Consider the following 72,089-nt stretch of genomic DNA (forward strand, 5'->3'; position numbering starts at 1 on the left):
AACTTCCGTGAAGTTGGCCCCCCCACAGTTTTTCAGTTATAGCTCCTGAACCGTAAGAGCACTAACGATGGGAGTTGAAGCACTAACCAGCACTAACGAAGCACTAACCGTTGGTACAGTTTTAAAAGTTAGTGCTCACATATTACTACTGGGGGGGGCTAACTTCCGTGAAGTTGGCCCCCCACAGTTTTTCGCTTATAGCTCCTGAACCGTAAGAGCACTAACGATGGGAGTTAAAGCACTAACCAGCACTAACGAAGCACTAACCATTAATACTAGTTTAATTGTTAGTGCTTTTATGGGGGGGGCCAACTTCCGTGAAGTTGGCCCCCCCACAGTTTTTCAGTTATAGCTCCTGAACCGTAAGAGCACTAACGATGGGAGTTGAAGCACTACTAACCAGCACTAACGAAGCACTAACCGTTGGTACAGTTTTAAAAGTTAGTGCTCACATATTACTACTGGGGGGGGCTAACTTCCGTGAAGTTGGCCCCCCCCCACAGTTTTTCGGTTATAGCTCCTGAACCGTAAGAGCACTAACGATGGGAGTTGAAGCACTAACCAGCACTAACGAAGCACTAACCATTAATACTAGTTTAATTGTTAGTGCTTTTATGGGGGGGGCTAACTTCACGGACCTGATGGCTGCGTATAGTATTGGTATTGTTACGGTAATGGTGTTCCCTCAGCTAATAAGAAGCCCACAGCTCATAGCTGTCATCGTAGGCTCATCTATACCTCCCCTGAGTAAATACCGGGTTTCTGTGGTTTTGGTTTGATTTGACTGGTAGGATCAACCTAACCTTAAATGTCAATTTCTATTGTTGTTTTAATTTTTAACCGACGATAAGATATAAATTAGTTTCATTTTAAGAAAACAATACTATTATTATACTCAAAGTGATGGCTCTATTATTACGAATGCATGAGTCACTATCCCTACTACACCATAACTGAAAATAACATGTAGAGGCTACTTTATTCAATCAAGACTTTGCCACCAAGCCTACGCTATGCATTGGTTTATTTTAGCGAATTAAATTAATGAAATCAATGAGTAAGGATGACAACATAATTCATTTACCAAGAATTAACGGAATAAGTTAAGAATTAAGACACTTGAATACAGCTTCAATTCACTGTGCACCAGGACTGAAAATATTGAATTTTTAATTTAGCCTAAGTTATCTTTTAAAATGAAGGAAGTGAACAAGTCGATTAATTCTATTGAGACTCGAAAAATTAGAAAAATACTAAATGAAGAGGTAAGCTATATTATAGGCTTAACTACTTCAAAGTTTGCTGTTATTCTAAGGCCTTAATTTCTCTAACAAATAATTTGAACAGTGTCTCTGAACTTACACAAACTTACCAAGAAAATCTTGCTTACCGGGTCAGGATTAAAAATCCTGTTTTATCTCACATGAGTTTTCCCGTTCTAGGCTAGGCTATCCTGAGTGATCTTTAAGATGGTAAAACTTAGCCTATCATGTATAAGCTTAGGCCTAAATAGGCTAAGTTAAGTTTGCTCTGTAAACCTAGCTAAGTTATGATGCTGTGCTAGAATAGGCTAATTTAATTATTTGAAGTTAGGTTATAGCACCAGTAACTTAGGTACCGGTAGTTCATTTAAATCTGGGAAAGCGGTAAGATATAAGAAATAAAATAGGCCTAGAGCCTATTAGCTCAACACTAATACCGAATTCCAGTCTGACAGGCCCACAGGAATTTTTACAAACGCCTGTTAGCAACACTGTTTACTTGGGGGATTCCATTCCCTCAATACCTTCCCCCCTTTTCCTCCCCTACCTGTTGATATATTTTTTGTTTATTTTGCGTGGGTGCCGTGACCTTGACAGGTTGTCTATTCATAACATGCCAGTCACAGAAGCCCAGCATTAGTGTATTTTAAAGCGTGGTCTCACAGGCCCAAGGTTTCGGTTTGTGTGTTTCTAAGCGGGGTCCATTATTTTCAAATGGGGTCAATCAATCAATCAATCAATCAAAATAACTTTATTCATATTGCACATTTTGTACAGAATGGAGTCAGTTATAAAAACACAATATTAAACTTAAGACTACTTACAAAGAACATTGTTATTATAAAAAAATCAAATTTCAGGAAGTTGGAAAAAAATCTTCCAATTTATACAAGGGTCTGTTGGTAAAAAATAATTTCAAACGTTTTTTAAATGAATTAAAATTAAGTTACTTATATTTTTTATATTGTCAGGTAAGCTATTGAAATATTTAACACCACTATAAGATGGAATTTTTTCATAAACCGATAAATTATGTCTGTTGAACGCCAATTCATTACCTTTTCTGGTTGAATATGTAGGCTATGAAAAGAGTTCAATTTTGGCAATCTTTCATGGTTTGATATAATATAAAGGGCTATTTAATAAATGTATAAGCTAAAAACAGTCCTAATTCCTATTTCTTTAAACTGCTCTTTTGCGGATGTTTTTGACTTTAGTTTTAACATAATGCGAATTGCTTTTTTTTTTGAAGTTCCAGAATGCTATTTAGGTTAAAATTTGATGTGCCCCCATAAAGACACAACCCAAAAGAAATATGTGATTCAATTAAGGAATAATATACTATTTTTAAGGTTTTTAAACTACTAAATTTTGACATATGTCTTAACGCATGTATGCCTGAGTTGACTTTATTACAAACGTTTTCAACATGACTGTCCCAGTTGAATTTATCATCTATATGCAATCCAAGAAATTTTAATGTTTTAACTTCATTTAGTAAAATTGTATCCATAAAAATATTAAACTCAGGTGAATTTTTGCTCGTTGAAGAAAAATTTATATAATTAGTTTATTTATTGTATTCGGTAATAAAATGATTTCATTTTAATATTGGTTACATTTGGTAAGCTCAACAAAAGAAGAGACTTCCACATCAGCATTTGAATTTCCGGATATTTTTATATTGATGTCATCAGCAAATAAACAAACACGATTGGGAGATTCTATCAATGAGGGGAAGTCTGTTAAGTAAATTAAGAATAATAAGGGTCCCAATATTGATCCTTGAGGGACACCATACTTAACAATTCTCGTTGAGGAAGTGTAAGTAATTAATTGATTATGGCTATTTATGTGATCAATCGTGACATACTGCTGTCTGCCTGTAAGATAAGATTCAAACCAACGCCAAGCTCTCCCTTTTACACCGTTATATTTAAGTTTTTCAAGAAGTAAATCATGTGAGACACTATCAAAGGCTTTTGTTAAGTCTAAGAATATTCCCACTACTTTTTCCTTTGAATCAATTGAATTAATTATAGATTCATAGAAATCGACTCCTGCGTCAATCACGGACCTTCCTTCTCTAAAACCATATTGTTCCTTATCTATTAAATTATTTTCCTCTAAGTATTTTGAAAGTTGTATATGCACAACTCGCTCAAAAATTTTTGAAAATGAGCATAACAATGAGATAGGTCTGTAATTACACACTTCTTCTGGGTTACCATTTTTATAACAAGGTTTAATTTTTGATTTTTTTAATTTTTCGGGGAAAATTCCAGAGATAAAAGAAGAGTTTATAACATGTAGCCTAGTAATGGTAATAATATATATAGACGACCCTGCTTAATTATTGGCATTGGTATTTCATCCCAGCCAGTGGAAAATTTATTATCAAAAGAAGTTGATATCCAGCTCTTCATAAGTAATGAAGAGTCAATGAAGAGAACTGTGATCCTCGTCATTGGGTCTTACAGACCGGGGGTTTCGGTTAGCGTCAGCCTGGGTAGGGTTTTGGTATTTAGTGTTAAATCTTTAGAGTAAAAAAATCATGTTTCATCCCTCATCTCATTTTATTCCCACACATGGTCAAACAATCCTGTTTTCAGAATTACAAATTGTGTACCGGTATGGGAACTCTGAACTTGAAACATGGCTGATTAGGGCAGGACTAATATAGGTACCTTATATAATAAACACAACTTGATCTTAAGCAGCAGGAAAGGCTGAATCCACTTCCCTTACGAAGTCAGAGATAGTGTTTAGCCATCGATCCTTTGATATCAATATTCAGATTGATAAAAAAAATATTGGAGAACTAACTTATCGATTTTTTTACTCTAAGTTAGGCCTACGTGTTAAAGAGGCACTGTTGCTAAGGAAATAAGTTAACAGAGGATATGCGTCCAGTAACCGGACGTGGATTAGGCCTAGGCGACCGGCAGTTACTGTCATAACCTAACCAACCAAACTTGCTGATAATGAAAAATATAGAATGAAGGTAAAATTCTGTTCAATAAAATAAAGGTAATTATTTGATACCTTATATCTACAACGCGATATCATGTACTTTTTAGATGTCTACTTACAGTATTTTAACGCTGAATCCAAAAATGCAATCAGTTTTTGTCGAAGAGATTCATAAGTGGCCGTAAAACGAAGGTTAAAATTACGAATCTAAGGTTCATTGATCTATACTGATTGTAATGTGGCGTGCTCTGGATGGTTCCGTATGTGGACTGAGGACTGAGTGAGGAGGAGAGCAAACTCTCCAAAAGCAAAATATTTTGAAAATGGCCTTAGAGCCAAAACTATAATCAGTAAATATTTTAATAAATAATTTTTACTTGGGTACTAAGTTGATTATTGTTTAATCTTCATTTAGCCTATTTATCCTAGTTGTTAGCTGATAAGTTTCAATTTGTTAATACCGTATCAATATATTGAATAAAAAAATAAAATACCGTATCAATATATCGAAAAGAAATGATTGATAATAATGAATGTTCCCTTTAACAGGAAAGTACCCACCGTTTATTTAAGGTGGCCTTTCCACACCAGCTAAGCCACTTATTATTTAAATTAAGATGTAGAAAGACCTCAACACTTTACTCATCAGTGCAACGCCGTAGCTAATTGATCTGCTGATCCCTCATGCACCATTAGCCGCTATAAGCACACTAGCGCTCGCGTTAAAGTGTTGAAGAATGAAGTCACAAATTATGTGATGGATTCACCATAGTTGGTAGTAGAGTGTTAATCAATACTCCTATGTTAGATAATACAGATAACCTATTCAATCATTGTTTCAGGCACTTTTTTGGTTTTCAGCATTTATTTCTCGTTCAATGATGACAGTATTCACAGAAGTGTTAACAAAATAATCAAGAAAATATAACAATAAAAACATTGTGGGGTTGCCCAGACCTGAGACACCCTGTAACAAAATTATTTAAATAAAAATATTTAATCTTCTTTAGGTTTCATTCATCCAATAGATCCTGAGGATGCCTTCGACGTAGCCTCCTGTTCTCAGTTGCTTCGCCAAGATGAAAAGCTAGTGCACCAGGAACATTGTTTAAAGACTTCAGAAATTTGTAGGTGGTTTTTTCAATATAGGCCGAGATAGACTCCACTCCTAGCTCTTCATGTATATGCCTGTTTCTAACAAACCAGGGAGCATTCACCGTTATTCTTAGAATTTTGTTTTGGACCACTTGAATTTTGAAGAGTTTATTTTTTTATATAGATAATTCCCAGAGAGGAGATGCATACATAATCAAAGGCCGAATTATTGACTTGTAGATTAGAACTGTACAAGCTGGCTTCAGAGTAGATTTCCTATTGACCAAAGGGAAAAGCTTTGCAAGGTGTGCATAACCTTGGTACATTTTTTTATTAACGTGGTAGTTCCAATCAAGTTCCAACCATTCCTATAGTTCAATTATTCAATAGTTCCTATTCAATCATTGTTTCAGGCAAAACTGGGAATCAGTCCAAATAGTGACTCGGAGACTGAACAAGTTGATCTATCCAAGGAACTTTATCCCTTGGGATATTATATTAACAACAGAGAAGAAATGATTGAACAGATGTTTTCTATTATAAAAGGAGCAAAACTGAAGAAAATGCTGCCACCCATACTACGGGTGAGTTGAATGGTAGATATTTTTAAGCTATAGATAGATCAGTAGTTTAGGCCTACTAACTTTTTGGTCTGGCGACCAACTACCACCTTGAGTTTTTTTGGGACCCACCTATCTTTAATAAAATTAATTGGCTATAAATTATTTATTACTATAAATTTGTTTTTAATTTTAATATAATGTAAGCCTACACTGAGAAAAATAATTAGAGCTAGATAAAAATGATTGTGTGTTTGATGTTATTGAAAGTAAAACATTAGTCCAACACTATTGTTTGAGAAACTTTAAATTATTTAGAACTGAAATTTAGACCTACCACACTATTTACAAGAGACTTTATGTTGATTGAATGCCGACTACTATCATTCCACTAAGTTGCTGTAATCAGTTTATATGCTAAAGTTTATGTGATCAATGAGGGTTGCGTGTGGCCGTGAGGGGTCAGCGCCCTTGTTGACAAAAAAACGCGGGGGTGGGGAAAGAGAAAGTCAAAGTCCAGTTGCTTTGGTATGCAGTGGGCCCGTTGAAGGGCAGTGACAGCCAATAATAACACCCCAAGCAGGGAGGGGCGGGAAGGGGGAATGTTTATACACTCAAGTTATTATAAGTGTCAAAACATTGTCCTCAGTTGATGTTCATTATCTGACAGTGACAAGTTTTAAGTCATTTGTTTCTATTGTAATGATTTAAAATGTGACAATGTTTGATTAAACACAAGTACTAGGGGACTGAGCATTGCTCGAGGTATTTAATTTGTTCAAGAGTTAAAAAAGTAGAACTTTTAAGAAGCCTACAAATATTTTCAGTTTTACTACGATAAATTAAGTTGTAAAGTCAATTTGTTTTCGGTAGACATCCACTCATCCTTAATTTACCTAACAAACTTTTTCATGTGGACGAGCAATTTATAAAGTTTCTACAATAATCTTCAATATAAAACTCATGATATGATACAAAACATCCGTTATCTGTTGACCGTTATTGTGTTAGTCACTGGGATCGCGGAACATTGCAACAATAATTAATTACGTGATGGGTAATTGTAGTAACTACAAAACGTCCTTGGCCTTTCCTTTAGACTTTTAGTTCAATATCAGTGTATAATGTTTTGCTGTAAAATACTTAATGTTTTTGAACAGTCGTAATTATCCCTTTGGTTAGTAATACACCATACAATCCAAATGTATTATGCAATCCATATAAGCAATTCTCAATAGCATTCATAGAATTCATAGCTTTCCTTTTCCTTTGTACTGTATTTTGTAATTTGCTACTGTACTGTAGATGATTTTACAAGCGTATGTGACAATCCATTTGTTTGCATTTTCGTAACACTGCCATAGCTACTTGACAGTCCATAAGACTAAATGTTAAAAATATTAAAATAAGTTTTTAAGTTTTAATGAAAAATGAATTTTCCCAGAACAGAGCCTGGCATGGATATTGTTTTTAGCCTAAAACTAAGATATTTCTAACAATTTGGTGGAAATTGTAGGAGCCGTTTTTTGAATCATTGTGCGCAAACTTTACTCATATTATAGTATAGATTTGTTATCAAGATGTGTCATTATTTCATTGCATAGGAAATCCTTTAAAACAACTGCCCAACAAATAGCTAGGCCTACTTTTACAAAAACTAACTTTATTTTCTATCAGTTAGTTTTTCAACTAACTAATAACTTCCATCAGATATAACTTATATTGGAGATATTGGCAATGAATGATGAAATGTATAACTAATTTTAAAAGTTCAAAAAGGCCAATACATAATAATTTATTTTTTTTTTGTCACAAGCGCTTTTGGAAACTATGTTTCCATCTTCAGGCTGTGATCAAACTGGTACAAAAAGTAAATATTTACAATACTGTAATTAATTTAAAGTAAAGTTAAAACAGATGATGCAATGGATATTGGAAAAATTTATGAAAAAAATCTTTTGAAATTTGGATATATTACAGTGTTGTTCTTGATGTAATTATTTTAAGTAATTCTGAGTTAATAATTGGGCCGTCTTCATTTTATTCAACAAATAATTTTGGTCTGTTTTTTCTATAAAATAAGATTCCCATGCATTAAGATGTTGAGGTTTTATAATTTGTTTCAAAAGTTTAAGGTTTCCCAAATTGAAAATATGTCCTGTTAAGAAGGCCAAAATAGAATATAACACAAATCTCATAGAAAAAAGTAATAACGAATGTAAAACTGCTTGGCAAGTCATTAAAACCAGTGACATTTCTTTAATCAATACAAAAAACCCAAAATATGTCCTGATATTTTCAGTACCGTACCTTTTTTATTGAATCAATTGAAAACATAAAAATGAAAATTGTTAGTAATGCTTACAGTTCAAAAGATTTAGTTAATAAGTCTTCCATTACTCCTATGCCTTTTTTCTGGAATTTTATCACACCTAATGATCTAATAAAAGGTTTTTTTTTACTATAGGTAAGATTCACTTACTTTTGCCTGAAGGTGTCAGATGTTAACATATGCTGTACATGTTTCGAGCTACTTACAGCTCATCTTCAGCAGCATTCTTGAATTAAAAAAATCACATCAGACGATGTTTGTTGACTATTTACAGTTTATATATACACACACAAACACACGGAAATATATACAAAGAAAACGCAATTCACAACTGCAAAACGCGTGTATGTTCTTTGTATATATTTCCGTGTGTTCGTGTGTGTATATATAAACTGTAAATAGTCGACAAACATCGTCTGATGTGATTTTTTTAATTCAAGAATGCTGCTGAAGATGAGCTGTAAGTAGCTCGAAACATGTACAGCATATGTTAACATCTGACACCTTCAGGCAAAAGTAAGTGAATCTTACCTATAGTAAAAAAAAAAAATATTAAAGGTGTCAAGGCTGATATAAAATTAACTAATAAAAGCCACAAATAACTAAAAAACTCTAGCAGTACTGATGTTTATCTTATGTCTAATAGTTTGCTTAAACAGATTATTGGTTTAATCTAGCTGAACCTCTATTTTACTGATTTAATCTCCGTCTCCTTGAAGGTGTCTTTCCAGATGAAAGGTCACCAGAGACTGTCCCATTTTTAAAAAAGGTAAAAAAGACATTTCAGAAAGTTATTGCCCTATATCAAATCATTCCTGTAGTATCAAAATTGTTTGAAATCATGGTTTTTGATCAGCTGAAATCTTTTTTTGAAAGAAACAACTTTTTAAGTGTTTCACAATTTGGATTTAGAAAGGGCAAGTGTACATCAGACGCAATAGATAAATTGATTAATGAGGTACTAATGGTCTTTGAGAGGAAGTCACTTGCTTAGGCCACTTTCTACGACCTGAGTGTTAGTTGGTTATGGTGTTCAATAACTTCCATTAAATTCCATTTGCTTTGAATTTCTCTTAACAATAAGATTATTTGGTTGTAATATTGAAATATGTATTTTAACATGTCTCTTTGTGTGTAGTTAGCTATATTGTACTCATTAACTGACTATGCCAATTTTAGCACTATTATGACATTGTCAATAATTTGTGTAAATTCACAAGGCAATAAACACATTTCATTTCATTTCATTCCCCCATAGGTGCAATAGGGCACCCCTGTTCGTCCCAATTAAATTTATGGTCAATGGTTACTCGGAGAAATTTTTGTTGTGAAATATTATCTGCCAAAGATTTTTTTTATATTAAGTGTGCTTTATCACTGTTAGTGCCAGACCATTAGTTGTAAACCATTCACAAACATCTTCCTCGGAGTTTTTTGAAGTTTCCCTTGACAAAAGCAGTAGTATCATCTGGAAAACTTTTGAGTTCTAAATGAATAATTCAAATAAATTGAAAAATCAGCAAGAACACAGGAATTGTCCACTGTGGCACATAGCTTAGTTGGCAACTGCTGTTAAGAAAAAGTTCAGAAAATAATTTTCAATTATTTTAAATAATTGACAAAAATATTTATTTTTCTAGGACTTGCCCTTTGATGAGCTTAAAGCTGACTGTTTGATCCACCTTCTTGGAATGTCTAAGAAGAGAATCAAAGCTATATTAGAGGGTAAGTATTACAGTAAAACCTCTCTAACTCAACAATTTGTGGACCCAGAAGTTGTCGAGTTTAATATTGAAATTTCTAAAGGGTTTAAATTTTAGCACAACATACTCAAATTTCAAGAGGATGTCCACAACACAGGCGATTATCTATAACTATAGGTGTTAATCTTCTTGGTTTTTTTCTGAGTTATGCGTTGAGAGTTGTATCATTGTAACCCATCATCGACATACCTTCATAAAGTTTTTTTTAAATAAATAATAAATTATTATCTCATTGGTATTAACGAGTAGGCCTATCTTTTTAAAAAAGGGTAATGTGTTTAATTGTTTTTTATTAGGAAAAGTAACGTTTAAATATTAACCTAGCTTCTTTTACCTATCATAATATCCTTAACCATAATATCCAAACGTTGAAATGCCTTTCTTATAGTAACTAAAACAAAAATTTCTTTGCAAAATAATGTATTTATGCTCCATGGCAAGGAATTGTTAATTAATCAATATAAAGCAGCTGTTTCATGAAGAACTGTCTGTAGCTTCATTTGAACGGTTTCAACCACGAATACTAGAAAAATACCGGATATGCATCATAAACATACACAAATAGCGTTTTTGGCCTGAAAGTAAACGAAACCCATATACTAATTGCATTATTAACATATGATTTTGTTTACTTTCGGGCCAACAACGTAATTTGTTTATGTTTATGATCCATACCGGGCCTTTTCTAGTATTTGTGGTTTTAACTAACAGCTTTAGGAATATTATTATAATTTATTGCCTTCTCTGCACAAATATAAGCAAAATAAATGTTGAATATTTAAGGTTTTCAGCATTTTTCACCGAAACAAATATTACACCTAAACATAATTCAAATTCCAATCCAATAAGCTAACTCAGTACATTGCATTGAATTGTTCAGTTATGAAACTGACAGTTATGTAGCATCAGCATTCACATCACTCACATAAGTTAAATTGTACAACTCTTCAAGAGAGTAAAGTGCATTTCTGATCAAAAAACTGTTGAGTTCACTTTTGAACTTGTTTTGATTTTCTATGTTCAATATTTCTTATGGAATATGTTTTAAAAAATACAGAACCGGCATAGGATGGTTTCTTTTTATATAGCTCAGAATTTTGAAAAGGTAAGACTATTTTTTGTATATTTCTGGTGTTGTAGTTGTGGATATCTTCATGTGTTGTAAAATTGGCTTTATTTTTTCTGACATGCATAATTCACTCAAGGATATACAAACTGTAGACGGTTAATATATTTTGGTTAGTAAAATGCTCTCTTACGGATTCATCAAACTCGAGATTTAACATGGCTCTTATAGCTCTTTTTTGACTAATTAAAATTTCACAAAGGTTTTGTTTGGTTGTACCTCCATACACACAAACTCCATAAGATATATGGAATTGCACATGGGCATGAAAAACATTTTTCTGATTTTTTAGAACTTTCTAAATACAAAGATAATAAAATCTTTTTAAGGCATAAATTCCTGAGTTTATTTTTATATATACATAATGTTTTACAGTGTGGAAGATAAGTCCTGGAACGGATTAAAGTAATGAGACTTGGTATATCAATAATAGCCATAAATTTCTACTCTTTTTTAAGCTATTATCACTTTTTTATCCCTTAAGGAGAATGGCCCACTAGGAGTCAGACAAAATTCCTAAATAGTAGCATAGGTCGAGTTTGTTATCAAATTAAAGGTCTTATTTAGTAGAACACATATGCTGCAAACCCGAACTAAAAAGGACAACTGAGTCAAAAATAATAGCTGTTCAAAGATTCATCGAATTTGCATTGCTATTATACGCTACCTCCTCAAAGGGGAGACTGCGAGAATTCAGAAGGAAATCATTAACATCAGCACATGTCGATATGCACATCAAATTAAAGGTCTTAAATAGTAGAATACAATGCCACAAATTTGAGCTCAATAGACTGAGTAAAAAATGGCAGAAGCTCAAAAATTCAAAATGGCAGATTTGAGAAATATTGTAACGGCTGCCATTTTTGACTCAATTGTCTGTATGAGTTAGGGTTTGCAGCAATGTGTTCTACTAACTAAGACCTTTAATTAGATACCAAACTTGATCTATGCTGCTATTTAAGAATTTCATCTGACTCCTTGTGGGCCGTCGTTAAGGGATAAAAAAGTTATAGTAGCTTAAAAGAGTAGACATATATGGCTATTTTTGATATACCAAGTCTCATTACTTTATCTAAATTGGTAAAAAATATATTAAACCGTTCCGGGACTTTTCTACCACTCTTTATATGGTACCAAAGGGAAACTCTCCTGGTGATTTTGATGGTGGAACCATGCTGATCGGTAAAAGAATCACAGGGAAATTGGTGAAAATCCCTAGAAAAAAAACATTGCCACAAACAAATTGAGAACCTCTTCCTTTTGATGGTAAGGAAGTCGGTTAAAAAGGTAATGTAGGACTGATTATAAGTATTGAAAAACTGCATATTATATTTTTCAGGGAAGGAAATTAATTCTTCTTCTGACTCTGAAACTCACTCTGATGATTCAACACCAAGTAAGTTGTAGAAGCATTTTATATCTTTCTAGTGTTTATTTGAGATTCTGAAACAATTTAACAGAAATATGATTTCATAATATAAACTAGCTAGTAGCTAACCCGTCATGCCTCCCCTCACGAACATTCAAATTAGGGCATCTGACAGGCCACAATATAATTAGAAAAAAGACACATTAGAGCTGAATTCATTTTAATTTAGTTAAGCATGTTTGACTAACAAAGTTAAAACTAAGGAAAAAACTTCTAACTTAAGAAATACACCGAGGATAGTACCCCGATCAATCTTGTGGGCTTCACTCACCTTAATTTGTTATCCAGGACTCGTCAAATTGTTCACACTATGAATACATAATTACAAATATATACACAAACATAAAAAATCGTCCTTGGATTATTTCGACGTTTCGCGGGACCAGAATAACGTCCCGCTTCCTCAGGGAATAAAAACTTTATTCCTCTCGCGCACACGAGCCGAACCCCTGACCACGACTACCGGATCAGCTGTTCCTGGTGAGGGAGGGAGGGCAGCGGGGTTGGTGGACGTACTGTTTATTGTATTGTATTAAAATCCATATTTTTATCCCCTGAGCTGATCTTGTGACTAAATCAATAAATAGGGTTACCTTCGTCAATCAGCTCATAGTAGTTGTAACATTGTTACGGAAGTTTCAGCATCTTGCCATTATCAGACGTTCAGCCTTAGTGGCGTCGTTAATATACAAAAACACAAACGGTCACACGCGACGTACACATACATAAACATAAACGGGGGTTTTTTTACTTAACAGGCCTGTTGATTACACATATCCGCACTCGAGCAAGTAGCTGACTGGAGTCATTCTTGCGGTGTCGTGTCAGCGGCGGCATTATCATTTGTACTTTGCCCTCTTGGTCTTGAATCCTTCCTCTGATTTAAAATACTATTAAAATACTACTACTAAAATTACGTGTGATTTGAATAGTAGTTTGTCATTTAAAATATTTTCGCTATTGTTATTTTTTATATGTGCCTTGTAAATTTCAAATTCTTCCAGGGTGTCCAATTTATTGCCTTTTGTACATGTGTGAAGGATTTCCAAGCCAGTGTTGAGGTCATTTAGGTCATGATTATTGTCCATCAGATGTTGGGCAAATGTAGATTTTTGTTTGTCAGTTTTCGGTTTTGGATGATGCTCCTTATATCTAGTTTTAAAAGTGTGCCCCGTTTTTCCCACATAAACACTAGGACAGCTAGCACATTTAAGTACACCCCTGACCTGTCACCCTTATCAATAACCTTTCTCGTAACTTCAGACCCTTCTGACCTTTCATTACAGTAATGAATACAATATCATCTAACATATAGCCAACAATATCATCTAACATATAGCCATATCCAACGGCTATAATAGCGGGCTTGTAGACAAACTTACAATCAAACACCATAATAGGGAGGTCAAACAAAAGAACGAACGTAAGAAGTACGTGTGTATTGAATATTCCCACACACTAATTAGAGGAATTTGAAATTTACAAATCATACGACGACAACACCACCAGTGGACATATCCTTAACGAAAAACTGCAGTTCCAGTCACACTCTATTTTCAATGTGCTAATTCATCAAAATAACCGGCCACCTGACCTTTGTCATATTGATAACATTGACAACAACGAGGAAGGAATCTGACACTGCAGTCTACTACCTGCGCCGTGTCGTGTGCCTGTGATAGGCCTATCAATGTTAATTAAATGTTCGTGTTTGTGTATTTATTGTGTGCGTGTGACATTGATGTCTTATGTTTTGTAACCCTGATGATGCTGCGTCGAAACATGTAGGTTGTTAACCTGACAATCAACATTTGGATTACTTGACGAGGTATTGTACCATAATTATAGTCATATATAGTAATCCAGGGGCCATCAACATGGAATTTAATAAATAGTACAATAGATTAACCTCCCAAAACTGTTTACCCGTCCAATATTGTATAGATTAATAATATTTAGTGAAAATAGTATGGGAAACACTTTTGTATTTTAGAAAATTTCATACATTTTGAAAATGAATGAGGAATTTAATTTTATAGAATTGTTTTCTGTTATCTATGTCTTAAACAATTTATTTTTTTAGGCAAAAAACCCAAGATGGAACTCCAACCATTTGTAATGTAAGTATTGTTATGTGTAGACAAATGCAGAGTAACTAGGGATGGTTTCAGGGTTGAAAGTGAGATAAAACAGTGCAAGGTCAGTTTTGATGTTTATATTTGCCACTGGGGACTTCAGAATGAAGAAGTAAATTAGTCCAGGGCCAGATTTTCTTCTCTATAGGGGAATTTGCTAAAAAAATATCATGTCAATCAAAGTTAAAATATTGTACTCCGTTTTTCTTGTCAATGACTGGTTGTCCGAAAAGCAGTTATCTGATCAGCCTCATCCACAATTTTTTGGATAATTGACTTTCTAATGTATTACAGTAAAAAGAAAACATATTCTGCTTATAACTTAAGGAAACATTTTGTGTAAAATTCCAGGAGGTACAAAAAAAAAAAACACATTTCGTTTTGACTATCAGGTTTCTTTTTCTTCATTACAGAAAACAGGAGGGGTGCTCCGATATTTCTGACAATTCTGAAGAGGTAGTTCTAGTTGATCCTGATCTTGATTTCTTAAAAGTATCCAGCAGTGACGGTGCTAAGATTACAGAAGGTGAGATCTGGGCTTGATAATTGCTAATTCTTCCTTAGATTTAAATAAATTCTATATAAATGTTTGAGAAATTCATTTGAAACTCAAAGAGAACCTGCAAATAAATTTTTAGAAAAATAAATAAAAAATAAATAGCAGGTACACGATCAAGGAGGGCGGGGCTCAAGGGGCCCCACTGTACTTTGCCCATTCATTCCTCAATGAACACGCAATCATTCACACTATCTTATCACTATCTTGATCTTATATTAGATCAATTACAGTAGAACCCTTGTTAACCGAATTCATGTTTACCGAGACCCGGGTTAACCGAAATGGTTCTATAAAATAATATAGGGCTGTAAATGCTTTAATAACTTCAGTTGTCAGGTTTAAAGTATTTTCTATCCCATTGTAACATTTTTGTAGCTGAAATAAAACACTGAATTATTATTAGACAATAGACAATAGACAAAGCTTTATTGTACATAACGCCTGATACAATAATTACAAAAGTAATTCCCAAGCTGGTACATGGTCAATTTATATCTAATTTATATCTAGGTTCCTTAATCTAATTATACCCTGACAAGAGTAAAAACTATTACAATTTATCTTTAAAAAACGTCTGAATTTTGTAATACGCTTTTTGGCTCAAAGTCTCTTTCAGTTTATATGTAAAATTTGATTTTGATAAAGTTCTGTATGAATTAGGTAAATGATTGTAGATTTTTAATCCCATGTAAAGAGGCCCAGTTTCAAATTTTGTGTGCGAATGTTTGGGATATTGAAAAGTTTTGTTATTATTTCTCGTTTGATAGTTATGATTTATCTTATATTTTTCAAAAAAGAAAGGATTTGCATGAACATACTTTGCTATTTCAAATATATAAAGAGAAGGTAATGTTAAAATGGAATGTTTTTTGAAAAAAGGTTTACAGCTTTTTTTAGACTTCTGGTGAAAAATAGTTCTGAGAATTGACTTTTGGCAAGTGAACACTTTCTTGGCCTCTGCAGAGTTACCCCATAGAGTGACGCCATAAGCCAGCAAAGAATGAACATACGCATGATATACTGTCAAGCAGACTTCTAGCGGCGTGACCTTGGATAGTACACTTAGTGAATACCTTGTTGACCTTAATTTTTTATTTAGATGATGAATGTGATCAGACCATCTTAATTTTGAGTCTAAATTTAGACCTAAAAACTTAACAATTTTTGTATTACTGATTGTGGTGTCTGTAACTCTGTTTCTGAGTTTAAATTGAAAAATGTTAGTTTTACATTCATTTAATTTCAGGCCATGGCTCTCAAACCATTCATTGATTTGTTTAATTGTGCTGTCAAAAGTTAATTTAAGTTCACTTAGTGTTTTTCTTTTTAAAAGAGCAGTTGTGTCATCGGCATACAAAGTGAAAGCACAGGAATTTGTGGAAAGGCAATTAGGCAAGTCATTAATAAATATAATAAATAATAAAGGCCCAAGTATGGAACCTTGGGGAACACCATATGTAACGCTGGCCCAGTTAGAATAATATTTTATTGATTTTTTTATTACTATTGTGCGCTGCTTTCGATTGATTAGGTATGATCGTAATAATTCTAGTGCCATTCCCTCCAAGCCAATATTCTTCAATTTGATCAGCAGCAACCTGTGGTCCACACAGTCAAAAGCCCTGGATAAGTCACAGAAAACTCCTGCAGTCAACTGTGACTGATCCAGAGCTTCAAGGACACTACTAATATAAGTAAAAAGAGCATTATGTGTGCTTAGATTTCTTCTAAAACCAAACTGCTCTTGACACAGTTTTGAGTTACATTCCAGGTAATTTGCAATTCTAAGATGAATAATTTTTTCAAAAATTTTAGATACATTACTGAGTAAAGAGATTGGTCTGTAATTTTGACTATTATTATGTGTGCCTTTTTTTAAAATTGGTCTGATTTCAGACAATTTTAGCAAGTCTGGAAATTCACCCTCACCAAATGATTGATTGATGAGTCTAGCTATAATATCAGAAATAATGTCAGCAGTCCATTTCAATAACTTAGTGGGAATCTCATCCCAACCACAAGAATTACTATTACTTAAACTTAAGATAGCATTTTTAACTTCAAATTTGTTGGTAAAAGCAAAAAACTGTAATTTATCTGTATTGTCTGATTCTAAAGAGTTTTGACTGATGTACTTGTTATTGATGAAAGAGACATTTGGCACATTTAATATTTCCTTTATGTTGGAAAATTGAACATTAAGATATTCTGCAATTTCTTTGGGTTCATTTATCACCCTATCCCCAACATCAATTTTAGTAGTAGTCTCCGTTTTTACTTGAATGCCCAGTTCTTTTTTAACAACTCCCCACATAGCTTTACTCTTGTTACAAGATTTGTGAACATTATGAATACTCATTCTCTTAAATTCATTTTTCCTACACACTGTGGTGATACATTGGATATTTTTAGCATATGATGGATTAACCGAAAAATTGGTTATCAGAAACCGCTCTCCCCTTTTTATCTCGGTTAACCGGGGTTCTACTGTAAAAACAAATAGTTGAAACCAGATTCAATTAATTTCTCGAACAAGGACAGTGATTTTCCGAATGTTCAAACGGTTCATGCAAGGCCAGTTAAGAAGGGGTATACTGTACCAGTTATGTCTATGGCACTAAGCTGGTTGTTCTATTTTAAGCTGGCTGTAGTTACGTACGTTCTATCTGAAGTTGGAATGCAATCAACAAATCCGTTGTAATGTTGTTAATGATTTCAATTTACTGTATATATTTTTAGTACAATTTTCAAAGTTTGTAATGTATGTAAAAATATATTATTTTTGTTTTCTTAAGTTAAACAATATTAAATTCTTAACAACAATTTGTTTCAGGTAAGAAAAAGTCCAAGAGAAAACTAAAAAGAAAAGAGTTGGACAAAAAGCTCAAAAGAACAAAAGTTAAACTACATGTAAAAACATCTGATACAGAAGTTTTCCGTATCGATAGTTCTGCAGAAAGTGCTTCAGAAAAGGAAGAAGAAACTGAGGCTCCCAAAGAAGGAAAAACTTTATTGGAAATTTTAGAACTAGAAATGAGAGCTAGGGCAATTCGTGCTTTACTGAAGAACAATGAACCTCCAGAAAATGAAGGACCTTTAACAGCTTTGGAAGAAAATAAACAGAATCCAGGAGGGTCAAAAGAGCAGTCGAAAAAACATTTGGACGAAGATACAAATGAAAAAGTAACTCCAGCCAAAAACTTTAGGAAAAAGAAACGGAAAAATGATGATGTTATCGTTATAACTCCCAAGGTAGTGACAATTGATCTAACTGATGAAAATGAACATTCAGGCTTCAAAAAAACTGTAGATAATGGAGAACCTTCTAGCTCACAAAATATTGTCTCAAAAGATCAATCGCCAGAGGTCTCAGTCAACAATTTGTCAGAAACAAACAAAGAAGTTGTTAAAAGTTCAGTGTCAGAATGTATCCCAGTTGATGAACTACTTTCAAAGGCTGAAAGTGAAATTAGTTCTGAAAGAGTAGTTTCATCCTCTGTTGTAAAACAAACAATAAACGAGACCGAAAAAACTCCTGACATAGATGACAAAAATAGTTGGGCCCAAAGGTGGTTGGAAAGCAAAGAAGTAAAAAAAGTTGTCTCAACCAGCAAAATTTGTGGTAACATCAGGAAAAAAATAAAACGTGCAAAACTGGCCCAGAAACAAAAACTAGTTGAAGACAAACCAGAAATACCGTCACCGGTTCCTCAAAGAGAAATTGAAGGGAGTGTGGTTGAGTATAAGTTGCTCTCAAAACCAAAAGAAATATCAAGTGACATTGATAGTGCAATTGACGACGTTACTCAAACAAGCGTACTATCAGAAAACCAAGGACCTACATCTTCTGTGGCTGAATTAAACCCAACGTTCACAGCAGACCAAGTTGAAGATGTTACCTCTACCAGAGTTGAAAATCATTCAAATGATACTCAAGAACCTGCATCAGGAGTTTGTATAGATGAAGTAAACAATCTTATTACAAATAAAGAAGCTTGTGTCATTGAAGTAACCAAGACTGATTGCCAAAAGAAAGAAATTGATGTACCTCTTACAGCTGACGAAAACCAAAGTCGTATTGAATGTGTGAACAAGAATATTAATGGGTATCAAAAAGATGAAAGCCTTGCTGATTTAATAGTTATTAACGATTCTTCACCAAGCAATGAAGAAAAGGATAAAGTTGGTTGTGAATCTATTGAACACATTTTAAAATTCTCACAAAATACTATGTTGGATTCAATATATGTAAATGATCAAACAAATGCAGATGGATCCAACAATCTTTGTCACAATAGAAGTAGTTCAGAATATTGTGAATCTCAATCATTACACACCAAAGAAGCTATAAATGAACTGGCATCAAATAATCATATCTTAAGCAATGAGTTAGATTCTAACAAGAATGCTACAGAGCCGGTTGAGCACAATTCAAGTTTAATAACTACAACCAAGAATGTTGAAAATATTCAAAAAGAAATCACTATTTCAGAAGTTTCTGAGACATTGAACAAAATAGTATCTGGTTGTAGTGTAAATCCTTCCCATGAGCAAAGCGAACTAGAAACATTAGAAATAAATATCACTGATGATGATAGAGATATAGAAGAAACTGTTGAGGAAACAAACAAACTTTTGAAAAACTGTAAAGACATAGTAGTCATTGATTAAACTATTGGTCAACAATTTTGATACTGAACCTAATGCACATTTGTGTAAGTATATAAAAACTTTCATCTTGTTAAATATAAATACTGTTAGAACAAGTCAATATATGAAAAAATTGATTCTGTACATATGTTGCTGTAAAAACTGAGTAATGCAATAAAGAATATTGAAATTTCATTACCCTATACAACTAGTGTACCCGTTGCTTGAAATCGAGCAATTGCTAAGTATTACAAGAGTTATTTCAAAACGGAACTAATTTTTAAAAAACTAGGTATACAATGCAGTTGTCTGCTTGCAATATTGGGCGGAGCTAGCATATTTATTCAATACTTTTCCAAAGTCAATGCTTCATTTGGTTAATGTAAATGGTATTGTACACTCTTGCAGTTTTGTATACTCAATGCAAAAATTAGTTTACGTAAATAAGACGTCTCCTTACAGTATCAAAGTCATTGGTACATCTGCTTCACATAAATGGGATGTCTAGTTGCAGTATCTAAAGATTCCAAAGTCAATGCTTAATTTGTTTCTCGTAAATGAGATCTCTATTTGCAGTATCTAAAGCCTATGGTACATCTGCTTCACATAAATAAGAAATCTACTTGCAGTATCCAAAATTAATGATTCATCTGGTTCTCATAAATTAGATGCCCACTTACAGTATCTTGTAATGTGTGTTTTAATATCTTGTTGCTTTAGTAAAGATAAATTATTTGATTTCATTTTGTCGTGCCTTAACACACACCATGGAAGGAATTGCGGCACTGTGACATATAAAGCTGATTTTTATCCTATTCCTTCCTACTATTTAGAATAGATGTTCTTATATTTGTCATTCTAATGAGGCTAAGTAGCTATACCTATCTTTAGGCCTACTCTGTCCTAAATAGCCCCTAACTAAAATTTATTCAAACAAAAGAAGCTTGTTTTATTTAATAAAAGAGGCAACTGAAAAATATTTACAAATTTAATGTTAAGGTCTTCTTTTTATCTTGCTGAACAATTTTTGATACCTGAAATTTACATAAGTAGAATCTTAATGTCTAATTAACCTGAACAGTGACCACTTATCTTATTTTGTTAAAGCTAGGAACTTTGTGACATAGCATGGTTGCCGTTGGTAGATGGCTGATTCTCGAACAAGTGAAGATGAAGATGGCAGATCTAGCTGTCGTTAGTTGTAGTCCTGTAGACTGGAAGAAAATCAATTTCCATTGCTCACCACTAATCAATTTAAATCTATGATAACTACTTATGAACATTGCTTTTACTATTGTACTAAACAAATTAAGAAATCAAGGATCAACTCGGCTGTAGACTGTTAATGGCAAGGTGGATGGCGAGCGATGCTAGACGAAGAAGAGGGAAATCGTCCTTCTAGGTTCGTGGTTCGTCTCTATCCCGACAACCAGTGTATGAAACCTCCACCAATACTGAGCCAGATACAAGTCACGTGACGCGATTCTCGTATCTGATTGGAGTCTGACACCCGCTGTAATAGAATAGTCTAGTTTTTCTTTCTTTCTCACATCACAATGTTTAAATGATTTGATTTAATTTAGTTAATGAAACAGCTGGTCAGTACAATGAACTGGTGTTTGTTTATTTACTCGAAAATGATGTTTGTGACGCTTTATGTAAATTGAGGAGGGTTATGTTTGGTTTTAAAGTGAGGTTGTAGACATTTTGTAAAGCATTGCTCAAAGTTTCATTTTGTTATTTATATAGTTAGCTACAAGTGAAGAGCCTTGACTAAAATTGAAGAATTATGGTAAAACATGTCATTCATGAAGCAATTGATGCTATTGCTAAACAAAGGCAGATGGAGGTAAAATAACAACTGCGTTTAGTTTATAACAATATAAGCTACAAAATATTATGATGACTTTCTTTTAGCGAATTTCCCATTCAGGGAATATGGTTTATGGGGGGATTTATGGGGTAAAAATCGGTTTTTCTCGTTTTTAACCCTAAAACATAAAATTTCCCAATTTCTCTATAGACCACTTTGAAGAGCTTAAAAAACAAATAATTTAGTATATTGAAGTGTTTTGTACGGTTATTGGTTTTGGATAAAGTGTAAAAAATTGTAAATTTAAAATACCCATGTTATTCTTATGGAGAATAAGTAAACTGTTGTAGTTTGCTTGATCATGTTTAACAGTTTTTTAGGAAATAAAAAAAAAATTATTGACAAAAAACATAGAAAAAATAATATATCTATAACAAATTCACAACTTTGTTAAAAATAAATAAATAATTAAATACCCTTGTTAAAGTGTTGGGTAATAAGTATAGAACATGTGGTAGAAATTGCATTACTTTAGCTATAGTACTTTCTGAGAAAAGTTTGCACCAAAATCTAGAATTTAACATGCGTAGCATAGGACCTTCCGGGTCCCCTAGCTAAAGCATTTTCCTTTAAATCTAAATGTTGCTGGTTTCAATCACAAGTAGAAGTGAGTCTGAACGCAGATTACATTTTGCAATGGGATTACAATAAACGATGATTTCTAACAAAAGGTCCACATTTAAAGACCAGGGTTTAGACTCTTCCTTAGAGAAAAAAATCAATGTTTTTAAAATACACTTTAAATAAATGAAGAAAACACAGTCATGGTACGATTAGGTTTATTAAAATGTATCTTGAGGTAAAACAATTTAATCAGATGCTTGATCTCAAAATAAAATTCTACAATGTAAATAAAACACTAGGACTAAACATATAAGTTAAAACATATGACAGGATCAGCAACAACAGGAATGAAGATTATACTTCTTGCAGTTTTACGCAGCAGGATCACCAATCTGAAACATAAGCCAAAATTTAGGAATTAGATATTCCAAAAATACCGGACATAGGTATAGTTTTTTATCTACATATTGCAATTTAAAATACACTAATAAGAATCCTTTCTGAATCATAAACAAATAAATCAACACTGCTAGAGAACTTATCCGTGTACTTTGTCAGGAATTAGCCGTTCCTTAATTTATTAGTCTTGAAGTCAAGCTAGGAATTACTACGCTTGTGGTTCTGATTGACCAGCACTGGTCAATCAATTCTTCACTTAACAATTCCAGTTTCCTAACTGCTGATAGTACGAGACAATGAGTTCCGAACAATGACTGAGTGGTCTATGGTAGCCCAGGCCCGCGGCTAGTATGTGATGGTGCTATGGGCCCAAGAGGTAGTTGTGCCCCCTGCCGAGATTGATTTGAATCATAAATTGAAAATAGACATTTTACAAGTTGCATGCGCATCTCCAATATAACAACAACATGGTTTGTTACATTTTGTTTACTTTTGATCGTTAATAAAATTATCTGTGTAGTAAAGTAAAAACGTAAAACATTTATTAAATATCGGTACATTAAGTTTAACTTTGACCAAAATACACATTTATATTTCCGAGCATACATTTTTAACAGTAATAATTTATAAATAAAAATACTTTTTAAGAATGCCACGTTTTTAAACGCACTAAAAAGTAGACAATAATTTATAAATATGTTGAGAGAATAAATACTTGTAAGATTTAAAACGAAAAATGTGGAGCGCATGCTAATTTACAATTAACTTCACCTATTGAACTATTATGATCTAACGCATGCGTCCCACGTTTTTCGTTTTAAATCTTACAAGTATTTATTCTCTCAACATATTTATAAATTATTGTCTAATTTTTAGTGCGTTTAAAAACGTGGCATTCTTAAAAAGTGCTTTTATTTATAAATTATTGTCTACTTTTTAGTCTTTAATGTGGTTAAATCTATTTTATATGGCCTGTTAATACATAACCAAAACCTTATTATTTGTAATCAGATGTTTTATCTTTATTTTGAAATGCTTGTGTTATATTTCTAGAATATCTCGGAAGCAGAACTTGTAGGCCTACCTCTTAACCTCTGCTCTTCGAACTGTCAAATTTAAGTATTTACAGCTGACTTAAATTAATTGATTTATTTACATTCTTTCAAAATGTAAACATGAAAAATTTGGAAGCCCATGGGGCGTAGCCCAAGGGAAATATGAAAATTAAGTTATATAATATTGCATTGTCATCCATTTGTGAGCTATGTTTCAAGTCTCTAGCTCATCGGGAACTTCGTTTAAAATTGATATCAAAATTTGCAGGAAAGCGAGCTAATAAAAACAAGCCCATGGGGCGTAGCCCAAGGGAAATATGAAAATTAAATGATAAAATATTGCATTGTCATCCATTTGTGAGCTATGTTTCAAGTTTCAAGTCTCTAGCTCATCGGGAAGTATCAAAATTTGCAAGAAAGTGAGTAAATAAAAACAAGCCCATGGGGCGTAGCCCAAGGGAAATATGAAAATTAAATTATATAATATTGCGTTGTCTTCCATTTGTGAGCTATGTTTCAAGTTTCAAGTCTCTAGCTCATCGGAAAGTTAGTATAAAATTGATTGCAAAGTTTGTACTGGACAAGAAAGCGAGCTAATAAAAACGTTTTAAAATGGGTTTAGTTGTAAAAAGTTTGAAAATTACAACTTTGTTCTAATTTAAAATGTAATTGCAAATACTTAAAACTGCAATTTATACATATCAAATTATATTTCTTAATAATCAACGGTTGTTTATTCTAAACTTGGTTTTTATTACAGTATGAGATATGTGTTGTCTCTCTTTCACATTCTGTTGGACAAGCCAACTACTTGCGCTACGATGGACAGTTTCCGTTGTCAAGCTTATTTTAAAGTTTATTTAAATTTGTAGGGCTAATACGAGTTAAGTTGTTAAAAGGAATGTGATTAAAAGGTGTTTTAATGTATTACAACTTAATATAACTGCAACTGTAGATTTATTTCAGGTGTACACACCAAATTTGATCAAATTGTTATTGCTTTTATGTGTCATTCAATATTAGAAATGGAAATCAGTCAAAAGATTAAGTGTTAACAACACAACTTTTTGTGACATCACATACTACCTTTAAAACCTAATAAATTGGCAATTTACAATTTAAGTCAACTTTAAGTGGAACTATAAGTAAATGAATAAAGGTTTTCTCATCCTACATTTGGTATAGAATGCATAGCTCGTGTGTTGCTTTGCCATAAAACAACTAAGAATGTGAAGTATGTTGTAAACATCGCAAATCCGTACTCATCAACAGACAAACCTGGTGATAGCAGACCAAGTCATAGAATGACACCATAAACAGACTTATCTGATAAGACTGAGATTGCAACAGAGTGTTAAGTGTTTCCGTTGTTTGTCATGGGCCGATCTGGAGAGTTACTACTTTTCCACTCAAACTGAAGAGGGCCAAACAATGTTTTGATTTGAGTTCAAAGACATCTAAACCTATTATTACCAAAACTAAAAATGTTTTCCATTTTTATTTAACAAGTTATAGGAGAATACTGTTGTTACAGGGTTAACTTGTTTGGCTTTTGTTTTTTTTTTGCAACATCTTGCCTTCATTGCTTTTAAGTTTTTTCTTATTTTTCTTAATTTTTTCTTATTGAAGGAAGCTGAATGCAATAACAGAGTAAATGGTTTATGAGAAAATTTTTTCACATTCGGGAGTTTCAAAATCAATGAATAATTTGTATTTGTTAAACACAGATTTTTTTTTATCACGCAGAAAATGTATTTTCCACAGCTTAACGCCCATATTGAATCAGGTTTATAGTACCACGAAATAACTCCTAACCTTTGGGTTTGGACCCTTTAAGATTTATATTGATTTATATGTGCCTGTTTCTAACTTGTTATCTATTTACACAAAAATCTAACTCTTCTACAGATTTAAGAAAATTCCTTTCTGTCCCAGTCCAAACTAAAAGTATAATCGTACCCATCAATAATCAAAATAATGTCCCTAACTATTTATTTATTATGAGCACTATACCATTAAACCAAAGCACATCAGAAGAAAATTTTACATGTGTTCATGAAACAATTTTGGTACTATTTTCCGTTCACATTATTGAGGCGATTTAATCGGAAGTGATTCCAGCCCCTCCCCCTAACCTTGAAACAACAGCTATCAGCTGATTAGCTGATGATACACAAAGCCAAAAAAGTGGTGAACCTTTCCCTTAAACCATTTAAATTTTGTGAACGGACTAAAGAAATAAAATTATACTATTCCACTCACTTGATTACTACATTTAGAATTTATAAATGCGATATTATCAAAATGTATCAAATTTAGGAAATCATTCTTACCTAAATAAATTACTTGATGACTGGAACTGCAGCATACTGTAACCTCAAGTCTTCATACCTCTTCTTGTCCTGGAAAACAGAGTCAAGTTACAATTCATGAATGAATAGCATTATATTTCGGACACAACGTTACAACAAAGACTTAATACAAAGATCAAACATCATAAAAGAGTCTAAAGAAAATCTTTAAGGAGAAGCTATGTTAAGTTGTACAACAAATCAAAAAGAACTTTTTATGATTTTGCAATCTTGAACAAAATTGTTCGTTCAGTAGAAATTGTGATTACTCGTTCTGTTAATTTGTGATAGACTATGCATCTCAAACCGCCATAAGAATTTTGACACATCTTACACCGATGTGTAGCTGTAATTTGAAACATCTTTTAAAAATATTTTCCGTCGCGGTCAGTAAAATAAAACTTTAAAAGTTAGATGTAGTAAAATGTACGAAAGTTTTATTTATTTAACTAACTAAAGAAAAATGTCTACAGTATTTTTTTTTTAATTTATCACCTATTAATAACGTCAAAGAATTTGCAGTTAAACTAAAATTCTCATAAGGCCCCTACCACTTACACCTACCAAGGATCAGGAAGAGTCTACAAGCTAAGATGCATACTGCTGCGCCGCCTGCCATGGAACTGAGTGTACTCAAGCGCCTGCACTAGGGCTTGGTTGAGCCGCCTGCGGTATGCCTCGTCATAGCTGTAGGCACTCAACACTCGCTCACTCCTGTCCTCGTAGAAGAACTCCGAGAGGAGGTTGTCGTCCTTAGAGACAGCCTGTAGCGTGTCGTCTGGCAGTTGAGTGATGTGTATGTATAACAATGCAGCGACTACAGCTGTTCCTAGATAATGTTGCAAGCTCGCCTCAAACTCCGCCCACGGTAATATCTCAGACAGATCTAATCCTCCGGCTTGTACTTCCTTGGCTAGCTTCAGATAGTAGTGAGTCATCAGAGCTCCCTGGTTAACTTCTCGGAAAGCTCGCGATGTGGTGAGATGCAGAAAAATCAAAACGTCAAGTGCGGGTGGAGCATACCGAGCGTTAATGAAGTCAATTAATAAAACATCTGCAGGCTGACCGTCGATACCATAGTCGAAAAGTGCATTTTCCGTGCACACTCCGCCGTGACTGAAAACATTCCTGAAGTCCTCTGACGGTTTCAATTTGAAGGGGAGATTTCTAATCATGCTCAAAGTGTTTTTGACAACTACTCCAGGAAAATGAGTAAAGTGAGTTGTAAATAGATTCTCTAATGTGTTAATTCCTGTACACATGAAATCAAATCCACGATGTTCGGTTTCATCGGAATATATCGTTTCAAAGCAAACATCACCATACAGTTCTGGAATTTTCTTCCCTTTTGTCTCTTCCAAGATTAACGAGCCAGCGTGTAGTTTAGCGAGTGCTTCCAAAACCAGCTCACAATGTTGAACATTCAACTCTTTCTTAATACCTTTTTTCCTGAAACCTAAATCGAAAACATTGTCGAGAACAATGGCTTTCTCGGGGTGCGACAAGAAACAGTCAGGTCCTAGCTTACCAGAAAGTGCACTTATATCCTTCAAAACACTGTTGTAAATAAGCGGTTCTTTGTAGAAGGCTTTTACACAGCTCACAAAATCAGCACTAATTTTGTTTTTTGGTGGAGTTTTCACAATGAATTTCAACTCTGACACTTCTCCTGTGGTTTTCAATTTTACAAATATAACAAGTACGTTGTAGTCAGCGAATATTGGAAATCCTGAGGCTGGGAGAGGTTCTTCAAGTTTAGTTTCCAAAAGATCAAAATCATCAGTTCCCAATCTACTGAGCACCAAAGAGATGTAGTCTGCTGTAGTGAGAGGCTCCATTGCTACTGACACTGACACTAGAGTCAGCTGACAAGTCACATGCACTTCTCTCTCTCTCTTTCTCTCTCACACACAACACAACAATAGCCTACAACTGCTCACTGCACTTCCTATCTAATCACACACAAACATTTACTCTTCACAGACTTTGGAATTTCAGAAATTTTCCTGATCTAAAAATACTCTTGTCATGTTTGTTTTTATTGTTTAATAATAACAGTAATTATTTTTTTTGCTTCCAAGAGATAAATTCAAAAATATTTGTTAGTGGCTTAAAACAAAAAAAGATTTAGAAAGCCTGAAGGCCTAGTACATCTAAAAACAAATTAACCTATATAAATAAAATTATAAAGATGACAAATAATATATACAACTTTAACATATACTTTATATGTGTAAAAGGAATCTATATTTTCTCATCAAAAGCCAAGAATATTATTTGCTAATCCTGATATGATGCACACTCAATTAAACTGTAACATATATGTTTCAGATATAAATTTAAGTTAAAACGGCTCTAGCCTATAAACCAAAACAAGAAAGAAAGAAATAAAAAGTTCCTAAACTTCCCTGATATCCAACAATATGTTTGTAAACGTTATTGACTTAATTTAAAAACAAAATAGTTTGTTTTAAAAAGTGTATATGGTATAGATAATTGTGTTAATTGTTGTATGAATCAAGAATTCTACAGATAAACCACCATTTTCATTCTTGGATCGTGAGCTGAATTAAAAAAAAAAATTAAATGTTTTGCTAAAATTCCAAAAGAAATTTTGTGAGTAATTTTGCAACGGGGGACTATGTAATTTTTCATAACCGTAGCTAAGTGAGTAAAAATCATTGTTAAGAGTTTTTTTATTTGGTCTTGAGTCTGGTCATTTCTGGTGTTCAGACCATCACTAGCATTACAGTTTAGATAAATTTCACATTGACATTGAATGCCACATGAACAGCTTTTAGTTAAATAGAAAATGTTAATATTTTTTGCTAGAATATAAAATATGATCTCAAATTCCACAGAGTAGGCTACTCTAATTAATCTGGAAAGCCTTACAGAGCCAAGTTACTGAGCCTATAATATGACTGTTTGACATGCATAATCAGTTGATTAAACTTCTGTTAATTACTTTACCTAAATAAAATGTTATCGTTACTTACTTTCTCAGACACGGAGGGGCGTATCTTACTGAGTGCGGTGGTGAAGTGTCGCTTACACACCCGCAGGTCGTTCTTGCTAGGCTCAGTGGAGGCCATGTACTCCTTGAGTGCCTGTAGACTAGCCTCTCTGACCAGCGCCGCCAGGTCCGCACCTGTGTAGCCCTCACATTGGCAGTCCCTCGCTACGTCTGCTAGGCTCACGTCCTCCGCTAACACTGGCTGCTTGCCTCCCTGCACATTGACAGGCAAACGACTTAAGTGTTTAGTCTGATAAAATATAAGTACCTGGGGGGCTGCACTTTGCTTGAGAAAAATCATTATCATGCTTTAAGAGCACTTCTTTAACACGTTCGCTACTGCAATAGTACGAAATTTTCCATTCACATGGACCAGCGACGCACATATGCAACGGCCGGTTTCCACCCATAGACTGCCGTCGCATATATGCGACAGCTAGTCACATTAAAATAGACTGCCGACGCAGATTTGCGTCGGGGTTCTAATGTTATTAAAATGCTTACATCTTTGTAGTGGTCTATTTGAAGGCACTGAATTCCCTGCAGTGGTCTACAGAGATGTCTGACGCACAACTGCGTCGCTTGGTCTGTGGATATGATGATTGGTGACGTCATATAATAGTTGGAAAAACTGGTCTTTACTTTTCTGCATCACTGTATGTATGTATGCAGTATGTATGCTTCATTGTCCTATGTAGCTTTTATATTTGTTCAGTTATAAACTGTTCTTGAATAATCTGTTTATTTTTTTACTTACTTTCACCTTAAAACACAAAAAAATGAACTGTCGCATATATGCGACGTTTAGTCTATTTCAAGAAAACTATGATAATTTTCACTATTGTCTTCGCTGTAGACCGGGCGTCGCAAATATGCGACATTACAAAAGGTTAAAAAAAATACAAAAAACCAAGAATAATTTATCTACAAACACGATTGTAGCGTATTACAATGTAAATGATCACTGTTTTACAGGTTTTCGCCCGTGGTCTGTGTGTACTGTTGTCCAAGTGACAGCCGGTCTATGTGTAAGATTCAAATGTATACCTCGGTCTGTGGCAATGACCGCGGCGTCGCATATATGCGACGCTCAGTAGCGAACGTGTTAATGATGGTTCTGTTCTGATTGAAGAAACAACTGGTCTTAAGCAGTAGTTAAGCATAATATTGACATAGTGACCAAAACTGGTTATCCATCTGTAGCACTATTAAAAACAAAATGAGTAACTTAAGCCTACTTGACATAGTCTGTAATCAAAAATATACTCAATCTGGTAGGCCTATTTTGTTTGATGGTTTCAACTTTTTGTTTAGTAGACCTAACCAAAAAGTTGATGATGGTAGGCCTATTTTGTTTGATGGTTTCAACTTTTTGTTTAGTAGACCTAACCAAAAAGTTGATGATAAAAATTAACACAGTTAAAAAATTGACAGTTTAGCTGGTTGGCCTTACTTTCCAAAATGTTAGTCTTTTATTTTGTACCTCATTTATAATGTGCTAATTTTAATTAGGCCTATCATTAATTAATGATAACGATAACAACTAGGGATGGACGGGACTGAATTTTTAGTTCGAGACAAGACGGGACGGGATTTTTATTTCCTTCCAGATTGGTACAGGATGGGTCAGGTTTTTTTTCTGTACATAAAAAGGGTTTGTTTTAAAAGTAATGACTCGTGGTCATGGCCCGATCGTCGAAATGACTCGCGATCACGACACAATCGTCAAAATGACTTCGCCTCCTGCGTTCGCGGAACTCGTCACACGAAAAGCGGCAAAATCGCCGACGATCCCCGAAAAATTCCCGAATCAAATGTAGTCTCGTCCTGAAAATCTGAAATATTTTTTCCCAAAAATTTCCCAAAATTTTGGGACCTGTCCATCCCTAACGATAACATTATCGTTGCTTCTGATGCAATGAATGAATTGTACCATCACAATACAAGAAACCATGAAAACCTTAACAGACGTCGCTTAAGAAATGTTAGGGACAGTTAGTTATCTGGTGACCGGTTTTAGCATATAAAATATTTAATGGACTCCTGGTTGAAGTATACAATTTGCCATCAAACCAGCTAAAAGAGAGACTGACCAACTGGCTTCAATCATCGGGATGGGACTACATTTGATTTGGGATTTTCTTAGGACAAGATTTGTTCCAATCGTTGTCCAAGTGTTTTTCCACATCCCCAGAGACGATAATGACGTATCCTTGATCGCGGGAGGCGTTGCCGGTATAGCAGGTGAAAATTATGATGACTCTTCGGGTGTTCATGATGTTCCGCGAGCCCAGGTGACGATAATGATATCTCCATGATAATTTTATCTATTATTTTAATTTTGATATTTTCATGTTTAAACTTTTATATTGCACTGCTTGTTTTACTTTATTTGAGCTGAAAGAATGTTCATATGGATGGTATGTTGTTACGCCATGCTTGATAGTTATGAGTATTTTAGTTAAGTTAGATTTGTTAAATTACTCTTGACGCCATTCCTGTATCTATGTATTGTACTTTAATGAATAAAGTTATATGAAATTAAATGAAATGAAATGATAGCGGGAAATGTTTACAATTGCACTGCAATCACAGGAGTTGTTCACAATGGCTCCATAACCGAGAGACACATCGAAGATGGCCACGAATGTGGGACATGTTGACAAACGATTTTGCTTATCATTATTGCAAGAATGTAACTCAAAATTAAAAAAACCCCTTTTCACTCCCGTCCTGTACCAAAATTGAAAAGGAAATAAAAATACCGCCTTGAACTAAAAATACAATCTTATCCATCCCTACTTATAACACATTGTCTTTGCTAGCCGCATTAGGGAGGGAATGAGGAGTATGATGTATTTGACGAGGTCTGTCCAGGTAGTTTATATGGGATTGAAAAAATTGATTTTTGTTGGACATAACACTGGTCTAAGACTTATTTACGAAGCAAAGTATGGTTAAACCACCATTTGTACATAGGTAGTCCTTGAACGGTGTCTTAAATAATGAGAAAACTAGCGAGCAGCATACAAACCTTACCCATGAGTAGGATTATAATTTTAGGAAAATTTTGAAAAAACGATGGGAACAGTAAAAGACACATCACAAACCTTGGTTAGAGCTCTCAGAATGTCAACTCTGTCCTCAGCACCTGGTAGTCCAACATACAACACTTTGTCCAGTCTACCAGGCCTCATCACAGCTGGGTCCACTGCAATCACACACATCTTTGAACAAACTGTACATGCATACAAGAGATGAATTCTACAGCAATAATATCTTACTAGATCTATATCGTACTGTCTTTTTTTCAAATTCGAAGCCCCTCGTGCTAAGTTTTGAGGTTGGGCTTCGGGAAAATAATTAATATTAATTTATTTCCTTGGAAGCAAAAATTAAATCCACAATGTTTACATTTCCTCTGCACCTTTTTCCTTTTTTTACGTTAGGCCTACAAGTTGATTATTAAATTCTGCCACACAGCTGGTTGAATTCACCTTGGAGAGATTTTGTAAGACTAAATGGCACCATTGAATTTTGTCAAGTTGTTGTGTTTTTTGGTTTGTCAATGGCTCAGTAGGTAAAGTGACTGACTGTGCTGCAGCAAGAACCTGCATGAACCTGCTCGATGTCGTTGAGCAGGTTAATGTCCATGTGTCACCATTTATAGTTTATCACTACAATTCATTCTTTCACTGTACATCACACAACTACTTATTTTTTGTCATATGTTCCACCCATAACCCTATATAATGGGTTTGTTTTGACTGTTTTTCACAGAATATTCTTTTGTGTCCTCGCCTTGCGAAGCACTGGTTAATAGCAACAGGTTTTGGAAAATTAATTAATGCATTATGTATTTAATAAACAAGATGGAAATTAAGAACCATTACCAATATCAGGTCGGTTGGTGGCCGCCATGAGGAACACTCCATTTCTGGCCTCCACGCCATCCATCTCCGTGAGCAGCTGGTTCACCACTCGACTCGCTCCATTCTCCATGTTCATTCTCTTGGGAGCCAATGCGTCTATCTCATCAAAGAATATGACACAAGGCTGGGAGCTGCGAGCTCGCTGGAAACATTGTCTGACTGCTCGCTCACTCTCACCTACATACTGTGAAGTGAATTGAACACCGTTAGACAGTAGGATTGTAAAATTTCAAACACAAAACACAATTACATTTCCGTGATACTTCCCCACACCACTACTACAAGCCAGAAGTTGGCCAATTTTTTTCCTACCTCATGCAACAAATGAATAAAGACTATTCCTTTATACCCTTCTATCATATTTTGGTATTTATAAAAAAGAATAACAAATTTGTTTGAGGAAAGTTGTCTTAGAGACATGCATGGTGTCTACAGCACCTGCCATAGCCATGCAAGAATATGGGGGTGTTAGGGAACCTTACCAAGCAATTTTCGGGGATACTTTATGTGTAATACTTAATGTGTAAAAATAATCCAAAATTTATACTAAAGTGGCAAATTTGCTGATGTTTACTTTTAAACTCTCTTAACATATCAGCATGAAAACATCTCAAATTTCAGACTAGACTACTCACTATTTCCTTGGCTAACAAATTAAAAATTTACAACAAGTTATAAACATTTTGTAGGCCTTTAGATAACAAAACTATATAAGTTTTCAGGAATATCCAGGACCAAAATAAAATATCAGTACATTTCAGGAGAACGGGAATTTTCAGTTCTGTATACCCTGGAGATATTTATCACAAAACTATTTGTTTTTATAAAAAACATTTGGTTTTACGTCTACTCTGTGACCACTAGGTTTTACTCCAACATAAGTTTCAATGCTAATGTTAATCGTACCATATTGAGTAGTTCAGGTCCCTTGACAGAAATGAAGTTGATGCCAGCCTCGTTGGCGACTGCCTTAGCCAGTAGAGTCTTGCCACAGCCTGGAGGTCCACACAGCAACACACCAGTTGGAGTGTCAAGTCCCATCTTGGCAAACTCTGCGGGGAACTTAACTGGTGCCTGTCAACATCACAATCAAATCAATCTCGTTTTGAAAAACTGTCCACCAAAAATGTGGTTGACCTAAATGGACTAAAAAATCAAGACCCCTGATATCCTGCCTTGGTTGTACCGGTCTTTGGTAGTGTGAAAAGAAGAACAAGTGCGGTGTTGGAACAAAGAGGATGCATGGGGTTGGGGGTTGCATTTTGGGGGTTGGGTTGGTTAACTCAAATAAAGCCATTATTGATTTTTTTCAAGTAAATAAAACAAAAATGGTGCAAACCACAAAAATGAATTTATAGCTGAGTAAAAACCAATCATCTAAATGCCTGAGAGGTAGACTTGTGTTTTTTAGAGATGTCGGAGTATCAGTTCTTTTTAAACCTAACAATAGTCTGTAAATGTTGTAAATAAAATCTGACATATACAACATGCACTGCTACTAAAAACACGTTTAAATGCCAAAAATATGAAGATAAAGGAAGTTGATAGCAATATATTGGTTAAGTAGTAAAACATCTAGCATCACAAAAATAACTTATTTTATTTAATTTAATAGAATTACTTAAAATTACAAACCAAAATAGCCATCTCGAGTTCATGTCTGATGTCCTTCAGAGAGCCGATATCTTCCCACCGAACGTCCGGAACTGTTGCAAAGCCTTCCCTCTTGGCTGATGGCTGAACTGCCTTCAACGCTGCTTTAAAGTCTTCCATTGTTATGTTCACACCTGATAAAATAAAATAAAAATGTCCCTATTAGCGAAATGGTAACAAACTATCAAAATGTTAACTCTTTATGCTTCCTTTTGCTTATTTCACCATATTTTTTCTTCATTTGGTTAATCCATGAACCATAAAAATACTTACAGTGAGGATAAGAAAAAGAAGTGAAATTTATGATTTTAGATACAATTTATAAAGAATCCATCCACTAAATTAACTTCTATCTGAGCCATCTACCTATACCAAGCTCTGGCACAAGAACTTCTCTTGAGATACACATAAGATGTGATCAAGACAAAATCAAACCTTCAATCAAGAAGCTGGCTTCTGGTTGAAGAGATAACAGCTCGGCCATTTATCAGGCTACTCTAACGCACTATCCACCAATACTGATAAATCAAGAGCCCAAGCTTAGTGGTTCAAAGATACCTGAACATCCCGAAATAGTAATTTCTTTATGTAGGTTATTTAAAGTGATCCAAACTTTCACTAATCCGGACAAACTGGAACGCCAATTCTAGTTATGATGGTCTACTGTACAGTTACATTACCTTGCAGCTGTTCCACACTGAGAGGTGCAGAGTGAAGCAATGATGGAGGGCATAGTGGCTCTGTTTCTCCCTCCTGATTATGGACAGTTTCTTTCCCTCCCCCATCCTCTTCCACCTTACTATCCACCTTTACCACGTCTATATCGCTCTGGTCCTTTACCACGTCTATATCGCTCTGGTCCTTCACCACGTCTATATCGCTCTGGTCCTTCACCACGTCTATATCGCACTGGTCCTTCACCACGTCTATATCGTTCTGGTCCTTCACCACTTCAACGTCATTTTCAATTTCTACTACTTCTATTACCGATTCTTCGCCTTTCTTTTCACTTTCACAAGCTGAAAAATATCAACACCAGATCAAGTGAAATAAAATCTGTTGTGTAAAAATTAGCAGTTAAGTAATGGTTTTGCTTTACATTAAATTGTAGAATACAACTGTCCCTCGATAATCTTTGTATTCCAACGTACTCGGGTGTATGACACACAGTCTTGTCTGCAGAAACAAAACAAGTCTGCAATGACAAAAACAACCATCCCCATTATGGTTTGGTACATTTCATTAACTTTATTATACTACCTCATATGCTTTTAGGTTAATAATACATGTCATAGTGCATTACGAAATAATAGTCGTATTTTATAAATAAAATGTGTTAGGATAAGTAAGATATTAATAGCTCAATACTTTTGGTGATCTGACACCCTACTGGCAATTGACTTGTCAGATTATCAAGGGAAGACTGTAAACGTTTCAAGTTTCTAGTCTCTAGCTCATTGGGAAGTTGGTTTAATATCGATTGCAAAATTTGTGAATGAACCTGAAAATGAACTCTGGCAAAATTTGTACCTGACAAGAAAGCGAGCTAATAAAAACGTTTTAAAAATGTTCACTATTGATTAAAAATGCAAAGCCATACTACCAAAAATTTTATATTTTCTTTATTTAAAAAACCCCAAATTTTGGTTAAAATCTAACAATTTCAATATTTTATTACAGGAAAGTGGTAGGCTCTCAACTGATTAGGATAATTGGAGTTGCACTTTATCAATATGTTATAAATATTGTCTGTTTGGTCACCCTGGCAGTATTAAGTAGAGTGGTCGAGTTATAAGCACATTTGGTAACATCACTAAAAAAACCTGAGGTATGCCAAAACCAAACATATCCTATAGATTTACAACAACAAAAACAATTGAAGATACAACTCACAAGGCTAAACACACATTCTTTTCAAACTCCAACAAATTATAATTTTCACCAGTATAGACAAACATTTTTGTGTTTAAATTACAAACATATATCAGTCATGACTAGCAAATACTAAATACCAGAGCTGTATAATGGATTCTAAAGAAACTAAGAAACCAAACTGTTATTTATATTAAATATATTGGAAACATTGTGGCCCAAATCTAATTCAATCATCGAAAATAGCAAACTCTTTGATTGTAAATCATATTCACAATCTCTAGCACAATGATTAAGCTTTATTACACCAATATGGCTTACCTTCATCATTTTGACCATCTTTGGATGTTTCTGGTTGATCTGCTTCCTTCACCCATTCCACTACCTCTACATCAACTTGGTCAGTTTTGGACTTATCATCAACCTCCATCGGTGTTGAATGTTCCACACAACCGTTGCTAGTTTTAACTTCGGTAGACCCATCTTTTGTATCTGGAGTGTCTTTAGGATTAGGCTCTTGAAGTGATTTGAAAAGTCTAGAGTAACAATACTTAAATTTAGCATTAATGAACAAAACTAAACTAAAATATTTAGTTCTTAAATTTAAAAGTTACAACACAAGATACATTGGAGTTTGTTATACCTCAGTGTAGGCTGCTCAATACTGCTGACTATCACTCTGGTGATTCATAAACAATTTTTACAGAACAGTTACGGACACTGATGTGCAACAGCAAAAGTCTATTTATTTTTTAAGATAATTTATCAAAGTGTTGAATTGTGAAACCAACTGACCTATTAACAGCAGCCATTGCGGCCTCAGTGACCAATGCTTTGAGGTCGGCTCCTACATAGCCCGGGGTCATCATAGCTACATCAGCGAGAGCCACCTCGGGGGCCAGCTTGAGAGTGTGACAGAGTGTCTGTAGTATTGACTCCCTGGACTCTCTGTCTGGGATGCCCAGGCACACCTGAGTAGTGGCAGAGGTATTACAGGCTGGCCAGACAGATATTATAAGAAAACTCTAGACAATTATGGATTTTCTATATCAAAATGTCCTGATAAATACTAATTGCAAACAAAGTGAGTTAAGGATGCTTATAAGTTAAGGTTTTTGGTGAGTCGGTGGTTCAGTTGGTAGCATCGCAGACTTCGGGCCCATGGCAGTAGTGTCGTGGGTTCGGATCCTGATCACAGCCACAAACTTTTATCAGTACAGTTCACCTTTGTACTGTACCGGCTCACCCCTTGATTTGCTGGATACGTTCCACGCACAGATCTGTAGTCTATGTGGACGGGCAAATGCAAGGTTAAAAGAGGCCGCCAACCTCTTTTTTTTAAAAAAAAAAGAAAGAAAATTTACTAATAAGTACCTGATTGAAGACTAAAATGTGTTTAAAGAGCCTAAAGTAACTCAAATTCAAAAATAAAATAAGCTAGGATACAATAAAAATATATAGCCTAGGTAGATTAGTTATTAAAACCAGCAAACGTGTATATTTATTTTGTTAGTGGACATTATTCAAACGTGAAGCAAAACACAATTTTAAAAGTCTAGTACGTCAATCAACTTTATAGCAACTAATTACATTTTTAAACATAGGCTACTACTAAGTAATTTTTGATTAACTCTATACAATGTTTTTTTATATTTTATTTAATCCAATCTTTTTGGCCATAAAAATTAAATAACGTAAAAATTCTGAAGCTTTGAATCTCAAATCTAAATCCTAAATAAAATGTTTATAAATTACAATAGAAATGTAGTTTTACATTTTCTTTTTGCTGTTGTCTATTATTTATTTGAGTCGAGTCTCTAATTTAGTCTTTTTCAAAACTAAAAGATTTACATCTGGTACCCTAGACTCCAGCAGCTATTTTTTTTTCAATCTTTTCTCATGCCATACAAAATTAAAACTAGGATAAGCCAAAATGTAAAACAATTTAAATTATCGGACTCCATCTTAAAGTAAGAAAATACATTTAACTTAGGACTAAGGGTATATTGTGGATGTACCTCTCGGTCAAACCGTCCAGCGCGACGCAGGGCTGGGTCTAGTGAGTCAGGGCGGTTGGTGGCTCCAATAACCAACACCTGGTCGCCCTGCTGGTTACCAGCCAGCTCTGTTAACAACAGATAGATAGTTAATAAATATGCTGACAAACCAGACAATTTTTAAAAACTAAACACGTGATTTTGCCAGATTTAAGGATCCATACAATCAAGTAAACTTGTTAGATTTTTATTACAATTTTAAAATTAAATTTTTATTTTCCCACTCACTGTCATTAGATTAGATTAAACTTTTATTATTTGACAAATCATTTGAATGTTTACATAAAAACTCACTTTTTAAAATTTAGAACACAAAACTAGAGTTGTCATTGGTACATTTTTATTCACTTTAATTCTGCATATCAGTTGGAATATATGCGAAGAGCATGGTTTAGAAGATAGTCATGAATTTGTTACTGACTTCAACACAAGCCACTCTCACGCCACATGCTTACCCCTCTATCAATGGTCAATCGTGGACATATAATTCGTATTGTCAATGCCAATCTGGATATAAAATTTCAAATCGTAACAAACAATCTACTGTTGGTTTGTTTGGTAAACTGCCGAGTGCCGATGTCCTCTCTACTGTCTATTGTCTGTCGTAAAAATGATGACAAAGTCCATAGTCAATTTGTATTTTCCTCAAGTCTTCTATCATACATTGTTTACAATGGTGGGTTAAATAAACAATCAAGTAGTTGAAATGCATTTTTTTATGTACATCAGCAAAGAATCCCGAGGGAGTAAATAAATATAGTTCATAGTTATGTACAAAAACACTGTGACTTACCTAAACCACTAAAAGTTTTAAATAAATCAACAATAGACCTCATGACTGAAACTGTCTGAATCTGTGCTTTTGCTTTTGTAGAGGTGGTTCAGTTGTCTTCCTTAATGAACCACACATTCAACCAAATATAATTTTACCGGTATCTTGATCAGGAAGCCTCCAGCTCAAGATGGATTTTAATCTCTGCCAAGTTTTAATAACGTTAGATTTTCTGACCTTAATAACCAACGTTTCATGGTCTAGCGTAGATTAAGAGCATTAAAATGTTCATTATGTATAGAACTTGACATTCCATCCATTCCATGTTAAAGTTGTAACTAGTTTTAGAATAAAATAAACATCGAAGAATTCAGTCACCAACCGAGTGTGCTGATGTGAATTACTGATTATTGTCAAATACGTCAACTTTCTTACAAAAGCCCAACTGAGAGGAACCTTATTGTAGACTGAAGCAGATTTAATGTCATATCAACTACGATATATCTTTTAGAGGCTCAATCGACTACCTATATAAACCGTTAGCTACAGCTGTTCTATATGGAATGTCCACTTCAGGATTGTTAAGTCAATTACTACACTCACCGTCCATTGAGGATAACAGCTGGGCCACGATCCTCCTCTCCATCTCCCGATGCGCCGTCTCCCTGTTGGGTGTGATGGCGTCGACCTCATCTATGAAGAGTATACACGGAGCCAACGCCAGCGCCTGCTCAAACAACTCGCGTATCCTCTCCTCTGATTGGCCAGACAGTCCGCCTACCAGCTCTGGTGCAGCCACCTTCAGTAGGGGCAGCGTCAACTCCTGGAACACACGAGCATGTTAAATACATTCTTTACAGTAAATCAAATTCATCAAAATTCAAATAACAAAAGTTTAGGATGTAGGTTTTAACAAGGGTAAGAACCGTGTTAAAGAGCAAGCAACTTTTACTCTTATTTACACTATTTTAGAGCCATTTATTTACAAATTTTACAATATTTATTGTGAATAAACTAATTATCAGGCTCTTGTCTAACACACCATTTAAAAGTCCATGAAAGCTTGTAAAACTGTATACAAACAAACAAAAACCGAAAATGTTTATCAACACAGTGGGGTCTCAATCATTCAATATTCCGTTACCCAACTTTCCATGTAACCTGACTCCTCTCTCCAGATAATCAAGAACCAAGAAATTATTATTTATTTTTCTTTGGTATGGTATGACAGGATCTAGGCTATATTGCAGCAGGTAGGTGGAGACAACTCCTTAGACTCCTTGTGCCATCACTGTCTGAACTAGGAAGACGAGCAAAGCTTTAACAAACTGCACTAAATTTTCATTGTTTAATGCTTTGCTTACCGCACACTGCTTAATTGCTTCTCTGCAACCCTCTCATCTGGCTGAGTGGACAAGTCTCGCTTTATCACATATTTTACAGTTACAGTAGTGATGTTTGTTGGTTGTATTTTAAGATATTTGTAATGGCTTAAGTACAGAATAAGTTAGTGTCTTCAATTAAAAATTATCAGTAAATAGTAGGCCTAGGCTACTTGATATTAATGTCTTTGGTCTTTTTAAACTTTTTTAGTACCTATTTAATTTTTTTTTTTTTTAGTTATTTAGCCTATCTGACTTTAACTTACAGTACCACGGCTGGTTTAGGTTGAATGTTTGATTCAAGACTCTCCTGCATTTGAGAGAATTATTGGGTGAAAGAGATGGATTAGGGAATCAATCAATCAATCAATCATTATTTGCCATAAGGGTAGAATTACATATCATTGACAAAGTCAGGATTTGCAGTTTTCAAACCAAGTCTTAACATAAATAACGAATTATTCTTATAGGCCAAATATTTCAACATTCACTATTCACACTATTGATATTCTGTACCGAAATGAAAACCAAACTTAAGGTCTATTTCTCCTAGTTTAAAATAATCATCCAGACTATGAAAAGGGTTTCGAAGCAGATAATTATAAAACATAGCCTTAAATTTGTCGATTGAATGAATATTTATATTATTTTTTACTGAATTATACACTTTAATTGATGAAATTGTGTGGCAATTAGGTACTATACCTTCCGCAAAGATTCGTGGCGGCTGAAGGATTAGGACGGTCGGGTGGTGTCCCAGCCCCTAAATTAGCCTCACTCGGCTGCTCTGGGGTTTGACAATGAGTCAGCCACTGGGCTCAATGCATAGTTGGTAAAATGTTTGTATATAACCGTTACAATGTGTATTAAATGACTTCATTTTTGTAACCTGCATCAAATAACAAGAACATTGAGCCCAAACACGAAATAATTGCGATGATATTAAACATACCACGACACGAAAACTGTCTATTATTTTAAAACCAAATGTATACTTAATATTGTCGCAATTATTTTGTGTTTGGGCTCAATGTTCTTGTTATTTGACGCAGGTTACAAAACTAGCGTTATTTAATACACTTTTGGTGATATAATCAAATTCATTCAACTATGCATTGAGTCTAGTGGGTGACTCGTGGTCAAAACCCAGAGCAGCCGAGTGAGGGCTAATTTAGGGGCTGGGACACTACCCGACCGTCCTAATCCCTCAGCCGCCACGAATCTTTGCGGAAGGTATAGTTTTAATAAGGCGATACTGTGTTTTTTTATGAGTGTTGTGGACTGTGATTACTAAATTGAAGATATTCAGGGTCATCAGATCATAAATGAACAAATTTACTACAGTTTGAATCTGCAGATCTGTGGTGTAAAGTACAATAACAAGTCTCAACTTAATAACTGTGACCTGCAATATTTAAACTTATTATAGGTGTGATAAAATAAACAGCTTACCCCAGCTATGGCATTAGCTAGCAATGTTTTTCCAGAACCAGGAGGTCCATGTAACAAGAATCCTCTGGGAGGAGAAACTCCCAGCACTCGATAAACCTAGACAAAAACTAAGGATAAAAAAGTAGTATTGAATGAGGCTATAAAGGCTGTGTACCATAGAGAAGAGTAAAGTTATTGTTTGAATTATCACTTACAATGAGAAAGTTGAAACTTTACCCTCACAATGGACTGTGTATTTTCTACTTTTCCACTGTTCCAAGAGTAATAGGCTTACTATTTAACTTGAAATCATGTCCATTTTTGAGGTATAACTTAAAATATCAAACATCTAAGTCTAATTTGGACTTACAATAAATAACAATACTGTTTTTGTTTTTTTGCCTTAATCTGCTCCATAACTCAAATTTTACAACGTTTTGGAGTTTGAACTAAACCAGCTGTCAGCCTATCTAAACAAACAGCTGAATCTTTATAAGGAACAGTTGAAACAAACCTATCACATGATCCATTTCACTCTAATTCCTTATTCATCTCCACCTTATAAGAGCACACTGTGTTGGGTCAATGTCGTTTAATCAAACTTAATCTAAAACCAGCTTTAAGACAAGGCTCAGTAATCCAGCATCTTGTAAATCCCACCTCAGCCAAAGTTTCACTTGTTTTGGATTTGAGACACACTTTTAATTTATTTTTGACATAGTATTTAGCAAGTGTATTCTAACACAAAATTTTCCAGCCACTACACTTACTTCAGGATGCCTCATGTGAATTAACATCTGAGTAACCTCTTGAAGGACTTTTTTCGTTCCTCCGATATCCTTGAAGGACACAGTTGGACGAACAGGCTCCAGAGAAGCTTTGAACCTCTTGCTGTCTACGAGAGAACTTTGCGTCTTCCGTTTTTTTGTTTGCGTCACTGGTTCTGGCACTGTCACTTTAGGCGCTGGCGTTGTCTCTACTTTTACAGTGTTGCATGTAGGGGTGTTTGGAGTTGCATTGGTGCAGTTTTGTGGAGTAGCCTATAAAATGTGGAGCCAAATAAGACGAAAATTACCAGGATAACTTAATTTAAGTATTTAAGATGATTTGATGAAGCCTATTATTTTATTACCAAACAATAATATCTAAAAAGCCTACAAGACACCAATATAGACTACATCCTTTAAATGTAATAATGAGTAGTTTCTGTCCAATTTCACTTCTAATCAAATGGACCTGTTTCGAGCCTATATAATTTTATTAGTTCAAACTGTTTATTGAGACAGCACATAACTTAAGTGTGATTCAAGCTGAATCAAAATGCAGGGTGAGGGTGGAATGGAGTGAGACATTTTGCTGGATAATGAATGAGTAAATGGTAAATAGTCCTGACTAATAAACAGAGCGGCTTGTCTTAATTAGTAAAAATGCTACATGGAATATCTCTCTCCATCCTACACTCACACTCGTGTATTACTTCTTAGCTTATAATACATTTTAGTCTCTGTCATACATATTTGAAATACAGCAGTATACAATAATTTAGTTTAACATCGTTGGCAACACTCCCTGCAGTGGGCGCGGCCGTGTAAGCAAGTTCAAGAGTTAGCGAATTTCACTGCGGGACAAAATCAAGTTAGTGGGCTCTAAAAGGGTTAAGCAATAAGTGGAGTGGGACAGTTAGCAAATTTTGGGGTTAGCCAGTTCTACCACCTGACGCGAGTTAGCAGGTTCTGGAGTTAGCCAATTCTATCATATCATTCAAACCAAACGGAAGTTATAATCCAGCAATCTCATTTATCAAATTTTAAGAGGCTAGTGGACACCATTGTACAGATTTACAAGCAAAGGCAGATATATATATACACCTATACTAAACATGGCTCAGTTTTTGACTTGTTAAACTAAACATAGTGAGTCGGTGGCTCAGTCGGTAGCCTCGCGGACTTCGGGCCCAAGGCAGCGATGTCGTGGGTTCGGATCCTGGTCACTGCCACAAAAATTTATCAGTACAGTTCACCTTTGTACTGTACCGGCTCACCCCTTGCTTTGCTGTAAACGTTCCACGCACGGGCGCTTAGTCTATGTCGACGGGCAAATGCAAGGTTAAAAGAGGCCGCCAACCTCTTTTTTATAAAAAAAAAAAACTCCCTGAACTACTAAATTGAGTGTTAACCAACCTTGATAGCAGCGACTTCCTCATTGTTGTCCTCGTCACTGGTCACTATACTGATAAGTTCTTGGGCAGGCGAGCTAGTCGATACTTTTCTGCTAACAAAACAATAACAGTACAAATTTTTAGTTGATGTTCTCTTATTAAATTGTAGATCAAATGAAGAGTTACCCACCCGAAAAACTTTTACAAATTCCCTAGAAAAATTATCCATAACTTGGAAATGGAAGAAGAATAATAAATTGAAGGTATCTCAAAATAAGAGTAACATTGAGGTTACAAACAGAATCAAATAATAAACTTATGTAGGTTTAAATGAGCAAAGCTACACATTTGTTATCTCCTGCAATTGCAGCGACATCCGAGTCAAATGACCACAAGGTCATCGTAATATTTCAGTTGTCACGCAACCATCACAGACATCTTGTAAAATCGTAAATATAGGCTACATAAGGCCTACAAGGTTTTCCTTACAAAAAACAAAATTTGTTACTTGAACATAACTAATAAAATTAGAAGAAGGTAGTCTGACATACATGCTTGTACCAGTTCCTAGCGGAACATTGTCATCTTTCAACGCTCGGTAATTTAGAATAAGTACTAAGATGTTGACCACAAGAAGACAAAAAAAAAACTTCTAAACTCCTTTGGTTTAACAGACTTTAGGATATAACCAGCGTACGAGGAGTCGAGACTCAACTGAAATCATGTATACGTACACCAGTTAAATTTTGGTTATTTCAAAGTACATTTTTCTTTTCTAAATAGGCCTATTGCAATACCAGCATTGTCAATTTAACTTAGATTGCCAAAATAGATGCAGTGCAGCAATAGGTTACATAGCTTTTCAAACTGAGGTCCACAGAATATATTTTGGTTGGTGATAATGGTTTATTAAATACGAAACTCGGAACTGTTAAAACCTCATAAGCTCTGTGATTATAAATTAAAAGTCAAAGTTTGGTATTAACTATCTTTTTAAAACCAAAAAGTAAATATTTACAAAACACAACATAAACAAATGAATATTAAACATATGTTATTTGTCATCTTCCCCTTGAGCTTGGAGTCCTAATCTTTTTTTTATAAATCTATTATTTCTTCTCTTTATACCCTTGTCTTTAATAGAAACTAAATAAGATCTGGGTTGTTGAAGTTTTTTCTCTATTATTCCTTCATCCCATGTTTTATTGAATACATCTTGAACCCATACTTCCTGCCCTTCAGTAAAGCTATCTTCACGGTTTAAAGACTTTCTATCATAATGTGACTTTTGTGCTTTCTGAGTTTCTATCATTTTGTCATAGATGCTGTCCTCTACAAGTTTGGGTTTTAATAGTTCTTCTCTCATTGGAATTTTACTTCTTAAGTGTCTGCTGTTAAGAAGCTGAGCTGGAGAAACTTCAAGGTTAGATATTGGGCTGTTTCTGTAGTTTAATAAGTATAACTGCAGATCTTGTTTTGTTTCTTGGCATTTTTTTAACATTTCTTTCACTATTCCGACAGATTTTTCCACTAATCCATTTGATTGGGGATAGTATGGACTTGTTGTTATGATTGTTACATTCCATTCCTGAGAAAACTGCTTAAACTCGATACTGTTGAAAGGCATATTATCAGCAATCAGTGTTCTAGGTATCCCAAATCTAGAAAATACTTCTTTAAGCTTAGAAATAATAACTGAACTACTTTTTGAACTTATCTTCAGAGCCTCAATCCACCGAGAGTAATAGTCCACAATTACTAGATAATAACTTCGTTGAAATTCTGCAATATCAACTTCAATTTTGCTGAATGGAATGTTTGGAATATCATGATTCATCATTGGACTTCTGGTTTTTGATTTCCCAAATTTTTGACAAATTTTACATGTTGACACTACATTTATTACATCAGAAGTTATACCTGGCCAGTAAAACAATTGTTTCATTTTTTTGTTGATTTTAGAGGATCCTAAATGAGTTTCATGTAGAGTATCTAATACAAACTTTCGCAAACTTTTGGGTACAACTAATCTTTCGCCATAATAAATTAAATCATCATTAACCTGCAGGTCTTGTCTGATATTAAAAAAATGTTTTATCTCACCCTCAAGTACTTTTGGATCCGGCCAACAGTTATGTAGATACTCACTTACCGAGGTCAAAATGTTATCTGACTTAGTTTTGGATTGAAAAAGTTTTAGTCTAGGTTCGTCTTCAGTTATTTCATGAACTTCCACAGTGTGAATGAAATCATCCATTAGAACATCTTTGGGTTCGATAGTTTTTATTCCACATCTTGACATGAAGTCGGCAATGTACATATATCTTCCTGGTAAGTATTTTACTTTCAGCTGGTAATCAATTAGTTTTAGTTTCAATCTCTTTAGTCTGTTATTTACAATTTTCCCAAGTGGTTTTACTGCTATTGACACAAGTGGTAAGTGATCTGTAAAAACTACTACATCCTGAAGACCATATATATAAGTGTGCAGTTTTTTTACAGCAAAACAAATTGCCAGTTGTTCTTTCTCTATCTGTGCATAGTCTTGCTCAGTATTGTTCATTGATCTGGACCCAAAATGTACAGGCTTACCATTCTGAAGCATACAAAAGCCAATAGCATCCTTTGATGCATCACATTGGATTTCCACAGGTATATCTGGATCAAAAGGTGCGAGAACCTGAGAACTACAGATTATTGTTTTTAAATCTTCAAGTACTTTTGAATGACTCTGAGTCCAATTCCAAACTACATTCTTTTTTAGAAGTTCTCTTAATGGAGCAGTTAATTCAGACACATTTGGAATGAAACTTCTTAAATAATTTATCATTCCGAGCATTCTCTGCAGTTCAGTTTTGTTAGTTGGATTGACTAATTTTTTGATTGAATCTATTTTGTCAGGATCAGGTGACATCCCTTCTTTTGAAAATTTTACCCCTAAGTATTTTACTTCACTTTTACAGTACTGAAACTTGCTTAAGTTAAATTTGATATTGTACTTTCGAGCCCGCTCAAACACTTGTTCAAGAATTTCATCATTTTCTTCTTTAGATCTGCTTGCTATGCAAAGATCGTCGAAATAAACTGACACCCCTGGTATATCACCAAAGTATTTACTTACGAGCCTTTGAAACATTTCAGGCATACAAGACAGACCAAAAGGAGCTCTCAGAAATTTATATGTTCCAAATACAGTTGCAAAAGAACAAAGGTTACTTGATTCCTCGTCTAAGCGTACATGATAAAACCCATCCTTTAAATCTAAGATGGAGAAATGAGTTTTGTTGTTTAGCATAGGAGAAATTTCATTCAAAGTTGGAATTGTGAACTTCTCTTGCACAATATTTTTATTTAACTCTATTGGATCAATGCAAATTCTTAAGGACCCATTGGGCTTTTCCACCACAACAACATTACTTACCCAATTTACTGGTTCTTCAACAGGTTGTATGATGCCTCTTTTCACAAGAGAGTCCAAGGTCTCTTTAAACTTATCTTTAATTTTTAGAGGTAGCCTCCTTGCAGTACTAATTGTGGGTTGTGCGCCCTCTTTTATTTTGATTTTACATTTATCCGGGAAACAGCCTAATCCTTCAAAAACATCTTTATTTTCCTCAAAGATTTTTAACTTCTCTTTCTCTAGGTCGGTATTACCACCATTTTCATTTCTGACACTGTCAATTCGTTTTAGTAGGTTAAATTTAATACATGTTTCAAGTCCTAAAATAGGTACTGTGTTTTCATTTTTTACAATTAAAAAACTAACTACATCAAACTTTTGATCGGTTTCAATTTGAACATCGATTATACCACAAGGCTTAATGGAAAACCCCCCAAATGACTGCAATGTGGTGTTACAAGGCTTCAATTTACTAGGCAAGTTTAGATTTCTTAAATAGCGAAATGGCAATACATTGACATCTGCCCCACTGTCAAGTTTGAATTTTATTTCTTTGCCTTCTACCAGAAGAGTCTTATACCAAGCGTTTTTATTTTTTATGCTATCAACCACACAAAGGCTATTAAAGTCTGATTCATGATTGTCTTCAACTGACATGCTGTTGTTACAAACATTTTGCAAATTATTACATTGTTTTGAACCAAGGAATTTATTGTTATTTCGGCAAACACTAGCAAAGTGGTTTGGCTTACCACATTTTTTACAGATTCTTCCTATTGCAGGACACATTCCATGATGGATACCACCACATCTATAACAATTATTAGTTTTGCCTACCTGTCTGTTGTAACCTCCTTGTGACGTTTTATACCCCTGCTGCTGCTGCTGATTAAAACGTTGTATTGCACTCATGCCCTGTCCATCTGTAAATTTAGAATTCACGACCGTGTCAACTTCAAAATGGTTTTGATCTGTTATACCTTTACTATTGACAAGTCGCACATTTTTTTCTGCAAGTTCAGATGCTTTACAGAAGTTGATTACTCTATCAAAACTTGTATCTTCTCTTAGTAGTTTTTCCTGCAACTCTTTATTATTCACTCCTAGAATTATAAGTGCTCTCAATATTTTTTCTTCCTGTTCTTCAAACTTGCAACATCTTATTAGATTTCTGAGGTCTGCGTAAAACGAGTCAAAATTTTCATGAGGTAGTTGTTTCCTTGAAAATAAAAGATGAATGCTCATGGTCATATTTTGTTTTGGTACACAGTGTTTTTCCAATGTCTTCATCAGGTTTTCAACAGTTTCAACCACAGACTCATCTTTTATTGAGTTGTACAATTTCAAACCATCTGTCCCCAGTAGATTTTTCAGTCTGGCTAATTGAATTTCCTTACTTTCTTTCGTTGTTTTTGTAGCAATAAAGTAAATGTCGATTTCTTCCTTAAACTGTTTAAATTTATCTGAAATGTTTCCCTCCGATAGGTTCAGTGGATACGGTTTATTGAACTCCATAATATTTAACTTTACTTTCTCTTCTTCTATTTAAACTTTACGACTGCGCCATGATTATAAATTAAAAGTCAAAGTTTGGTATTAACTATCTTTTTAAAACCAAAAAGTAAATATTTACAAAACACAACATAAAAAAATGAATATTAAACATATGTTATTTGTCACTCTGTAAAACTTTGTCTAGCCTATAGAAAGGAGCTACAGTATATTATTTGGTACTAGGAGAAACCCGTCGAAATCGACGGTTAGGGACCTCTTAGTTTATATGGGCGTGCGCTTCATTGGCAACAAATTATGCAAATGACATAGCAAAGTGGCATTTCCAAAAAGCAAAGAATACTGTAAATTGGCTGTTACGTAAATATTGACGTTTAAATGCATTGTTAATCAACGTATCTTGTAAAGGATGATGTGATCTAGTTTAAAAGGAATATGACCTTTCTGTCATGACAGTAGCTGCTTAAATAGTATTTACTCTTTGTGCCATTTTTACAGGTAAAATGTCATGTTATTTTCGATAATGTTACCAACCTCGTGGGCCACGGTCAGTAATATAGGCCACTGCAAATAATTTGTCAAAGATAGGTACCATTCTAGACTAAAGATAAAGGTTTCTGTTGTGTTTGGATGTTATTAGACACTATAAGAGCTCAATGAACTTCTTCTAAAGATAATTAATCTGTTGGGGAAATATAAGCCGAATTATAAATGTGAGTTTGGGCATTTTGTGACTGTATACGTAGTCACATAGTATTATTAGGCTGCTGCTCAGTCCACTTAAGAATAAATTTTTTTAGAGATAAATTAAATGGTTTTTGTTGCTGAGTAGCGATAGTTTACATGCAGAACCATCTTCGTTAAGTCTAATAACATTCAAAGGCTCTCTAACAGTTGAAGTTCTTATTTGTATACATACCCTTATTATGTTTTTACCAAGCGGAATGAATACATCGAAGTAACCTCTCTGAAAAGTTTGCAGTAAATTGCAGTTTTCCAGTTTAATGACTTTTTAAATTATGCACATATTTCTACTTAAATATTGTAAAATGTTTTATCCAGTTGATGTACACTAATATTAATTTAACAAAATATGGACAACGTGCCCTTCTGCACTTGTATTATTTTGTATTGTATAACACAACCAAAGACTTTTCCAATGATTGGACACATCTATGACAGTAATCTCATGAACCTATGATGATCTGTCTAGAATAATATGATAAAATATGGGCAAAAGTGGTAATAAAGCAGACACCAACCCGTACAATAGTAATAAGATAATAGTTCATCGATAAGAAATAATTGTAAGAGTTACTATAAAATAATTGTCAACTGATTTAGTAATGGAACGTTATATTGCAAAACATGGCATGATACAGAAGAAAATCAATTTTAAAATCAGTAAATAGCACTGCAAATAGGCCTACTTCTTTTGGACAATTCAATGACTCCCAATAAACGTGTGTTGTTTAAAATACAATTTAAGAATTAACAGCTGTTTAATTCAAAAGTATTATCCACATGATGAAAATGTAAACAAATCTGTGGAGGGATCTTTAAGGGCTTCTGGGGCAGAGCCCTAACGGGATTCACTTTGTTTTTCTTTTGGTAACTCATCTAGAGACCGAGACCTTTCTTTGGACACCTCTACCAAATTTCTACGCCCAGCCGTTCTCTCAAATTAGTGGAGACAAAGATCCCAATTAAATTTTTAGATTCCCCCATGTTAATCTTATGGGAGAAACCCCAACTTTGATGGAAGATCCTGCCTAAACTAATAAAGATTCCAAAAAATGAAAAAGACTTTGCAAAACTACAGATCAGGGCCATTCTTTTGGCACTTTAATCATCAAAATCGGTCAAAAAATGAGGGAGGAGTTCTGTTTACAAAAATCGGCTTAGCGTATTATATATATAGATATCATCTTCACCAGGAAGTAAAATATTTTTAATACCTTACGAGGTGTTAGCCCGTCCTACGTACGGGAATTCAGTAGTCAGTTAAAACCATGTACAATTCAGATCAGCTAGTTTACACATATAAAGACAAAGTTTATTGCAGTTTTAATGTGAAAAATCATCTTGTAAACAAAATGTTGTGTGACCAAAAATATTTTTATTCCATCATAATATATACCTGATACGGCCTATACGATATGCATTTTAAATCCGATAATTTTACAATAAAACAGCAATTCTGCAATTTTTATGATGTGAAAAGCGTTTAAGAGAGGCAGCCGATTCGCACAGACGCACAAGTAGCCTACAGTCACAGAATAGTAGTATGTTTTCTGTGCTACAGTAGAGAGAGTAATAGTCAATTGAGAAGTGTGTAGACCTAGTCAACGATACTACCTTCCATAGCATACCTGCCTCTTCATTAATTATTATCACCACAATACAACTACTATACACAATTTCCAGTAGGTCTGAATAGAAACGACCTAAAAAAAGACCATATCCAATAAAATTCACAGTACACATAATTTAACTTTGGTGTCCTAACATCAAAACTAATCGTCACACCTATCCTCAATTTCACTGCATTAATTGCTAAATAAATAAGTGTAAACAAAGAAAAGTAAAAACAATAACAGTTTGTTTTGAAACAGCTGTTTGGTTCAAATAACATTCATTTGAAAAAAAAACTGGTCACATGTAGCAGGAATATAAAAAGTAAACACGCTAGTAAAGCTAATGACGTAATTGTCAATGTTTATTATCCATACCGTTATCAGTTCTATCCTTCATAATTACCCACCCTCATTGAATAAATGTACATCGTAATTTCCCATATTAGTTAATTTAAACTACAATATATTCATAGTTAAAATAAAAGTTATATTTTCACGTTTGGGGGCGCTAATATAGGCACCCCCAAACGTAACCACAACTGAACACGATTTCATAAAAGGATGGTTTGTCTAATTGCAGTATCCTAGGTCAATGTTGACGTTGTGTTCAATCTATGTCATCCATCCGTTTATCTTTGTATAAAACCCGGCTGAGGTTGTGGTGGTAATTTAAAATCGTGATTCCTGATTATTCTTGATCTTCTTTTTGTGACATCAATATTTCCGGGCCTAATCCAAACAATGTTAAAGCAGACAATCATAATTGTAAACAAAAAGCTACCATGAAGAATTAAAACATGTAAACATTGTTATTTTTATAATCTTTCCTTGAAAAGTGGAGCAGTAAAATAATTTGCATTTATCCTTTTATATTTAAGACTCGTGTAAGCCTCGATTTGTACTGTGGTTTAATTAATTTTGGTTTAACTATTTTCAAATGTGGTCTAATTATCTCTACTAATCTTACTTTTTTACTATAATCAATGACAAAATAAGAGTAAATAAAATAACCTCATAGTTCTATAGTTTATATTTAACCAGCTGTTAGTTAAAACAAATTATATTGCTCTAAAACAAATCGAAGATTACAAAGATTGCTTTTAAAAATAATATGAACATCCTAGTATTTTACTATGTATAATTAATCTGTCATCCCTTACAGAAGAATTGAACGTATCAATGATTAGCATTACACATAGTATAAATAAGTCAACCCTAAGTATGTCTTTACATTTTTATCCAAATGCTGAATTTGTGACACAAAAGCTGAATGTTTACAGCTGTTATGTTAAACAAATTATTTTATGCCAAAAGCTAGTTTAAAATCTTAGCGTCGGCTGCTAGACTTTTTAAAAATTAAAACACAATTTCTAAAAAACTGGGACCCTAAACTAAAATTATGGCTTCGACATTCCCTAGTTCTCAAAATTATCTTTCTTTCAACACAAAAATCATGAAAATCCGTCGAGTGGTTGATTCAGAATCGTGAAATAAAAAAACACAGTTTCGTTTTAATATTATAGATTTTTATGACCTTTTAATAACATTTTTAATAACTTACCTTCTTTTGGCACTTTGCTGAAGATAGCTATCTTCAAGAGTTGAATTTACATCACCATCTCCCTAAAAAAAAATACATTGAAATTAATAGGTTTAACAAAATAGGCGTAAAGTTTTTGTTATCAATTAACCCTGTGAGCGCCAGGGATTAAACAGTTATATATTGTTGACATATTTTATCACATTTTTCCATTTTTTTAAGGAACACAAAATTATTCAATTAGGCCTACAAAAAAGAGTTTAGTGAACTTGCAAACAGGAGTGAAAAGGAGAAAGTAGCAATATGCCTAACTTGAGGTGCAACTCACATATTATTAGTAGTAGTAGTAGTAGTTGGTAGTATGGTAGTAGTTTGGTAGTATGGTAGTAGTAGTTTATTATGTAGGCCTAAGTGGCTGTGTATCAAGTGAAGCTCATAATTGTACAAAGGTAAACCTGTTATTCCTTAGAAATTTAAAAAAGCCCTAATCTAGCTATAAGTTAGCCTCTAGCCAGCAAAAATATATATTAGTTTTAGAAAAGTTTTGCGTACTTGAGGTTCATAAGATACTTACTTCAAACGCATAGCTAGGTGAACTTCTACCTTTGGGATCACTAGTCTCTATGTCATCATCATCCTCTATAAGATCACTATCGTCTTGGTTCAGAGAGTTTTCCAAACTTATTACCTCCACCGCTAGAGTAAAAAAAAACAAAAACTCACTTGTCAACTCACAATAAGGAACAATCATTTAAAGAAAGATTTGGATGAAGGCTACAAATAAATATGTATTATTAAACATTAAAGTTACTATTTTAACACGTAAGTGAATTAAGTTAGGCTAAGTGAGAAAACTTTCAGCAAAACAGAGGCAGTGTCTTAAAAACATTTACACAAATCATAGTCAATTCTAACTGACAAACCAAATTGAACATGTGCATGTAATTCCTTTTCACACTTAGCTTACAGTACTCAGCTCTTCAAATTGATACTTAGCCAATTTGACCATTCAATGTTACCCATCAATGATTCTTGTCATTCGCCTATTGGGTCTAATGATGATTGGAGTGTCCAATCAAAATCGATCACCACTTACCATCTTTTATGTATATTTGCCGTCTTGTGAGTTAACAGTACCTATAAGCGTAAATATATGTTTTAAGTGTTATTATACGTAACTTTTATTTACTTTCCCTAAATTTAATAACACGTACAATGCTAATCAGAAGTTGTTTATTAAGCCCCCCATACACTATCGAACATGCCACCCGACCTGACAATCTGACCTGACGACGGACCCATCATCCAACCTGACGTATGTTGGGTGTTTCCCACACACTATCGAGCATGTTACCCAAAAAGTCAGGTGAAATATTAGTTCTGAGATGGATTTTGAGACGACTGTAGCTGTTTGTGGGGGATTTTTAGCGATGATTTTTAGAGCCTACGGAACGAGGCTCTTAAATTTGCAATTTTATTTATAACGAACTTTAAATCACACTCTGGATACAGTTCCTTGCACTTTTCCATCAGAATATCGTGCTCCTCTTTACGCACATGTTTATTGCAATAGAGTTTACTTTTGACATCACACAACGCCTTCTGGTCTCTGTAGAGTTAAATAAATTCTGACCAGAACTGTTTATTATCATTAAATTACATTAAGGAAAATGGGACGGTTATCACACACAACTCGCTAAATACAAGCCAACTGGAAATTGTGGCTAGTCGGGCGAGCAGTTTAATGGTTTCCCACACACGGTCCAACCATTGATGTATAATAACTCTTATGCATAATAAATCGATGTATAATCGATGTATGTAGTAGAGTAATATACATCGATGGGTCCAACATGTCAGGCGGACGGCTCGAGTCGGGTGGTGCTATCGGACCGAGCATCCGACCTGACATATCCGTCGAGCATGTCGGGTCGGAACCCACACACCGTCCAATATGTTCGACAAGACGTTGGATCCCGACATGTCCGACCAACATGTTGGATAGTGTATGGGGGGCTTTAGGCCTATTATCATTTTCAAGTTGGGTACGCCATCTGTGTTTAACCCATATGAGTGAAGGATTAGTGTAGAATCAATGAATACATAACATTAAAAAGCGCAATGCCTTTGTTTCTGGGAATATTTGAACTTTGGATAGTTCCCTCGGCAGCCGCTAGGTAGACGATCGCGAGCGACGGCCAAGTCATCTGACTGAGTGAGAGAGAGTGAGACAAAGAATAGGCTTAGAGAGAGAGAGAGAGATAGACATTTCGCTTCTTATAGGGTTTGTAGCCTATTCATTGGTAGAATTGAGTGTGATGCGTTGTGTAGCTTTGTTACTAAGACCAGCTGCTGTTTCATTAGTCAGGACCATTTAGCCACAGAAAACATACAACTATTTATTACCCAGAATGCTAACTGCGTGTTAAACAGTGTTAAGTACTCGGAGGGAACTTTGCCTGTCAATTCGTAGGCAGCGCCACTAGCATATAATGCATCAGCATTACGAATTGACAGGCAAAGCTCTCTCCGAGTACTTAACACTGTTTAACACGCAATTAGCATTCTGGGTAATAGTAGTATGTTTTCTGTGATTTAGCCTATTTAAAGCCGGATGATCCCTACATATAAGCTTAACACACTTACCTTTTTTAAGATGGTTTTTGAACGCCCATCGCTTTTTCCTTCTGTATTCGTGGTGTTCCCTTTGGAGTTGGTCAACCATATGGTCAAAATCAATCTTACCTCGTTTTCCATTATTTTGGAGATACTGCAAAATAATTCAACTTAAGTTAAGTTAATGTCAGCCAATAATATTTGGGAAAATCTTTGACATTCGACTCCATTGTAGCCTTTTTAGAAAATAATTGAATCAAAACCTATTGGTATTTTCAATCACATTAACCTAGGTTATTATAACCAAATTAGGATAGGATCCTCACCTTAGTTTAAATATCTCCTTGCTGCAAGAAAATCTGGGTAACTTAAGTTAAGTTAAGTTAGGTAGGGAGTTAGCCAGAAAACCTACAATATATTAAGTTATAAGTTAGGACAAAATATTAGTTTGATAAGTTATCAAATAAATTAATCGATAAATAAGTTAGGCTAATTATTTCAATCAATTAACTTAAAATATTGAAATCGAAAAGCTACATAAGTTTAACTTGGCTAGGCAGTCTATTCTCTTGGGTCTTTTCATTTTCAAAGAATACTGCCCGCCACTCTTTTACATTGCATTGTTGTGGCTTTTATGTTAGTTTTGTCAAGTAGGTACAGTTTAGTTTATGAATCACCTGAAAAAAAGAGGTTAAGTTAGGCCTAAAATTAGTATTGCCGTAGCTGCCTAATTCAAATTTACATTTTTGGAGATTCAGTTAAGTTAAGTATCTCTTTTACAAGCTAGACAATAAAATAAAAACTTTTATTTTACAAATGGTACCTTGGTTTTATTAGCCTATCATAAACTTAACGAAGCCGAACTGAAATACACTAACCTAAGCTAGGTAACGCCACAGCACAGTGGGCAGGAAGTCTTGCAAGGCATAGGCCTACAACAGTGGTGGATTCAGAGGGGGTGCAAAGGGGGCGACCGCCCCCCCTCGGGCATACATATACATATATTTTTTACTGCATGTAATACAGTCGTTCATACAAATTGTGTAAAATAATTTGTCACACTAACTTTAGACAAAGAAATGGTATGAAACTGCCATTTTGGAGACTTAGTTTACACTAATTTTTCAGGGGGTACCCCCGAACACCCCCCCTGACCCCCTTGGTCGCCCCCCCCCCTTGTGACTGATCTAGATCCGCCACTGGTCTACAATCCATTATATCGCATTATGACTAGCCTACAGGCTATCCAATACAACATAAATATGTAACTTAACTAATATTTCATCAAATAATAAGTTATTTACTACACGGTTTCATCATTTTTACAACAAATAACTTTACATAGGAAGGAACATGTTCATGACAGTTACTGCTATGTATGACAGTAAGTTTAGGCTATTGAATATTGTTATTAGGGTAGGCCTACATCTTCTAAACCTTCGTTCGATTTTTTCATTGCCAGCTATTTTGGTTAGTTAGGTTAGGTTACGACAGTTTAATTTTATAATTGATATGATAAAATACCTATTGATTATTTATCGATACGGTACTGTATTTTCAATTAGATAGTTTCAATCAAAATTAGCATAGCCAAGTTAAGAAACTGTACCCTTGTTATTGTAAGGCAATCTGCAGAATTGTATCCTACTCCAAAATTGCAATTTGCCATCGATAATCGACAGGATTTAAACCCTGATTCAGTTCACTTATTTAGCCTTTAATAAACAGTGTCCATCATCTAAGTAACTTGGGCCTAGGTCCTATCCTATTTTTTGGAGGCACTAAACAATTTTTCAAATAATACTACTGTATACATAGTGGAGCCTAGCCTATAATCTAACAACATGACAACAAATCTATACAACGTGACTAGGCCTAGCCTACTAACTTAGTTGTTTAATAAGTAAAAATGTCAACTTACCATACTAACTCGAGATAGCGTTAAAGGATCTGAAAAATAAGGTCGATTGTAATAACTTTCGCGTCCCCCGTTATTTGACATAATACTGTATGGGTTATTTTGATTGTTTGGACTAGGTTGGGGCACCTGAGGTGAAAAAGCTTTCTTTACTTTAGGCGTTGGTAAAAGTCCTCGTCCAGAGTTATTAAAAGGATATCTATTCATGTTAGCCAGAGGTGTAAAACGTGTTTAGTTTGTCTTTTGTATAACTTATAAGATATAAAATAAGATCATAGACGAGAAACAGTTAAACAATGCTTCGAGATTCGACTCTTGGAGGTTAAGTTTGTGTTTATGATAGTCACTATGAAAATGCGATGCCGTCGCCGTCTGCCGTCTGCCTGCCGTCCATCACTACAACATCAAAAGTACGAGCAAGACCAAGAGCAGAGGCAGCTAACCAATGTCAATATAAAACGAGAAAACAAATTATATATATCAAAATACCAGTTAACAGCACTATTGGTTATAGCTAAGTGAACGATCTCTTTTAAATTAGACAGTATAAACGTTACTAACATATAAAAAAAAGGATTCAGATTTTACAATAGGATGGAATTTGTATACTTTATACATTGTACAAATAAACTGAGTATTCCATATAAAGAATAAGCTATTTTTGTAGGTCAAATGGTGTAAGACCTAGACCCAGGACCGATTTATTTTCTCGATTTGATGTCCCTAGAGGCAAAAAACATCGTCCGTTCAAATTCTCTCTCCATGTATATAATATAGTGTCCCGTCCCCGTGGCCGTACAGTCAAACTCCGGGTAATGGTTCTATATGGGTCAACGGTCAAATTGGGTGGAAAGCAGTATACTTTCATAGAAACACACTTGATCTTCTATGATAACAACTATTTCTGTATAACGATTTTGCAGCAAATATTTAATAAAATTCATCTAACTAAATAAAATCTATCTAAAAGTCTGTCTAAATGCCTCAATAATCAACAAAACTAAGTAAAATAACTAACATCCAGCTAAACTCAATTAAAGCATAAGAGATTAGCAATATGGTGGTTCTACTCAATTCCAGTCTTCCCAGTCCCACTCCCACTCCTGAATTATGGGTAATTTACACTCGAATCCAGTTTGAATCTAATGTGATATTTCAAAGCTGTTAATTCAAGCCTCTGTAAGCGTAATTCAAGTGTGTTACATGAAGCTGTGGGTAATTAAACTCGATTCGTGTTTGAATCTAAAGGAACAATTCTAAGCTGTCATTTCAAGTGAGTGCAAGCGTCAAGGCTTTAATTAATCTGACGTGCTATCTGGGATGGGTTAAAATGAAATAATATAATTTGTTCTCTTTATTTTGGCCCTAAGTTAAAAAAAAACCATTTCCTGTAGTTTGGCTGTTTTTGCTTAAGGGACACCCTGTATATACATCTACCACTATCACTCGAATAAAAATGATACGATTTAGATTACATTTGGTACAAACGTGGTACGAACCCAACAAGCTTAAGCAATTGGTTAAGGCTTTAGCTGTTCCATATAAGGATGAGAAATATATTTAAGGGAATGTGTTTTATCTATAGTATTGGCTTAAGAATTAACTTTGCTCAATTTTTTTTTCAGCCAGATAAAAATTTAATAATTTCTAGTAAATGTTCATTAATTGTTATTCTATAGATATGTTTTTGTTATTTTTTCAAAGAAACCGCGAGTGTAATGGATGAAGTTGATGAGGTTCCATTGTTCAAAAACATCCCTTTGTTGTTAAAGTGATTATCTTTTGAAATATGTGAACACAAATCTGTTTAAATAACTTCTTGTTTTTATTAATTTCTTAATTTCTTAGAATTTCTAAATTATGTACCGTATTTAAAAGAAAAATATTTAAAAGTGTATATAGATGAAAACTACAATTTAAAACAGAGTAAAAAAAAACTAATAGCATTTTGTGTCCCCCAAACTATACTAACTTTATAAGTTTGATACAAATTAGATGTTTTAAGTGTTATCCCCCTAGTTGTCGCCCAAAGGCACTGTCAGACCACTGCAGTAGTTGTCGCCCAAAGTCACTGCCAGACCACTGCAGTAGTTGTCGCCCAAAGTCACTGCCAGACCACTGAGGTAGTTGTAGCCCAAAGGCGCTGCCAGACCACTGCAGTAGTTGTCGCACAAAGTCCCTGACAGACCACTGAGGTAGTTGTCGCCCAAAGTCACTGACAGACCACTGCAGTAGTTGTCGCCCAAAGTCAATGACAGACCACTGAGGTAGTTGTCGCCCAAATTCAATGACAGACCACTGAGGTAGTTGTCGCCCAAAGTCACTGCCAGACCACTGAGGTAGTTGTCGCCCAAAGTCAATGACAGACCACTGAGGTAGTTGTCGCCCAAAGTCACTGACAGACCACTGCAGTAGTTGTCGCCTCCAATTTACTGCCAGACCACTGCAGTAGTTGTCGCCCAAAGTCACTGCCAGACCACCGCAGTAGTTTGTCGCCGAAAGTCACTGATAGACCACTGAGGTAGTTGTCGCCCAAAGTCACTGACAGACCACTGCAGTAGTTGTCGCACAAAGTCACTGACAGACCACTGCAGTAGTTGTCGCCTCCAATTTACTGCCAGACCACTGCAGTAGTTGTCGCCCAAAGTCACTGACAGACCACTGCAGTAGTTGTCGCACAAAGCCACTGACAGACCACTGCAGTAGTTGTCGCCTCCAATTTACTGCCAGACCACTGCAGTAGTTGTCGCCCAAAGTCACTGCCAGACCACCGCAGTAGTTTGTCGCCGAAAGTCACTGATAGGCCACTGAGGTAGTTGTCGCCCAAAGTCACTGCCAGAGCCAGACCACCCTAGTTGTGGACAGGGTAACTCCGGACCAGGAAAAGGAGACCTACCTGCCTCGGCTATTGTGGAGTTGCCCGACCGACCGACCCTAATTAATGTCGCTTGGCTGCGCTCAACGAAAACAACAACTAGATACCCAATACCATAAACTTAAGTTAATTTATTTACAAAAATTATTAATATTGATTATCATATAATGTTTTGGTTTAAAATGTCGATCTTTTTGATACTAAATTTGATGTAAATCGGCCAATTTTGACCATTTGTGCCACCAAACTAGTTTTTCTTTTATACTATGTAACTTTTTAGTATACTATGTAACTTTTTTTACTGTACTATATTTACAAAAGAATCTAAAATTGCGGTTTTGTTGTTAAAATAAAGCTCGTATACTTTCCATTTGCTCGCACCAGTTAAAATTAAAACTCAAACTGTATCCACTATGTTGCTCTCGCTCATTTCCGGATTAACGAATCGTAATCTATTAACGACTTAGACAGTATTTGGACTTGGGATGAGTAACGAATTTTGTTGCCTACTTAGTATTAGTTAAATTTTAGCTACAACTTTCACACTGTGTTCTATGTTTTAATTAATGTCGTGTTGTTTTTTTCGTACTTTGTGCCTTTGCATTTTTTTAAATTTAGAACCAGTAGAAATATTGTACAGTTAATTAAGTTACTGATTAAAATTATGTTTTCAGATTTGTATTCAAACGATCTATTTATTTTGGTTATGATATAATAAAATGTTAATACATTCATACATACGCATTTTGTTATTCCTCCATTTGCTCACGCTTTGATGTAAATTATATTCAATTTTCATTGTTTGTTAAAAATTAGTTTTTAAAAGAAAAACTAGTTTGGCGGCACAAATGGTCAAAATTGGCCGATTTACATAAAATTTAGTTTCAAAATGATCGACATTTAAAAAAAAAACATTATATGATAATCAATATTAATAATTTTTGTAAATAAATTAACTTAAGTTTATGGTATTGGGTATCTAGTTGTTGTTTTCGTTGAGCGCAGCCAAGCGACATTAATTAGGGTCGGTTGGTCGGGCGACTCTACAATAGCCGAGGCAGGTAGGTCTCCTTTTCCTGGTCCGGAGTTACCCTGTCCACAACTTTTAGTAGTTTAGTTTGTCGCCCAAAGTCGCTGCCAGACCACCTCTATGAGATGCACTTGGCTGCATCACATAATCATTGCACCAATTAAGCCAACCTGATGAAAGAACACATGAGGCGAGAAACATTAGCATCGGAAATTGTATAATGCGCGACAAAAACTCCGGAAGATGGTTGTTGCAGTACAAGGGATGCACTCCCAATTTGCGATTATCCTACTTATGCTTATGATCATCACAGAGTCTAGATTGCAGTATCAGTTCATTATATCTTGTTGGAATTAAGTGGTTTTTTAGTATTTGTTTACAAAGTGATTGTTGTTGAAATGTGAACTGCCACAAAACTACTGGACAACTTGATAAAATCATAAAACGTATAGGTGTTTGCACCACATTATTGATATGCGCCAAAACATTTACGATTCAAAACTTAAAGGAGAACTTATTGCGTCTTAACCATTGCATATTTTATGTTATATCGCCTATAAGGAATAAGGAAATTGAATTCAAACATTACCACGCTCTTTCGATCATCAAACGATGTTTCGTTTATAAATTGGATACTAATTATTTCATAGATGATATGTTTTAGTATACTGATGTGTTTAATGAAATAATCACAGTGTGAATGACTCTTTGTCAAATTAAAAATCAGAGAGGACTTGACACCAAAATATTATATATAGTTTAGTGATCATTACACAGTAAGTATAGTATCAACAGTTAACCCCTTTTGGCTACCACCATGATGTAATATTACAGTACATTGAACCAGAAATTAAGTGAAATATGTTTTACACGTACTTGCAATGTCCGAAGTCTATGGTAATTAAGTTTTTGTTTTAACGATAACCATCCACGCCAACAATCACAGGCTCTAAACTGTGCTCGACATTAATACAGTTCGATCAAATATGTATGCTTTATCACGTAGGCTGGGCGCAATGTTGCACAACGAGCGAACGATTAACGATTTGCTTGAAGCGTATTGTGCCTTTGCTTCTCCAGTGTGCGGTAGGTTAAGCATGATTCAGCATTTGGTTTAAAGTAAAATAAAGTCATTTGTCCTCTACAGTATTGCTTTAACATGTGTGACGGAAGTCAAAACTTAGCTATTGCTGTATGTCAGTTTTTTGCAAATACTGGACTGAATAGAAAGAAAACATTGGGCTCACCCAATCTATCAGATTATAGACATTATAAAAGGCTTTCCTCTCTAAAATTAGATCAGATCCATTAAAATTTTATAATAACGTTGAATAATTTCGAACTTATATACTATTTTATTGGAAAGGTTATAAATACAGTAAGCGATCTCTTTAGAAATTATTATTGGAATGTCGTGATGTTAATAAATAATTAACCGAATAGTCTTGGTAATTTCTCAATCATTATTTACTACTTTGCATGAGGTTTATGACTATAAAAGTGGTAACAAGCAAAATTAAACAACAATATTGTTCAATGGAAATTCAAAAATTAATTGTTAATTGTAAGTTTGAACGAAACTTCAAAATTCAGTGTGCGGCCCGCCGCCGCCGCCGTATAAAGAATAGAGCAATGCTAGGTAGCGGGTTAGTCTTGCAGCTTTTTACGGTAACTAACATGCGGGCCACGAGTGCTTGATATCTGAAGCGTTTCCAAAAAAACGGAACATTTCGGGAGTTATTGACATTTCCGCCCGGTCCAAGTTCGGAAATGCGGGTGATTGTATTGGTATGAACCTACAACTTGTGTTTGCTATTTGCTATCACCAGATTACAAAGTCGACACCTGGATTATCGTGCTGGTATGTAAAGTATGTTGGTATAAGAAAGTAAAATTGTTTGTTCTGAAGAGAGAAGTAAATCCTTTCTATAACACCTTTTCATGTTTGGAAAATATGCATATTATAAGGTGTACGTCAGACTGCATGAAGGTACAAAAATACGTCAAATAACACTTGCAATAAATATATGTACACTTATACTGTTTAATCACAAGACGGTAAATACAGTACATAAGATGGCCATTAACCTATTGGGTCCGATGATGATTGGAGTGTCCAATCGAAATCGATCACCACCGTATTTTTAAGTATTTACCGTCTTGTGAGTAAACATTATAAGTGTAAATATATTCATTACAAGTGTTATTTGACGTACTTTCAGGCAATTTAATAACACCACAGAGAATTGGTGTTCTATCCGTGATAACACGTAAGCCTACGATGCTGACCAAGAAGCTATTTATAGTCATACTGCACTTATATCACTTGCATTCATTGAGAGATTAAAGTATAGTTGTTTACCCTTAGGGCAAAATAGGATTAGGATTAGGATTAACCGTGTATGTATTTTGTCATTTTGTTAACCAATCCCACCCATGCCAAACTAATAAATTGTGAACTCTCTGGAAGAATCTAGCATCAAAATTGTCTTCACCTAATCCAAAAGGATATACTCTAGCTAGAAATGATCTCCATATTTAAAGTTAGAATTTCGGGAGCTAAAACATTCCTCATAAGTATACTATTTACAAAATACATTGTCCAAACTTCTTTCTCAAAGTATCCATCGTATCCAAACGACCCGTCACTCGGCCAGACGCCCTGGTGCGGCAAACGAGGTTGTTAACAGAAAAACAACAATAGCGATCGCCAAAAATAACAAACCGTGTTGCATAATGCGACAAGGGCGCCCAAATTGGAAAGAGAGGGAGTGATCCTGCGTTGACACTAGTAGTAGTAATGAGACACGTGCCGCTCGACACGTGGCGCTGCGAGCGACTAGCGGCGCGCGCGGCAACTACCACCCGCTGCGTCGGTCGCCATTAAATCCCTGTTTGCGATGCCGCAACTTCCCGCCTTCGCGCCAAGTATCATCAGCTGATCGGTTTCTGCAGTTGTCACCGCTGTCTGGGTGGTGATACTAGGGGTGAAAAATTACAAAGGTTTCACACCTTTAGTTATTAATCCACTGAGTATGGCAGTTGACTTTTGGATCCTGGAGTAGTCATCCCATGTAGGCCTACCGTATATGGACCAGAGCTGAAAACAATTTTCAAAAGATCAAAGTTGATTGATTCACTTGACTCATAGATTGCGTTGCGGTCAAAAATGATGATAGCTTAGCTCAGGTTAATTTTTATTCTAACTTTACTTATTTTACTGCCAACTTCTTGTATGTCTTCTTTCATAGTCAATGGTATAATGTATACGGGTTGTTTGCTTACTATACCATGAGAAGTAGGTCTACATTACTTCTCTGTGGCTATTCTGAACATATCTTGTTTTAAACGCTATCGACTTTTTTCGAGTTTAGTAAATTAAGGTTCAAACTCTGGTCTTGTAACCATCCAACATGGTTCTTTTGTTACTTAACATCATTTATGTATTGACTAGAAGAGTACCCGTCCTTCGTACGGGGTTAGCGTGTAAGTATAACATGTTTATTGCAGTTATACTCGTGCGTTGAGATTGCAATGGGAGAGGACACGGGTTAAGGAAATTTGGTTCTTTTAATTTACGGTATGCTATAGTGCACATCTACCATAGCCATAATGTTTTACCACTGCATTTAAACAATAAAAAAGTGAAATTCTAATTTTTGTTGCTAGTTGGCCCTCCGAGTGTCCATAGTTTAGGCCTTAATGTCCACCTATTTTTGGCCCCTTTGCAAGGTTTTATTAAAACGGATCTGAGAAGCTTAAAACAATGTTAATTCTAATGTTCTATATACCATTTTGTTTGGAAAATCATGGGCTTCAATATTATATATAAAACATAAGGAACATTTTTTCAAAAAAAAAAATTTTAGGTAAAAAAAAATATAATTTCGAAAATTTTCAAAAAAAAAATAAGTTCGCGCTCAATGAAATTGTATAAATTATAGGCCTATAAATATTTGAAAATAGCCACTTTGTTCTAAATTTAATGAGGATTACAAATATATAATCATATAGCGAGGTAAGTTATCAAATAAATAAGTTATGAGCGAAAAACGGATTTCAGTACATAGCGTTTAGCTAAGAATGCATAGCCTAACCATAGCTAGGAATCTGGCTGATAATTTACATCAATATCACTACCTACTTCTTCAGGATCATCAACCAGCACTTCAAAACCACTTAAATCTTCTTATAATGCACCACGTATATCACTACTTTTGATTTTTAACACTAAAACAATGATAAACGTAATAAAACACATCAGTCATCGGTCCGGGGGAACCTAGCTGTTTACAAATACACGCACGTCAGCTGTCTGCTACAATATTTTCGGAACTAAAATGAATGGCGCTTAGAGACAGACCTCTGGAGAAAGCTTAGAATATTACGGAAAGAACGATACCTAACTCGATCCAGTTCAATCCGATTCAGTCAGTCATAGAGCCTTCGCCGTAAACGATGTTTGTGCGTCTTAAAAGCGACGCGTGACCCTACACAAAGTGTGTTGTGCGTCGTTTTTATGACGCGTGACACTCGGAGGGTTTAAAATTAGATGTTGTCACAAATGCAAATAATAATAATAGTGCTGCACCCTGTAGGTAAACCTTATAACTTTTTAATGCTATTGAATATCGTAGGACCAACTTTTCTAGTTGAAACTTCCTTAATTCATTTTAAATATGAATAGGTACTCATAAGGTTAACATCGGAAACTCCAGAGCCACTGTGGCAGAGCCCGAAAGGATTTTTTTAAAAAGAATGCATCTACGTTAATCAGGAATAAAATGAGCTATCATCACACCAAATTTAAGCCCAAACCGACCAGTTTTTTTCGCGTTTATTTGCCACAAACATCCATCCAGCCAAATTTCTCACTTATGATGTTAGTTGAAATGCAAAGACGTTTCAAGCAGTAGTTGTGTATTCCATCACTTTATCATCAATTACTTACGCAAAGATTGTTCCAGCTAACAAGTCCCCCGCTCCTAGGGCGTCTTGCGATTTTTCTCTTTCGATAAAAACCTCCCTCTCTTCTCTAATGTGTTCATTTGCTTCTTTCTCGCGTTACTAACGAGTGAGAAGGCGCAGATAAGGGTGTCTGCTCTTGAGTTGCTCGTTGCTCGTTGCTCGTTGCTCGTTTGCTCGTTCTCCTACTGACTGTACTCGTCAATCTTTAATCTTGGTCCTCACGTTACAGCATGCATAAAGCGTTTAGACGTTTCTTTAATGAGGTACAAAGTTCCGCTAGGAGACGTTTGCGTTTACGAATAGGGGTGTTTTTATAGCCATTGTTGGTTTTTTGTACTAGCATTTAATAATCGTCAATAGCTGAAATGCTATATATATGTAAATATGGCTTGCCTAATAACATTGAGTATACACGTAACGTTACGTGTATACTCAATGCTAATAATCAGAAGGCAGAATAAAAAAAAATCTTTGCCTCTAAACGATACCCTGTAGCGGTAATGCTTTAGTATAAACTAGATAACCCGTTGCTCAAAATCGAGCAAAACTGGAACTTTTATTAAAAGAATAAAAAAAAATAAACAGCAAGACCTTAATCAAAGAGTAACTCTAAAATAATTTATCTGACTGATTATAGAATATAAAAGATATGATGATGTAAAAAATATTAAAGTAATCTACAATATTTAAATTAACATTCACTCGCATACTAATTTGGTCATCTCTTATGTATAGTAGTCTAGGCAGGTGCACTCTATCAGCACGTAGATGTCAACCACACACTGTAAAGTGAGCTTTGGACTTAATGTAGCTCAATTCCTCTCTTGACGCCAACAATTGCTACTCTTATTCTAGCATTGTTAAATTATTTCTACGATATGTTCTGTTTTATTCTTGTTTCAATTAGAGGGCCCAACCCAAGTTGGGAACATAAGAGGGTAAGCAAATGGATCTAACGACAGATCTAGAATGGATACGCGTTTAACATTATTGTATTGGAAAAAACTATACGATTTATTTGGCCAGGTGCTGCTTTGTTTTCAACTTTAAAAATTGCTGTGACACCTACATAGGTAGCACCATTGTATCGAGGGAAGACACTTCTTCTGTCTCTTATTATGTACATAAGAATCTCACTTGACTCCTCGGAGCTCTCGTCCCTACATAATGTCTGCCACAGTCTTCAAAGATTTGCAAATGGGCATTGTGAACCTATTTCCCGCATATTTATTCATTGCATTTTTTGTTTGAACTGTGCTTAATTATCCTTTGGGTTCTAGTGACATTATTGTACTTACTTATATATCTATGCGTATTCAGGATCATCACCTTCTTGAGAAATTAGAGGACCTACTCGGTGGTAAAATGTGTCATGGACCTTGAAATTGTCGATCCAGAGTGGAATTTTGTCATCTTAATGAGCTTTGGAGCTGGCCGCCATGGTAAAGGCAGAATTGAATTGATAAATTTAATCCAAATAATTTCTGGATATAAGTCTCACAGTCCTTTTTTTAGATTGGGAGTTTCCGATAAGATCTTGAAGGTATCAGAAATGCAAGGTGTGTTCAATTAAGGTGAATTGCACAAATGAGGTAAACGAACCTTTCATTTATGGCAACAAAGAGTAAAAACTTAACTGTCTCGGCCAGTCTTTTCTTGATTAAAATGTAAGCCACTACAATGTAAACATTTAACGTTCATTTGTCCGAGATTGGATGTATCACAACGCTCGTACTACCACTATGTACCCGTCAAATGTGCAATTGAGAGGTGATGCAAGTGGCCATGTTTGCGTTCCCTCCAGCCCCTCACAGTTCTTCGTCGTACTGGCAGCATTTGATTTTAAATTGAAAAGAAATAAGAAAGTTAACCAAACAACAGAAAACACTATAAAGGAAATGGAATTTTGATACACATTGTAAATTGCATGATCATATGGTAATGTAACGGATAACTGCCCTGTGAAACTCTTTATTATGAACCAGACTTAGTTAATAGATTGAAACAAAGGGAGTATGTTTTATCTATGATATAACCATAGACTAACCAACACAAGTAGACTTCTCATCCCATTGTAAATTTTGAAGCACGTTTTTCGTGTCTAGTTCATGTACGTGACACATGGGCGCTAGTGTCGACGAAACTTTGTTTCTATTATTTTAGGGTTAATTTCTTGATTTGTGCTTTACTGTTTGGTTATATAACTAGGGGACAAGTTATTGTTTATGATTAGATCGTATTATTTGGTTAAACGAGGTTTTAAATGGCTGTAATAACGGGAAACAAATTGTAAACAAAACACGACATCTGCAGAAAACCGTACAGAACTAACAATAACATTGTCTTCAGCTGTTCCATAAGGATGAGAAATCTACTAAGGGAGTATGTTTTATCTATGATATAACTTAATACAACATAATAAACAAATATAATAGCCTATAATATAAACCAAATATAATAAAATATACTGAAAGTTTTAAGTCCTGCAGTCTGTGGTTAACCTTAAAAAATATTTAAAACTACGTACATATGTTATTTGTAGACAAAAGGAAATGAGTTTGATCTAATGTCAACAGATAGCGCCGCCTTCCAAACTTTAGCCCTTAAGTGGTGCCCTTTCTTAATATTCTCAGACGTATTTGCACATCTACGTGAAAATACCTTTGATTTGACACCTCAAACTTTAAAATCCATCAAGCCGTTATTGAGTTATGACTGTGAAAAGAAAACTGCTTGCGTATTAATATATAGAAGATAAATGTTGGGCAGCTGAGGGGTTGAGGACTCACATAATAGTCAAGAAGATTGCCGGTTCGATACTGATCATTCGAAACTTGACTCAGCTGTCCTTGGTATTTGGGCATCTAAATGGTCCTGGCTGATAGGCTGAAGAAACAGCTGATCATAGTCAGTAACAAAGTTACACCGAAAATCTACTACCATTCAATACGTATGTCTCATCCTGCATACTTATTCAGCTTATATGTACAAAGAGTACGCCGTTGTCTTAATGAAGTGATTGAGATATTTGATCAAATTCAATCAAACCAAATCTCTTTATTGTCTTTCAGCTCTACAAAAGTAATTGACTTTTTCAAAAATAATACAGTAGGTAAAATAGCAGTAGGTATCATATAAAATGGCATCTTATCGTTAAAACATTAAACATAGACATGGAAGACATAACAGGAACCTTGATCTAAAATTATTTAAAAACTTATATCTAAAACCTCCAAGGACAAGAACTTATCTACAGATTAAAACATTTGAATTTTTGCATTTTTGTTGTATCAAGTATTGTTTTGCATTTTTTTTTTATTGGAATTGTTACTGCAGAAGGGAGTAGTTTATGAAAAAATTGAATACTAAGATATTTGTAACTATTGTGTGTAGCCTAAGTGTAAGTCTTGTAAGTGGTAAGTTGAGATGATGGCTATCTCTTGTGTAATGTGCATTTATGACGCATCGAATACTATACTGGTCTATATTCTCTTTTACGTATAGTAAGCAATTTAAAATGTTATGTAGAATGGAAGGGTTAGGATATTTAAGGCCTTAAAATCTGCTCTGCAATCGCCCCTGGGCTTTGTTCCTCTAATGCACCAAATTTCTTTCCTTTGCAATTTATAAACGGTTCTGGCTCCTACGGATTGACCCCATAAGAAATGTGCCATATTGTAGGCGAGAACATGAAAATGCGCGATAACAATTTATAATAATTTGTTCACTTACATTATTCTTAAAAATACGGTTCTAGCCAATAGAAAATGTTTGTATGCTCACTCCAATTCAGCTTCTGATCAATATGGATTCCTAGCAATGTTGACAATTTATTGCCATTATTCAGGTGAAAATGAATTTCTTCTGTTTTTGAGTGATTATTCTTTAGTTAATTTCTTTGAAACCACTCTTCAGCCAACTTTCAGCCAACTTGAAACACCTCATCCCGTTCTTCAAGTGCTTTGTTCAGATTTTGACCACTTGTGAGGAATGTAGTATTATCAGCGTAAAGAGTGGTTTTACAGGGAACAAAACAAGGCAAATTGTTAATAAAAACAATAAAAAGTAGAGGCCCAAGGACTGATCCTTGAGGTACGCCAATTTTAATTTTCAACATATTAGATCTTGAATTATTTACCTTCACCAGCTGAAAACGACTCGTTAAATATGAGCTCAACAGATTTATTGTTCTGGTCAAAGGTCAGTTTAACGTTGATTCGGGTTTATCACATGTTACAGTACGTTAGTATGTGTGTATGTTTGATCCATGGCTGTCTTCTTACGAGCAGTCAAGTTCGACAAGAACTGTTTGGTAAATATACTGTGGCGCACTCCTATTTTAGCCGTATGCGAATTATGTTAACTGTTTACAAATAGATGCCAGATCATTGTAGATGTATTCCACATCTACTTAACATTCTGCTATCCATAGAAAATAAACTTAGTAGAACGTTATTACCACCATAAACAACACAGCCGCAATTATACGAAAGATTCGCGCCAAAATAAACCGACCTTATCAGATCTCGCGCGGTTTCGCACGACCTTCCCGCGGAGGAAACCTAAATATCCCTCCGCCTATCGCGCTATCAGTTTTTCACGATATCGCCCAATTTTTCAGTCTCCGAGTTCGAGGGCCGGAATGCGCTGCCCAATTAAGGCATTCTCTGTCCGGTTGCTTTATAGCTTCGATACGCCTGATTAACAGCGGTACTACCGAAGACTACTCGGTCCTCTATCTGCAGCGCATCACGGTTTACGATTTTCGAAAAATGAACCCGAACCAGTTCTCGCATTATGCTCCTGAATGGACCAAAGATTTGGGACGTGATCGAGAGGACCTGTTGAGTTACTGGCTACTAGCAGATAGCTGGTGACCGGGTGACCATTAGCATAGCGACCAAGGTGCTATGAGACTGCTCGGGTGGCATGGGATGATGTGCTGGTGCTATGGTGTACGCTATCTAGAGGACCTGTTGAGTTACTGGCTACTAGCAGATAACCGGTGACCATTAGCATAGCGACCAAGGTGCTATGAGACTGCTCGGGTGGCATGAGATGATGTGCTGGTGCTATGGTGTACGCTATCTAGAGGACCTGTTGAGTTACTGGCTACTAGCAGATAACCGGTGACCGGGTGACCATTAGCATAGCGACCAAGGTGCTATGAGACTGCTCGGGTGGCATGAGATGATGTGCTGGTGCTATGGTGTACGCTATCTAGAGGACCTGTTGAGTTACTGGCTACTAGCAGATAGCCGGTGACCGGGTGACCATTAGCATAGCGACCAAGGTGCTATGAGACTGTTCGGGTGTCATGAGATGATGTGCTGGTGCTATGGTGTACGCTATCTAGAGGACCTGTTGAGTTACTGGCTACTAGCAGATAACCGGTGACCATTAGCATAGCGACCAAGGTGCTATGAGACTGCTCGGGTGGCATGAGATGATGTGCTGGTGCTATGGTGTACGCT

General features: G+C 34.9%; 2 protein-coding genes across 5 annotated transcripts; one reads left to right on the top strand and one right to left on the bottom strand.

Moving 5' to 3' along the window:
- The first annotated feature begins 805 nt into the window (after positions 1 to 805).
- On the top strand, positions 806 to 21,496 carry LOC128995313 (uncharacterized). 3 transcript variants are annotated; one of them, XM_054420293.1, is made up of 8 exons: positions 806 to 1,265; positions 5,744 to 5,914; positions 9,863 to 9,947; positions 12,451 to 12,507; positions 14,624 to 14,660; positions 15,089 to 15,201; positions 18,068 to 19,949; positions 20,992 to 21,496. In XM_054420293.1, the coding sequence occupies exons 1-7, from the start codon at positions 1,197 to 1,199 to the stop codon at positions 19,903 to 19,905; spliced, it is 2,370 nt and encodes a 789-aa protein (XP_054276268.1). In that variant the 5' UTR covers positions 806 to 1,196; the 3' UTR covers positions 19,906 to 19,949; positions 20,992 to 21,496. The 3 variants fall into 3 exon arrangements, with proteins under 3 accessions (XP_054276268.1, XP_054276267.1, XP_054276269.1); XM_054420292.1 differs by lacking the exon at positions 20,992 to 21,496 and having other exon boundaries at positions 18,068 to 20,079; XM_054420294.1 differs by lacking the exons at positions 806 to 1,265; positions 20,992 to 21,496 and having other exon boundaries at positions 5,863 to 5,926; positions 18,068 to 20,079.
- Positions 21,497 to 22,519: 1,023 nt separating this feature from the next.
- On the bottom strand, positions 22,520 to 58,093 carry LOC128994735 (nuclear valosin-containing protein-like). 2 transcript variants are annotated; one of them, XM_054419481.1, is made up of 19 exons: positions 57,746 to 58,093; positions 55,855 to 55,978; positions 53,783 to 53,904; positions 53,230 to 53,291; positions 44,422 to 44,509; positions 43,012 to 43,281; positions 42,263 to 42,358; positions 40,032 to 40,251; positions 38,618 to 38,724; positions 37,395 to 37,570; positions 36,921 to 37,135; positions 35,408 to 35,746; positions 34,710 to 34,861; positions 33,981 to 34,148; positions 33,036 to 33,258; positions 32,253 to 32,353; positions 29,126 to 29,356; positions 26,109 to 26,177; positions 22,520 to 22,713 (listed from the first exon to the last, which is right to left on the bottom strand). In XM_054419481.1, exons 1-18 carry the CDS (start codon positions 57,947 to 57,949, stop codon positions 26,118 to 26,120), a joined length of 2,958 nt encoding a protein of 985 aa, XP_054275456.1. In that variant the 5' UTR covers positions 57,950 to 58,093; the 3' UTR covers positions 22,520 to 22,713; positions 26,109 to 26,117. The 2 variants fall into 2 exon arrangements, with proteins under 2 accessions (XP_054275456.1, XP_054275455.1); XM_054419480.1 differs by having other exon boundaries at positions 44,422 to 44,512.
- Positions 58,094 to 72,089: the final 13,996 nt, after the last annotated feature.

This window comes from Macrosteles quadrilineatus, unplaced genomic scaffold, assembly GCF_028750875.1.
Source record: "Macrosteles quadrilineatus isolate MER2022 unplaced genomic scaffold, UCM_ALF_1.0 Scaffold_5__1_contigs__length_97177068, whole genome shotgun sequence".
In the NCBI taxonomy this organism is placed as follows: domain Eukaryota; kingdom Metazoa; phylum Arthropoda; class Insecta; order Hemiptera; family Cicadellidae; genus Macrosteles; species Macrosteles quadrilineatus.

Coding starts and splice junctions, on each gene's coding strand:
- LOC128995313 (XM_054420293.1), top strand. CDS start 1,197: ATGAAGGAAGTGAACAAGTCGATTAATTCTATTGAGACTCGAAAAATT. Junction 12,508..14,623: donor CTCTGATGATTCAACACCAA/GTAAGTTGTAGA, acceptor TTATTTTTTTAG/GCAAAAAACCCAAGATGGAA. Junction 15,202..18,067: donor CGGTGCTAAGATTACAGAAG/GTGAGATCTGGG, acceptor AATTTGTTTCAG/GTAAGAAAAAGTCCAAGAGA.
- LOC128994735 (XM_054419480.1), bottom strand. CDS start 57,949: ATGAATAGATATCCTTTTAATAACTCTGGACGAGGACTTTTACCAACG. Junction 42,359..43,011: donor TTCACATGAGGCATCCTGAA/GTAAGTGTAGTG, acceptor GTTTTTGTCTAG/GTTTATCGAGTGCTGGGAGT. Junction 26,178..29,125: donor GCCCCTCCGTGTCTGAGAAA/GTAAGTAACGAT, acceptor TCTGTTTTCCAG/GACAAGAAGAGGTATGAAGA.